This window comes from Diaphorina citri, unplaced genomic scaffold, assembly GCF_000475195.1.
Source record: "Diaphorina citri unplaced genomic scaffold, Diaci psyllid genome assembly version 1.1 scaffold1059, whole genome shotgun sequence".
NCBI classification, from domain to species: domain Eukaryota; kingdom Metazoa; phylum Arthropoda; class Insecta; order Hemiptera; family Psyllidae; genus Diaphorina; species Diaphorina citri.
The window spans coordinates 9,577-81,665 of record NW_007378488.1 but is presented as its reverse complement, the minus strand read 5'-3'; the positions used below and the strand labels follow the sequence as shown (position 1 = coordinate 81,665).

Here is a 72,089-nt window from a genome sequence, read left to right as displayed (position 1 = left end):
ACAGGAAACCATTCGAAAAATGGTAACGCCCTGATCGGAGCAATTGAATCAACCCGCCTTTCAATAGGCGTAGGATGTGATTTGTATTATATTCAAATGATTTATAGTTGTATAAGGTTAATCATCCAATAACAAATATCTATATTTAGTTTTGATTAAAGTTCTGTTTTACAGTATCTACTATTTACCCTAAATTGGTATAAAAGGCGAAAGAGTGCCATTAACCATATGGTACTAATATGCTGATAGTTCCGTCTTTATTGTCGTCGGTTAGTCATCACAAGTTGCAGCCCACACTGTCTTGTTCAGACTACAGTGTCCTTTAATTCCAAACTTGCAACTTTAGATACACCGCGCACAAATCTCACAATACTAGACTCCTGCAGGGCTGTATTTAGAGGGGGCCCGGTTTCCTACCCCCCTTTGGCAACCATTCTGCTTCGTTATTCTGGGCTGGACTCTGGAAATTTAGAGCATTCATTCCCCTGATGGTACATCACTGTTTGGACCCTTGGTATAAGTAGGGCCATCGGCTTTAATAAACGCCCTGTCACTGCGACTTGGTTAGATCTATTGCGACTTGTTTGGACCCTTGAGCCCCCTTCAATAAAATCCTGTATACGGCCCTGGCCTCATGTACCGGAATAGATTCACATTTCATACACAGAATATTGTGGTGTCTATCATCGCAAACATGATGTCCTTTATACGCTGGGCGTGGGTTTGATAAAGTTCGCATGAGAACCATTTTGTGTGGTTTGTGTTTAATGAGAGAACAATGTGAGGTAACACCGGTGCTGGGTATTGTTGTTAGGTGTGTGGGAAGGGTGAGTAATCAATCTGGGCCTCAACATGAAATTACGCGCGGTGTTTAGGTTTTCCTGTTTTATAGGCTGGTAAATTTTGCATGGATTTATACGAGAATTGTGAGGAACCTTTATGTACCTGGGCGTGGGTTTGATAAAGTTCGCATGAGAACCATTTTATGTGGTTTGTGTTTTATGAGAGAACAATGTGAGGTAACACCGGTGCTCGGTATTGTTGTTAGGTGTGTGGGAAGGGTGAGTAATCAATCTGGGCCTTAACATGAAATTACGCGCGGTGTTTAGGTTTTCCTGTTTTATAGACTGGTAAATTTTGCATGGATTTATACGAGAATTGTGAGGAACCTTTATGTATCAACATACGAGTAATCATGCAGACAAAAGGTAAATAAGAGACAAAGATGGTCTTGGCCTCGTCGGCGTCGGATATACTTACTTCAGAATCTATCAAAATAGAAACCTGAACCTCTCGGAATAAATTCTCTGTACAAATAAATACTTCATTTAGTAAAATACCTAACAGAGAAAACAGGTATTAACTAGAATTCCAATGCCCAGGGAAAGTCACACCCCGGATTACAAGACATCGGCCTCAACAATTGCACCATTTGCCGACATACCAATTCGGCGCGTCGCTATCAATGAGATCATGGTCCAATTAATCCAATAATACCGAGAATCCGAATCGAGAGAGTATCCAAAGTTGATAACTTGTCAAGGGGGACACCCACCCAAACTTGGTCTCGGGGAGCGTGTGCCAAGAATACGTCGCTGGTTCACCGAATCCACTCCTTATAAGCCATCCGGTGACGCAAGGCCATCTGGTTCCCCTGGTACCACTGCTAACCTACACCTATATTCCGAATCTCGATTGCCTGGAACTTGGAAATGGTGTGGCGTTTCCATTTAAGGAAATGTTGAGCGGGTTGCTGAGGATTAGTCATTCATTGATTCTTGCATCAAGATTCAAGATGGATTGTATTGGATAATGGCCTGTTCGGTGCATCTCGTACCTGGTGCGTTTATGAACGCTCGATTTTATACATAGGTACTCGATTAGTCTTTTCTTGAGAAAGAGGTTTGAATTTTGCGAGTCGAGTCGGTAGAATTTTATTGTATGACCATTGTAACAGATGCATTTACAATATTTACATTCAACTTCACATTGGATACACCGTCGTACAAAAATACGCGCACAATTCTCTGCCAAGAAGATATTTTTGAAATTCTTCGAGAGAAAAGACAATTTTCGATTTTATTGCCAACTGTTGGCATCGAACTCGTGACCTCCTTTTTAGAAGATGACAATATCACCACTCACCACTGAATATGTTATTGATGAGGGCCCAGTGCCAAAAAATAATCAACATTCCAAAAATTTACATAATATTAGATCCACATAATAGCCAGCCTATAAGTTTTGAGAGAAGCACGTCTACCTGCTGCCTTGTAAGTGCGGGTTCGATTCCCGCCGGGAGTGGATTTTACCCTAAACAGTTAAGGGGCGCTCTCGGAACGGCTGACTTTCTCCTGTCCTGTCTTCTTTTTCTCTTTGCTTTCGAGACGATAAGAACTTTGTTGTTAAGGTTCCCTTTGTTAGCACCAAAATCAAAAAGTTCTCAATAGTCTCAATACAGCATGTATAGTTACCTATACCCACCCAGAAAATCCAGACATCAAAAATAAGGGGGAGTTGTACCCACCCATTCCTCTAAAAATCAAAAATGTCCCCTCCACATATTTTGATTGAGGGGAAAGAACCCCCCTGCCCCCTCCCCCCATATTTTGATTGAGCACTGATGGGTGGGAGTTAGGGGAACCGGTAGGTCCCCCCTCTAATCCCTCTATTGATAAGTTTGGGGTGGGGGGGGGGTCGTAAACACATTATGTTCAGCATGTACCCACTACCCACTCATACCTCTAGAAATCAAAAATGTCCCCTCCACATATTTTGATTGAGGGGAAAGAGGTCCCCCCCCCATATTTTGATTGAATCACTGGTGGATAAAGTTAGGGGGGGGGAAGGGTCGAACCAAAATATGGAAGTTTACCAAATTAGTAGATAACTGAACCTTATACCTGAGGTCCTTATACGAGTAGTTGCCTTCATCTTTAGATGCTAGATGACTTAATTAGTAAAACTGGCAGTAAAAAAATCAGTCACAGATTATTATCTGCATCATCTTTGGGCTTTGGGTCTGTAGGTTTTTGGGCCGCTAAATCTTTGGATCTGTAGTGAATACGAACGAAAAAAGACGAAACTGACTAAACTTATTTGGAACAAAAACTGATGCAAAGAAAGGGTAGTGAAGAGGACAAGAATCTGTGTGACCTAATGACAGATTTGTTTATTGATTTAAAAGTTGCTCAAAAAAAATGTGCATCTAGCTTAACCCACTCACGCCCTGTGAGACCTTGGTGATTAAAGGTCTAAATGGGGGCAGGGTTGAAATATGAACACTGGATGAAAGATCACCGGATGGAGAATGATAATATCGTTATCGGTGGACGAACCCAAAGAGGGAGGTTGGGCAAGGTTAACCCGCTTTGCCAGCCAGTAAGGACTCGAGATTTTTCAACCACCGGGTCTCAATCTTAATTTCTATAAGGACTCTTTCTCATTACGAAGTTTTATTAACCTTTCACATCTGTCATTCAAGTCACAGTATGCTCATTCCTTTCTATTAATGGTCCGTAAGATGTTAGGGTAAAACTATTTGGGCTGTTGCTTGAACGTACTGTGACCGGAGTGTGACCTGAACGGATAATGGAATTTGGGCTATACTACTACCTCTTAAAGTCTTAAAGTAAGAACCTGAAGGGAACCATCGCCGAGAAGGGAACTGACGTCATCTTTGAAGCCGGAATTGAAGGTAAGACTAACAGACTTCCATTGTCCGTTCAGATCACGCTCCAGTCACCAGTACGTTCAATAAACGGTCAAATATAGATAATTATATGACAATGGGACAGTTTTACGTATTGTGAATTGAACGGCAGATACTTTAAGACTTTAAGAGGTAGTAGTATAGCCCAAATTCCATTATCCGTTCAGGTCACACTCCGGTCACAGTACGTTCAAGCAACAGCCCAAATAGTTTTACCCTAACATCTTACGGACCATTAATAGAAAGGAATGAGCATACTGTGACTTGAATGACAGATGTGAAAGGTTAATAAAACTTCGTAATGAGAAAGAGTCCTTATAGAAATTAAGATTGAGACCCGGTGGTTGAAAAATCTCGAGTCCTTACTGGCTGGCAAAGCGGGTTAACCTTGCCCAACCTCCCTCTTTGGGTTCGTCCACCGATAACGATATTATCATTCTCCATCCGGTGATCTTTCATCCAGTGTTCATATTTCAACCCTGCCCCCATTTAGACCTTTAATCACCAAGGTCTCACAGGGCGTGAGTGGGTTAAGCTAGATGCACATTTTTTTTGAGCAACTTTTAAATCAATAAACAAATCTGTCATTAGGTCACACAGATTCTTGTCCTCTTCACTACCCTTTCTTTGCATCAGTTTTTGTTCCAAATAAGTTTAGTCAGTTTCGTCTTTTTTCGTTCGTATTCACTACAGATCCAAAGATTTAGCGGCCCAAAAACCTACAGACCCAAAGCCCAAAGATGATGCAGATAATAATCTGTGACTGATTTTTTTACTGCCAGTTTTACTAATTAAGTCATCTAGCATCTAAAGATGAAGGCAACTACTCGTATAAGGACCTCAGGTATAAGGTTCAGTTATCTACTAATTTGGTAAACTTCCATATTTTGGTTCGACCCTGGGGTCTTTCGGTTGTAATGAATTCAAATGAACCAAGATTTCGAAGAACCACTGTACAAAAATAGTCGTATTGGTCATGTTCAACATTCAGCATGCCATAATTAGACATCAACCCTCTCTACGTATATACTACCTATTATTTACAGTCGTCAAATTGTCCGAATAGCATGTTTTTCCTCCAATATGCACCAAACTGGGTAGGTAGGTAAGCCTATGAAAACATCATTCTATCTCCAGTCTCTTATTGGATTTGATCAATCTGATTGTTAATGGTTTAGTGACTCTTGTGTATCGATACTGCTGAACCTCCCATTAACCCTCCAATGTGAAGTTGAATGTAAATGCATCTGTTACAATGGTCATACAATTCTACCGACTCGACTCGCAAAATTCAAACATCTTTCTCAAGAAAAGACTAATCGAGTACCTATGTATAAAATCGAGCGTTCTTAAACGCACCAGGTCCGAGAGGCACCGAACAGGCCATTATCCAATACAATCCATCTTGAATCTTGATGCAAGAATCAATGAATGACTAATCCCCAGCGACCCGCTCAACATTTCCTTAAATGGAAACGCCACACGATTTCCAAGTTCCAGGCAATCGAGATTTGGAATATAGGTGTAGGTTAGTAGTGGTACCAATCTCAAATCATCATCAAAATACTCTTGTCCATCATCTACCAGTCACTTAACCGTGTGATCTACAGTCGTTTTAAAATCCAGGGATCTACCATCTACCAGTCGCTCAACAGAGCGGTCTGCAGTCGCTTTATCGAGCGATCCAAACTCTACTGTCACAATCTACATTCGCTTTGAGCGAGGAATTAATTGTTAAATCGAGTGACTTCATCAACTGCAGCTGTACCATATACGTTTACACCCGACTTGTGCTGACTGCTGACAGTCCAGGATCCAGACAGCAAAGGTTTACTATCAGGAGTTTCAGGTCTAAAATTTTGCCTGATATCAGTAGCATGCCCTCGCAGCCTTTACATCCCTCTGGTGTGGCGTTCTATTCTACTCGCCAGTTTATTCGAGATAAGCTGAAATTTTAAGAAATGATTACCCGTGGACCAGGGGCCTAAATATCTCTTCAAAGAACGGTTACCCTTGAGCGACTGGCCTAAATAACTCTTCAAAATACGATTGCCAGTAGACCGACCCGACCGGTCAGTATCAGCTCTTCAAAAAACGACTACCCGTGAGCGAGCCACCTAAATATCCACCTATTTACTTGGCGCATTAGCCACGTATGCGTTTGGCGCATACTCCAGCGACGTATTCTTGGCACACGCTCCCCGAGACCAAGTTTGGGTGGGTGTCCCCCTTGACAAGTTATCAACTTTGGATACTCTCTCTGTTCGGATTCTCGGTAATATTGGATTAATTGGACCATGATCTCATTGATAGCGACGCGCCGAATTGGTATGTCAGCAAATGGTGCAATGGTTGAGGCCGATGTCTTGTAATCCGGTGTGTGACTTTTCTTGTGCATTGGAGTTCTAGTTCTGGTTACCTGTTGGGTATTTTACTAAATAAAGTAGGTATTTATTTGAACAGCGAAGTTATTCCGAGAGGTTCAGGTTTCTATTTGATGGATTCTGACTTAAGTATACCCACGATACTGAGACCATCTTTGTTACTCTTATTTACCTTTGTCTTTATGATTACTCGTATGTTGATAAATAAAGAAAGGTTCCTCACAATTCTCGTATGATTCCATGCAAAATTTACCAGCCTATAAAACAGGAAAACCTAAACACCGCACATAATTTTATGTTGAGGCCCCGACTGATTACTCACCCTTCCCACACACCTAACAACAATACCCAGCACCGGTGTTACCTCACATTGTTCTCTCATAAAACACAAACCACATAAAATGGTTCTCATGCGAACTTTATCAAACCCACGCCCAGCGTATAAAGGACATCATGTTTGCGATGATAGACACCACAATATTCTGTGTATGAAATGTGAATCTATTCCGGTACATGAGTCCAGGGCCGTATACAGGATTTTATTGAAGGGGGCTCAAGGGTCCAAACAAGTCGCAATAGATCTAACCAGGTCGCAGTGACAGGGCGTTTATTAAAGCCGATGGCCCTACTTATATACCAAGGATCCAAACAGTGATGTACCATCAGGGGAATGAATGCTCTAAATTTCCAGAGTCCAGCCCAGAGTAACGAAGCAGAATGGTAACCAAAGGGGGGTAGGAAACCGGGCCCCCTCTAAATACAGCCCTGTAGGAGTCTGCTATTGTGGGATTTGTACGCGGTGTATCTAAAGTTGCAAGTTTGGAATTAATAATTAAAGGACACTGTACTCTGTACAAGACAGTGTGGGCTGCAACTTGTGTCTTGTGATGACTAACCGACGACAATAAAGACGGAACTATCAGCATATCAGTACCATATGGTTAATGGTACTCTTTCGCCTTTTATACCAATTTAGGGTAAATAGTAGATACTGTAAAACAGAACTTTAATCATAACTAAATATAGATAGTTATTATTGGATGATTAGTTTTATACAACTATATCAATCATTTGAATATAATCCAAATCACATCCTACGCCTATTGAAAGGCGGGTTGATTTAATTGCTCCGATCAGGGCGTTACCATTTTTCGAATGGTTTCCTGTCTAGACAAACGTGGGGTTGCTGCCAACCCCCGAACTTTGAAAATTCTACACCTACTGTATAGCGATCAAAATGGAGTTTGTTTTATAGAATCATAATATTGTGATAACTTTCACAATTTCTGAAGATCATTGAAGAAGACTGTCTTTTATCATGCTTCTGTTAAATTCACCCTTGGATCTACAGTCAAACTCAATGTTGTCTCTATACATCCCACCCCGTAGATTCCCATAATAGTATTTGTTACTCATTAAAGGGAAGAAGGGAAAAAAAGTATGTTACGTTCGGGGGAAAAAAATCCCTAGAAAGTTTTCCCGTTAGGTATTCAATATTCTAAATTGCATCAGATCCAGGGGAACTTCCTGGAAGATGGGAAAATTGGTAATCCAGCTTTCCAATTCATATTCAGAGGTGTGCTGGGAACTGTATTGGTGTATTGTTTATTAATGATGCTGTACAAAGGGAAAGTAGTAGAATAGAAGATACCTACTGCTTGGACGAGACTGAAAAGTCCCTTTACATTAGTACCCTGTGGTTTACCCAGGTTTCTATACTGTTTCTAGCTTATCAAAGGCCTTATCCAGGTTCGACTGTAATGTTTTTTTTTTATTTTTTTAGGAATCTCAGTCAAAGGTTTCCTAAAAGGTACCTAAGCTGTTTAGAAATTGGTAATTATTTCGAAATTTTAGGTAATTATTACTTTCTATTTTGTTTGTGTTTTTAGGTATCCTTTAAACATGGCTGCTCGCAAATTCACTCCTCCTTCTTTACTGCTTCATTAAGCTTTCTTTAAACTTTCTCTTAAAAATTGTCAAAGATTGATTTTTATATATAATTTATTATTGGTAGGTAATCAATTAATTTAAGTAATTTTATTTATTTTATTATGACTTTTCTAATAAAAACACAAAATATTTATTCGAAAACCCAAAAGGCTAAAGGTACTTTATTATTTTATGAAGTTCCTTTATTATTAGCTCTGTAATTTTATTTATTTACTCTCTATATTAAGGGAAAATATTTACGTGGGTAGATAATCTACTGTGGGTGGATAAATGAAATTTCAACTTACAGATTTCACGAGACTTTCAGAGACTTTGATGTTTTCCTAAATGGATGAAAGCGGGGTCTAATTGATTTACCTGAAAAACGGAAAGAACATAATGAAGTTATTAAAATTTTGAATATGAAACAGCAGGTGGGTAGTAGTTGATTGTAGGTACCTATTACCTATAGATAACTTCATCAACATCATACTTTCATAGGTACCTATAATAATTGGTAGGTAACTAAACAGGTACGTAGTTCTCCGGTTGGAAATAGAGGTATGAATAAACACTTAACTATACTTAATTACCAAGGAAGTTCAAATGCCATATTGCCATGGCGCCATACTATTTTGCCATATTTTAGCGAAATTTGGAAAAATGCCATAACAAGTTTAAAAAGCCTTATTTTGCCATACGTTTTGCCATATTTTAAGCATTTTTAGGTTATTTTGCCATACATTTTGCCATATTTTAACATTTTTAGGGGAAAATATAAAACTTTAAGAAAAATGATTTTTTTTTTTTTTTGGCAAAAAAAAAGTACTAAAGAACCGTACAAAAATAGTGGCTATGCATTTGGGGAAACATTTAGCATGAAAGGTGAATTCCTACGTAAAAAGTCTTCAAAATCAAAATCTGAAGTCAAAACAGCGAAAAATCATTTTAAAACGTTGAAAATACCTACAATTTTTATTTGACGTTGCAAGGAAAAATGTAAAACAGTTGCCTCTGATTCCCAAATTTTCAAAATCGGGAAATGGTTGGAAATATCCGTTTTGGGATCCCCTGATGTCAAAAAAGTGGTTTTTAGCCCGTACGTTACGTACGTACGTAGCGTACCTACGTACTACACGTTTAAATTGAAAAAGTAAAGAGTTGTATACAAAATATCTCAAGAACGGTTTGTCGTAGAGCGATGAAATTTGGTATGCTATACCGGTATGGTCCAAGGACGCGACTGTAACAATTTGGTAAAAATCGGACAGTCACTCATCCAGACATCAACCAAAGTCAATGTTGCTTATTTAAGATTCCTTATGATTCCTTATTATACACGGGGAGTATTTTAAGATAGGAAATTTTTGACCAAAAATTGGCCGCCATATAGGCGGCTTGGGCGGCTTGGGACGATAAATCAGGACAGAAAGAAATTTAACACTATACAAAGGAAAAACCTATTCTGCTTTCCAAGAAGAGAAAACAATTTTCCACACATCAGAAAATTCTGCTGGTCCAAGTCCAAGGAGCGAAAGCATACAAAGAAAAGATAGAAACACACATCACTAGTGAAGAAGAAAATTTGAGAACAAAATTTTCTTCCTCCAAGAAGATATATTATCTCCCCAAGGAGGGGGAGGAGAGAAGAAGATTAGAGAGGGAGGGAGGAAAAGGGAGGAGGGGGAGGTTTGAGGGGGGCTAGAGAGAATGATGGAAGATCCAGAATATTTTCAAAATCCCATCCATCACTTGGGGAAGTATTTTTTGGAGAAAGAAATGTGAAGGGAGGGAGGGAGAGTTTTGACACTAAAAACTGACCATCGAAAATTTGGCCCGATTACATTACTTTCCTTCCTATAGGATAAGGAAAGTAAAAATGCTGGGATTCTGATTGGTTAATCCTTAGGTTAAGTTTAAATTGATCATTTTGTATTCGGACAATAAAGATTGAGTTCAGGAACCAAACTGTAGAAAAATTGAACATTTATGGGTTTCGAGACTCTTTGGACCGAAAACTCCAAGTATGCAATAGCAATTGAAGCTTTTTTTTTTATTCCTTATCCCATACTTAGGAAGTAAAAAATATTTTATTATTATTTTTAATTTTAGAAACAGTAATTATTTTTTACTGACCTATATGTTTTATGTATTTCCTGCTGGACACCTGCATCCAGTTCTGACCTAAATAATGTAAACTCCATAAAGTCATCTGTATACGTGATGAGGGGGGGAGAAGGGGAAAGGGAGGGAGATCTCCTCAATTATCCAGTTCATTTCTTCCTAATGACCTTCCTCCTGAGGTACTTTATACAGGGTGGTCCGGAAGTACTCGTTTTAGCTACTCGATAACATTTTTTTCAAAAATGTTTGACACGCTAGGGTTAAAGCGTAAAGGGAAAAAAGTTCAACAGTGAAAAAAGCTTCCTACTTTTTGAAATAACTAAGTATAATTATGTAGTATGTTTTTTCGCCGTTTTAAGTTAGTTGTAAGTTAGTACCTACCTATCTACGTTAGTAGCAATGACACCTATAAAATAATAGCAGCTAGATTCAGATTCTTTAGGGGTCGAGTGGATTAGAACACATCACTTCAGGCACACTTCGTTTGTCAATGAAACTCGTGTTGCTTGCCCAGCACATAGTAGATATGTCCCACAATCCACATCAAATGGGGAGCCTAAATAGGTACGAGTGGCAACATTTTGTCCACTGTGGAAATCCTACCCAGGACAACCCCTTTTTTCTCCCTTTTTCGGAGAAAAAACAGTCTAATTCATAATTTTACCAAGTAGGTAGGTACTAGAGAAATAAGTAGGTGGGTACAAGGTGTATCAATAAAGAAGTGCTCGATTAAACTGACAGTCTAAATAAAGCCACTACCTATGTAGGTACTAAAGAAAACACAGGATAAAAAAAAAAAAAAAAAAAAAAAAAAAAAAATTGCAAAAAAAAAAAAAAAAAAAAAAAAAAAAAAAAAAAAAAAAAACTTGGTTGAAATGAGAGGAAAAATAAATAAAACATCATAGAATGAAGAAACATCATCAAGAGCGAAGAATAAATAATAATTGAAACATTGTATGCAAGAGGGCTCATACCCTTCTGAGGCCTTTTTTTCATTGAAACGTCTTTTTTAATGCGGAATGTTGTTAGGAATTAGTCGCAAAAAGAATTATGTTCATACCTCAATTCATAGGTATCTCAATTATTCACAAAGATCTACGAGTTTTTGTAAAATCCTGCCAGGAAGATTTTCGTATTGGGGCCGTTTTTGAATAGAACGCTTCAAGTAAAAAAAAAAAAAAAAAAAAACACAAATTAAAAATCTCAATTGTAAGACTACACTGCTGGGATAGAAATTAATAGGAAGAAAATATAAACTAGACTAGAATAAGAGTAACTAGAGAATCGGATAAAGATAAAGCAGAAATGAGAGAAAAGGAAGAGGAGAAGGAAAAATATGAAGAAAATGAAAAATAGAGGAATAGGAGAAGAAAAACTTACAGATGAAAAAGTAACCATCATACAAGAATGTAAAGATTAGAAGCTGATAATAGGTACCTACGGTACCTACCTATATACATACAAAAGAGAGAAAAAGAAGAAGAGGAGGAGGAGGAGGAGGAGGAGGAAAAAAAGATCACTACTTAGAGGAGGAGAAGAAGAAAGAGGAGAGGTGAAGGATCGAGAGAAGAAAAGGAATTAAATGTCACAAATGTCGCTCCCGCTAAACACACTACGCTAAATTTCATGACTTGAACTCGAACCACCAACTTCCAGATTCAAAGTCCACCAACCACTACACCACTGAGGTTGGTAAGAAAAGGAAAACAAGCCAGAGGCCGAAAAAAGAGAGGATTCTCAGGTATTTCCCCTGTGCCCATTATACTAGTGAGTCCCTGTGCCCATTACTAGTGAGTCATTGTGACACAAATACACAATACAATGTTGGTGCACAAGTCACCTTTGCGGAGTGACCCAGATTCAGATCTAGGTTCTCTATATTGTTAGCATTTAGTTTGGTCGGTGGGACGGATGGTTTTGTGGTCCTACATACCAAATTTCAAGTCTCTAGCTCTTACCGTTCTCGAGATATTTTGTTTACAGACAGACACACACACGGACCAATGGTTGAAACTTTGGATTTAGGCTCTAGGGACCTCAAAACGTGTTTTGACAGTAAAAACTGACCGAAAGGGAGAAGAGGGAAAATGAAAAATAATTAGTTTTAAATATTTAAAGCTAACTTAATCCCTTGTGATTGCGAACCAGCTTTTGTGTTGAAAATTTTCCGAAAAATATTCTTCTCCTTGTTGGCGGGTATGAATTTTGCACGAGGGTTTTTTAAGGGAGGGAAAGGGAGGGAGGGGAAGGAGGGAGAAGGAAGAGAGGGGAGAGGGAAAGGGAGAGAGGGGAAGGAGGGAGAAGGAAGAGAAGGGAAGAGGGAGGAGGGAAATTTGTGCTGATGAGACACATTAAATATAGTCATGGCCGTCAGGTAGGGGAGAGAGAACTAGGGGGGGATAATTCTTAGAGAGAAGGTTGACATATAAGGACCTTAATAGAGACTTTGAGGGGAGTTTTGTGATAAGGGCCCTAATAAAGAAAGGGGGATTGGGGAGGTGGAATTAAGGGCCCAAAAAGGGGGCAGAGGTGTTTTGGTACAGTAATAACAAGAATCCCATGACATTGTTATTGTAAGAAAATGATTAACTGCATAAGTAAGATGTCAGTGTTTAATTAGAATTGGAAAATTTATAGGCTTGTAAGATGTACATACCTACCTACCTAGTTAAATTATGTATATACCTCCATATCAAAAGTACCTAAAGTAATATCACGAACAGTGGAAGAGCTCCTTCAAATGAATCCTGAAACCATAGCTACCTTAGTGCGCGTCCACAACGGCGTCCATAGACCGTGGACCATTAACCCTAGTCTAGTCCATGGACCATCGCCGAGACCTACCTTAGTGCGCGTCCACAACGACGTCCATAGACCGTGGACCATTAACCCTAGTCCATGGACCATCGCCGAGACCTACTCGTACCTTAGTGCGCGTCCACAACGGCGTCCATAGACCGTGGACCATTAACCCTAATCTAGTCCATGGACCATGGCCGAGACCTACCTTAGAGCGCGTCCACAACGGCGACCATATAGACCGTGGACCATTAACCCTAGTCTTATCCATGGACCATCGCCGAGACCTACCTTAGAGCGCGTCCATAACGGCGTCCATAGACCGTGGACCATTAACCCTAGTCTAGTCCATGGACCATCGCCGAGACCATTAACCCTAGTCTAGTCCATGGACCATGGCCGAGACCATCGACCCTCGCAACCAGGGAAAGGAAAGGACGATGGAAACAAGGAATGGAAAGAAGAAAGAGGAGAGGAAAGAAGGAAGAGAAAGAGGAGAGAGGAGAGAAGAAGAGGCTCTGGTATGTTGTTACCTATGTCTTTCCCTCTTTCCTTTGATCTTTACGCATATCCACCCTCACAAACATACAAAGATACATAACCACCACCACCATCACCTTCTCCACTACTAGGAAGGTATAAGGAGGGAGGTGTGAAAACGCAGCCAAGTGGAAGAGAGGATGCGTCTGGAACGTAGTCTTCAAAGAAAATTGCTACTGGGTCCTCTTCCTCCTCCTCCTTCTTCTCCTCCTCCTCCTCCTCCTCCTTTTCCTCCTCCTCCTTCTTCTCCTCCTCCTTCTCCTCCTCCTCCTTCTCCTCCTCTTGCTCCTCCTTTTCCTCCTTCTTCTCCTCCTCCTTCTCCTTCTTCTCCTCCTTTTCCTCCGCCTTTTTCTTCTTCTCCTCCTCCTCCTCGTTCTTCTTCTCCTCCTCTTTCTCCTCCTTCTTTAGGTGTAATTCAATAATATCTCGGGAACGGTATGAGCTAGGGACTTGAAATTTGGTATGTAGTCCACAAATGTGAAAGGAATGCAAGACAAAACTTTTGGTTAGGATAGGTGCTGCAGTTGGTGGCATTTTGGCGGTTTTCGACCGCTTTTTAGCTGTTTTTAGCTATACTGACTAAACGGTTAGATATATTGTAAAGGTTACAATAGAAGAACACCCAAATAAGCATCATTCAATAGGATAAGGAAAGTCGTGTGATATTCACACCAGATTTTTCTACCCTGTACCAATAATGTTTGTTTTATGGGGAGAAAAAAAATCCCGTAAGTTACCTCTTTTACCGCGTGCAAAAACAGCAGGGAAACGGGGGAAAAATAGTGTCTCTGATTTTTTTTCCCACAGATATTTTTTTAATTAATTTATCGAGTCCAATATTTTTCCCTACCCCCCATTTGACCACACGGTCCCTTTACGTAGGTACGTTTTTTTTTTTTTCAAATAAATTCTGTTTCGAGAAAAAAATAAAAGCTCCACACCATATTGATGATGTTTCACTCCTTTTTTTTTTCTCGAAAAATAGATAAAAAAATCATAAAAATAGGGGTTGTAAGGGTAATAATAATAAATTTCTATGAAAAATGTCTCTCAGGTAGGTATGTAGAAAATAGTGACACCACAAACTATGTAGGTAGAAAGTAGGAAGTAATGATTTTTATTCTTTCCTGTGGTACGAAAAAAAGTTAGATGGAATATTTACGTACCTAGGTATACCTAATTACATACTCGTAACTACCTGATATTGGAAAGCTTAAAAAAATGCATAAGATATTTTTCATTGGTAGAACCTACTGCTAGAAAATTTAGTAGCTACCTTTTTCTACGGGAAATTAAAAATCAATTAAAAAACCTGAGACTGCACTTTTTCTTACGATTACACAGACTACAGAGAGGCGTAAAATTTCTAGTAATATTTCATAGCGCTCCCCTGCAGTCTGTAACCCAGGCGTTTTTTCCTTAGTGCTAGCAACTTTTTAATTGAAATTATGAAAAACTGCAGAGAGCTTTTCCCAGCATGAGATGTTGTAAAAAGACCCCCGCCCGTAAAAAACAACCTAGTCATTTGAGACATTGAAATTCCATTAGGAGAATAACAATTGAAGCCTTTTATGTAAAAATGGCCTGACCCTACAAAGGCCGTTTTTGGGTGAAACGGCTTTTCCAATACAGAATATTGTTAAGAATCAGCAAAAAAAAAGTCATGTTGATATCTCAAGTATTTTGGTCCCCATCTACCTTGACACCCTGTATGTTTGCACTTGAGTTACCCTGTATATAAAAGCAGACAATGTAATGGACGTGTATAGGAGCTTCCGATATACTTGATGTCAATGTGTTCCATACATTGAATCAACTTTGGCGAGCAAATACCTGTAGAAACGAAGAGGGAGGAGGAGGAGGAGGAGGAGGAAAAGGATGAAAAAGAGAAGAGAATTTTTTTTTTATAAATACCCTTTTTTTTTTTTTTTTTTTTTTTTTTTTTTTTTTTTTTTAATTATTCTTCCAATACGAAAATTTTGAAGCTGTTTGACAAATTCTATTTTCGGGTTTGGGGTCTTCTTTAATAAAAGAGTTCAATTGTTTTAAATAATGTTGCAGACTCATATAGGCTTTATATTGCGATACATAGATTACATAGTAACTGTAATAAACTATAATATGTACCTATGTATAATAGCTACATAGTACTAAACATAGTAAAGTTGTAGGCTGTATTATAATTATGTAGTAACATAATTATGTATAAAGGTACTAATGTTAGAGACTGGAATAACATAGTAAAGAAGTAAAGGCATTCCCCTCAGTGGGCGATTTCCAGGGGGTGGGATTTCCGGTTTTTATTTTTAGCCCTGGGATAAATTCTGTGAGATTTCAATAGATCCGCCAAAAAACCAAAGATTCAGATCGCATTCAAATATCCAAAATTTCTGCAGAATTCTTCAAAACTTTTAAAAAATGAGGATTCAGCACAGACACCCCTCGTCATTAGATACAATAATCGAAGCTTGTTATGAATCACCAGTCCAATTAATCATGTCTGAGAAACGAGGGAAACATCCAATTTCCAATCCAAGTGATGCAAAAACACCTGTCCGTCTCGAATCTTTTCCCCCCTGACTTTAACTTGATGAAGTATGAATATAAAATATTTTCGGCAAAATCTACAAAATCATGATTCCAAATTAATACACGCCTTTCTGAAAGATTTTAGGAGGGGGGGGGCAAAAGTAGAGGGAGGGTTCTTCTGATAAGGTAGGATGGGGGTGGGTATTATCCCACTCCCCCAGTGAAATATAATTTAAGGTGGATAGGGTAGGGTGGGGTAAGTCTGATCTTCCCCCTCTCTTCACCTCTGTTTTTTGTTCCAAAGGGGTGGTCCTCCCCTCTCGCTCTTCAAAAAGCAACAACCTCTAGAACCAAAACATCCCTCTAAACAGTCTAAACCCTCTCACGATTTGTTTTTATTAATTTATCTCATTTCCCCTCCTCTCCTTTCTCATCCCCTCTTTTTCCATTCTATCCCCCTTCCCCTCCTTTCTCTATAACTTTCACTGGAGTGCTCTTTCCCCACCCCCCACCCTACTCGTTTTTCTTTTCCATAAAATTACATTCTGAAAGAGATGGTAGATAATTTAGAACATTTAGATGTACATATATTATATTTTACATATTGTAGGATATATACATTTTCATATTGTAGTATGTTTTGCTGAAGTAACAGGTGAACCGTCCTTTTTTCCCCCTCCCTGCCCTATTTACGAGTTTAACAGAAGATAGGAGTTTGAACCGTTTTACCCCTCATTACCCTATTTTATGGAAGATAGGAGTTTGAACCGTTTTACCCCACGTTACCCTATTTTATGGAAGATAGGAGTTTGAACCGTTTTACCCCTCGTTACCCTATTTTATGGAAGATAGGAGTTTGAACCGTTTTACCCCACGTTACCCTATTTTATGGAAGATAGGAGTTTGAACCGTTTTACCCCACGTTACCCTATTTTAAGAGGCACACAGGGGCAGGGTGTGGCGGGCCGCACAAACTCAACTCCCGGGGGGGGGGGGGTTACCTACTTTTTACCAATCTAACAAACATTGAATGTTAATAAATTTATAACACTGAACAGACTGGTAAACCATCCTTAAGAAAACAAAACACTAATTTCATTTATTATCCTATTTGTAACAGAAAACATTTTATTAAAATACTCTTTATTTAAGTACTTTCACAGATTTCCGAACAAAATGCAAAAAACAATTTAAAAAAATTGAAAATTTTCATGCATTAATTAATTTACCTGAACCGTTTTACCCCTCGTTACCCTATTTTATGGAAGATGGGGGTTTGAACCGTTTTACCCCTCGTTACCCTATTTTATGGAAGATGGGGGTTTGAACCGTTTTACCCCTCGTTACCCTATTTTATGGAAGATGGGGGTTTGAACCGTTTTACCCCTCGTTACCCTATTTTATGGAAGATAGGAGTTTGAACCGTTTTACCCCTCGTTACCCTATTTTATGGAAGATGGGGGTTTTGGAGTTGAACAAAATGTTCGCTTTGAGATAACGCAAGATTAAAAACCGTGAAAAAAAGATTTTTTTAAAACCTTTAAAATAATAATAATAATAATAATAATAATAATAATAAAAAGCTAAATTTTCATATCATCTATCACGTAGGTAGGTATAATTCTATACCTCCCTTTTATTATGTGCTTACCAAGATACCTAATAGCCTATTATATAATATGTACCTATACCTACATTATTTCATATCTCTGGAACATAGGAGGTACTAATGTACATTACATAGGCACCTAGTACATACAGTGTATTATGTACAGACTACAGATTGTACAGGTATATAGGTATAGTTACACGTTTTGTATGTAGGTACGTAGAATATAGGTAGGTACCTATCAGCCCCCCTCCCACCCTCAATCCTTCCTGTAGGAAAATTTAGCTGACCATGTCAAACTGAACTCTCAAGTGACAAGATACAGAAACCATCAGGTGAAATGGCGAGTATACAAGGTGTTACCGACCTCAGCAATTTAGATAGACTCAGTCCGGAGGTACTGGGTTCAAATCTCGGCCGGGACAGAAATTAGGACGGAGGACTTCGGAGTCAAGATGGACCTTCACAAAGTTACAGAATCTTCAATCTATCACTTCGGATCTGTAGGTTGGTTCCAGTCGAAGTTATAAGTCTCAAAATTTATCGAGATGTATTTTATTAAGGTAGTAGAGATTTAGGCCAACCGCTCTCTACCAGGTAGATTTGCCAAGTACACCTGATCATCAGGTCCACCTGTCAGGTCTACCTGATAGTGAGTGGCTGGTCTAAGTACCTATGACCTTTGTGACAAGCATTTATGTAGGTATGATTTTTTGATTAACACATCATCTAAAATGCTTTTACTTTCATAGAAGAAATTTGAGCCTCCCCTTGGCCTAAGTACCTATGACCTTTGTGACAAGCATTTATGTAGGTATGATTTTTTGATTAACACATCATCTAAAATGCTTTTACTTTCACAGAAGAAATTTGAGTCTCCTTTCTCTCAGACAAATCTCTAAAGTATTTAGGTCCCCATCTACCTTGACACCCTGTATGTTTGCACTTGAGTTACCCTGTAGATAAAAGCAGACAATGTAATGGACGTGTAGGAGCTTCCGACATACTTGATGTCAATGTGTTCCATACATTGAATCAACTTTGGTGAGCAAATACCTGTAGAAACGAAGAGGGAGGAGGAGGAGGAAAAGGATGAAAAAGATAAGAGAGGAAAGGAGTGGATGAGACAGGACAAAAAGGAGAAGGAGAGGAAGAGATAAATGAAGAAGAGAAAGAGGAGTAGAGAACTAAAAAGGAAGAGAAGGGAGAGAAAGAGATTGGAGGGAAGGAGAATAAGAGAAGAGAGTGGATGAGAGTGATGAGACAGGATAAAGAGAAGAAGGAAGGGAAGAAGAAGAGGAGAGAAGGAGGAAGAGGAAAAATATCAAGTATTTTGGTCCCCATCTACCTTGACACCCTGTATGTTTGCACTTGAGTTACCCTGTATATAAAAGCAGACAATGTAATGGACGTGTAGGAGCTTCCGATATACTTGATGTCAATGTGTTCCATACATTAAATCAACTTTGGCGAGCAAATACCTGTAGAAACGAAGAGGGAGGAAGAGGAGGAGGAGGAGGAGGATGAAAAAGAGAAGAGAGGAAAGGAGTGGATGAGACAGGACAAAAAGGAGAAGGAGAGGAAGAGATAAATGAAGAAGAGAAAGAGGAGTAGAGAACTAAAAAGGAAGAGAAGGGAGAGAAAGAAATTGGAGGGAAGGAGAATAAGAGAAGAGAGTGGATGAAGAGGAGAGAAGGAGGAAGAGGAAAAATATCAAAAAGAGGAGAGGAAGAAGAAGTGTATTTAGAATGAAGAATAGGAGAAGGAATCTGGAGAAAGAGGAGAGGAAGAAGAAAAAAAAGAGGGAGATTAAGAAGAAGAACAAAAAGGAATGAGAAGAAGAAAAGAAGGACAAGGAGAAGAATGAGGGAGAAAGGAGAAGATATTCTCTTGATGATACTTGAGTGAAAAACTGCTGCAACCAGCAATCTGCAATGCACCGAGGTGAACTTTACAATCAAGATATCATCATATCCCCCATCTAGGTACCTAAGGTACTCATAGATGACGTTTAGATATTTGATAACAAAAGAATCTATCTAATACATATGTTTTATACGTAAGTACCCATACCTACATATTCTATGAATCTATGATAATTGAGTTTTTCACTTCAAGGAAATGCTCTGGAAGAATATGAACAGAGATTGGAGAACGAGATAGGTATCTGTTTCTGTAGATATCTGTTTGGATATCGCTCCAGGCGGGAATCCAACCAACGAATCAGCACTTACAAGGCAGGTAAGCTACCGTTCACAAGCTACCTAGGCTGGCTTTATCCAAAACAAGGCCCGCCTGGGGCGGATTTTATCCTAAACAGACAAGGTTTGTTCTCGGAATGGCTGTGGCTTTCTCCTATCCTGGCTTTTGGGAAGGAAGAGATAAATGAAGAAGAGAAAGAGGAGTAGAGAACTAAAAAGGAAGAGAAGGGAGAGAAAGAGATTGGAGGGAAGGAGAATAAAAGAAGAGAGTGATGAGACAGGATAAAGAGAAGAAGGAAGAAGAAGAGGAGAGAAGGAGGAAGAGGAAAAATATCAAAAAGAGGAGAGGAAGAAGAAATGTATTTAGAATGAAGAATAGGAGAAGGAAACGGAGGAGAAAGTGGAGAGGAAGAAGAAAAAAAAGAGGGAGATTAAGAAGGAGAACAAAAAGGAATGAGAAGAAGAAAAGAAGGACAAGGAGAAGAATGAGGGAGAAAGGAGAAGATATTCTCTTGATGATACTTGAATGAAAAACTGCTGCAACCAGCAATCTGCAATGCACCGAGGTGAACTTTACAATCAAGATATCCCTCATCTAGATAGGTACCTAAGGTACTCATAAGATGACGTTTAGATATTTGATAACAAAAGAATCTATCTAATACATATGTATTATACGTACCTACCTACCTATACCTACATATTCTATGAATCTATGATAATTGAGTTTTTCACTTCAAGGATATGCTCTGGAAGAATATGAACAGAGATTGGAGAACGAGATATCTGTTTCTGTAGATATCTGTTTGGATAGAATGCGCTCCAGGCGGGAATCCAACCCACGAATTAGCACTTACAAGGCAGGTAAGCTACCGTTCAAGCTACCTAGGCTGGCTTTATCCAAAATAAGGCCCGCCTGGGGCAAATTTTATCCTAAACAGACGAGGTTTGTTCTCGGAATGGCTGGCTTTCTCCTATCCTGGCTTTTCTACCACCTAACCCTTAGAGCTCCATTATTATGTGGTGAAATTCTCAAATAAATGAGGATAAAATTCCATACCTCGGCTGGGATCGAATCCACGCTCTCCTGATTACCAGGCGAGCGTCTTGACCACTACGCCACCGAGGCAGGTGGCGTAACCCTTCGTCCCCCTTTGCCACGTCTCAACATTCATCAATTTCACTTAATTACTTTTCTCTCTCTCTTTGTCTCGCTGGGGTGAAAGTTTACGTTTAATTTTATAAATTAGCTAAATCCGAACTTGAAACTAATTCAGACGAGATTTGAAAGTCTCTCTTTCTCTTTCTCTCTCTCTCTCTCTCTCTCTCTCTCAGCAAACTTTTCGGGGTGAGAACTTTTTTCTAAGAAATTTATTTCTATTGAACGAGAAACGAACGAAAAGTTCACGAAGAGAGAGAAGGAAGAAGGAGAGAGAGAGAGAGAGAGAGAGAGGAGAGAGTTCTTGGTTAACAACGTTTTCTGGAGTTGAAACTTGAGATAATGAGTTAGAGTACCTAGGTAGGTACCTATATCTGGAGTACCTACCCTACCTATTTATCTGGAGCAATGAGTGGTTCCTAAACTGTGGTCCACGGGCCACAGTTAATACGAGATACACTTAACTTAAAATTAAAAGTGATAAACAATATTTTTTATGGAAGGTACATACAACAATGAACATTTTCTAGTCAGTTCAGGGTATATGTGTAGATAGGTACCTAACTATGGAAAAAAAAACTGTCTCGTTTTATGGAACAAGCCCCCATAATAATATCAAGTGTTCTGCAAATAATTTGGGTTTGGTATTAGTGGTCTACCAGATCTAAAAGGTTAAGAGCCCCTGATCGTATAAGTATACCTATCCACCCCCGGTACCTTACATACCTAATTTGTTTAGAACATAATTGGATTAGGTAAGTTTCAAGTAACTTATGTAGAGAGATTCGTAGATTCGTAGATTCGTAGAAGCTTAACCCATCCTTTAGGGCTGTTCGCCCCTACACCTAAACTTATGTAGAGAACTATGTACAAATTACATATCTAAGTACATAAAGCCATTGTATTAATCCAAGTCAGTGTGTGAGGAAAAAGCAAAATATAAGCTGAAATATGTATAAAGATATATTTTAGGTAAATTGGTATAGGTACATACATAATAATTACATATGTATGTATCTATGTATGATGAAAAAGTGTACATCTACGCCCCTGAAATTATAATAAATCTCAAGAGGTAAAAAATAATTGAAATTATCCATCAATATTGAATAGGGCAAAGAAAATCAGCCCCGGGCGGGAATCGAACCCGCGGCCTAGCGCTTACAAGGCAGACGCACTACCAACTAAGCTAACTAGGCTGGCAGGGTCCGATTTGAATAAAAGCTAAAAACGAGGCCAAAAATTTCTGCCGAGACCAGGATTCGAACCTGGGTTACTGCGGCCACAACGCAGGGTCCTAACCACTAGACGATCACGGCATTGGAGGAGGTGAGAAAGAGACGGAGAAATAGCAATATGTAAATAGAATGTAAACAAACAAGAATGAGAGAGAAAAGAGAAAGTGTTTACTTGCGTACGCACTCAAGAGTAAAGCGTGGTACGTTAGGTACATAGGTTTGTATACCTTATGTACATAAGTAGGTACATAGGTTTGTATACCTAACTATGTAGGTAGGTATGTACTCGAATACATGCATAGGTAATATCAGGTAAATGGAGATATACCTAACATAGGTATCTAGGTACTTCTTATGTAAAGAAATCTACATAATTTGATAAAACGCCAAAAACATGTGGTGGCCAGAGTTAGGAGGAGTACAAAAAGAAGAAGGAGGAAGAAGAAGAGATAGACACCCTGTTTATTTTGCCGAAATTAGACTGAAAAGTCCCTTTACTTCCGCAGTCTAAGCAAGGTCTTATGTATTTGGTACAGAAGAAAGGAGTTTGGTCTGTCTTCTGCTCGAATGAACCCTATCCAACTGCCTTTCTGTTTTCAACGCTCTTCAAACGCCACGAGAAACTTAGACCGCCTCAGGACGTTCTGCTCCCAAACCCTACCTATTACCTCCAAACCCTACCTTTTGAGAGAAAAAATTCCAAATCACAGGTAGGTACAGGTATTAAGTAGGTAGAGATGGGTATAATACTCACAAAACCTCTAACTTTAAACACAACATCAACCCCTTTCTACTTACTTCTTCGCTCAGAACCGAGTAGGAAAATCGCCTGGAAAATTATGAAATCCAAAACGAAATTTGTTCAAACTTTCATATTTCATCAAGGGAGGGGGAGATGTGAGGGGCAGATGAATAAAGGATGAAGAGGAGAGGAAGGAGAAAGAGAAGAAGATTAGGAGGAAGAAGAAAAAGGAGGAGAAGGAGAAGGAAAAAATAAAAACATAGGATATTTCCTTCCCCGTTGCGGCAAACTCCTCAAAACCCCCTCTCCGACCCCTCAAAAACCCTTCTCCAACCCCTCAAAAACCCTTCTCCAACCCCTCAAAAACCCTCCTTTCCATATTAAAAACCATAACAATTCCCAGCCTAAAGCATCATCGGGGCAAATATGAGAAACTCTGCATCAGGTTTCTCCAAACGAAAAAAAAACCTGCCTCCAGGCGTCTTGAACCCTAATACCCTCCACTTCTGCTCCCTTCAGCCGTATACAATTTTCAAGGTGCCTGCACACGATGAGTTCAGCAAAAGTTCAAATGGCAGTCCGGAGAGTGTTGACTCCCTCATGAGTTATCTCAAAGCTTGATAGCTTTGAGATAACTCAAGTTGTACAACATGATTTAATCCACCTGAGGGGTCACCTAGTTGGGGCAAACGACCTACTAGCTAGAATTAAACGCCTTACCTACACGGAAAAAAGAGCCCAAATGACGCACGTATGGGAAGCTAGCAAATCCAAACTATCCAAAGTTGCCTCCTCACTCAAATCAAACTACAATTCGAAATTCATTGAAGACAAAAATTGACATCGATTAGACGATTCGGAATTTATTATTTGAGAGACTCGTACAAGCTTAACCCATCCTTTAGGGCTGTCTGCCCCTACCTACGTCTCTGAGTGGGCTTTTTGTGAATGGAGTTAAGCTGAATCATTATGTTCAGACACCATTCTTTGACTCCTATCCATTCGGCCTGGGGTTAAGTGACTGGGGCCCAATGGGCTCGGCGTGTATAGGATCCCTTCAACCTCCTCCAACTCCTTCTCTCCTAATCCTACCCTCTTACCCTACTACTTCCCTCTTACCAGGCTTACCTCCCTTTTATCATTCCCCCTATACCTCCTATTCTACATACCCTCCTGTTACCACGACTGTATCCTGATTTGGAAATACCACATACGCGTATGCTACCAAGGAGAAAAAAAGCAGAGACGAAGGAAAAGTTGAAGGAGAAAGAGGTGAAAGAGAAGAAAGCAGAGACGAAGGAAAAGTTGAAGGAGAAAAAGGGGAAAGAGAAGAAAGCAGAGACGAGATAAAGTTGAATCCGCCTGACGCGGATTTTATCCTATTGTTCGTTCTCAGAACGGCTGGTTTTCATACATGTGTTTGTGCGCATACTGTACCTATTTCTTCTATCCCGTCTTCCTTCTCTCTTCGCTTTCAGGACGATAAGACCTTAGCAATTACGTAGGTACAGTTCCCTCTATCGAACCTCTTTTTTACTTTTTTTAAAGTATTTTTGACATTCAAATTCCCACCCAAGATTACCGGATTAGGTAGGCACTTGATTCGCTATCTTGGAAGGTCAGTACATTTCCAGTCAAAACCGAGTATAGAGAAATGATTTAAAGCAGTGGTTCTCAAACTGTGCTCCGCGGAGCACTGCAGTGCTCCGCGAAGAGCTTTCAAGTGCTCCGCGAAGAGCTTCCAGGTACTCCGCATAGCTTCATTTTTCTTACCGCATTTAAAAAAAAAATCGCACGAATATGTTTAGTTAAATGGGAAGTATTAGAACAAGCCGTACGGACCGTACGCTAATGAACATTTCCAAATCATTCCGAATTATTTTTAAAAATTTCAAAAGGGTTGGGGGAGGCGTGCTACGTAGAGTTTACAGCAGTTGCTTGGTGCTCCGCGGCCAAAAAAAGTTTGAGAACCACTGATTTAAAGTATTTAAACTAAGTTAGAGGTTTGATTTACACTGAGCTGCTTTCTTATCAGGAAGATGTTTTCTACAAGGTATATAGCTATAGCTACTCGTATATGATTGATATGAACCACGTGTTCGTTAAGTAGGGAAACGAGACAAGGGTGTTATTCCCAGTACGATTTGAGAGTATTTGACCCAATTCCGACGAGTTTCTGATACCCTTGAGGCTGTTATCGTACGCTTGAGGCTATTATCGTATACGCTTTTAACCTTTATCGTTACGCTGGGTGTCCCTACACAATATCTCTGATTCGAAGATGTTTGTGCGAAGACTGGCGTATATCCCATCTCCCGAGCACCCGCGAAGCCCCCGGGGTGCGGGAGACCCCGGCATTTAGGCGCCCCTGATGCCTACCCCCCGTTAATCTATTGAACAAGGGGAACCTCAGGTCTTTCTTTGATTCTTGGTCTCATCAGTTTTGTGATCTTTCTCTACAAAAATATCCCGAATGCCTGAAATTCGCGGATGCTCCAAATTTTCCGAGCCTGGCCTACAGTAAAGGCGAAAAATGAATCTCGACAGGTCCAGGGCCCCCCCCCATATACGGCCCACAGTTTGAGAAGCACTGGTCTAGGAGATCTACAATATCTTTGCATGCCTACCTAGTTCCAAGCAGTACATTAGGTAGGTATTATGTGTACGCTCTGATAAACTGATAAGATAACACAAGATAAAATCTAATAATGAGTCATTCTATTCCTATAGACACTGAACTGCCTGATGATACTATTTATCGATTCCAAGAACAAAATAGAAAGTTATAATAAACAATGAACACGGACATTTTTTGTTCGTCTTCAAGTGACAGGTCAAAGATCGTCTTAGGATGTCGGACCGAAATGTGAAATAAAAAATAACCCGTTCCGAAAGCCATCCGTACCGAAAACAAACCCTATCTGTTGAGGGTCAGGGTGCAGGACAAAGTTCATCCCGAGGTGGGAATCGAATTCGTAATCTAGCGCTTACAACGCAAGGATGAGTTATAATAGCCACAGTCTAATACTAATATTAAGGCCAGCCATTCACTATCAGGTAGACCTGACAGGTACGCCTGAAAAGGTCCGCCTGTCAGGTCTACCTGATACCTGATGAACACACTCACTATCAGGTAGACCTGTCAGGTACGCCTGAAAAGGTCCGTCTGTCAGGTCTACCTGATGGTGAGTGGCTGGCCTAATATTTTTACCAACCTATCCTCAACAGATTTCCCTCTATTTCAGCAAATTAAACCAAAGGGAGAGGAAAGAGGAATGAAAGAGACCGAGGAAGAAAAAATAAAAGGATGAGGAATGGAGGAAAGAGCATAAAATGGAAAGGAAGTAGAGAGAGAGAAAGAGAGGGGGGAGAGAGAGAGAAAGAGAAAGAGAGAGAGGGGGGAGAGAGAGAGAGAAAGAGAGAGAGAGAGAGAGGAGATATGAAGAATATGAAGCAAAAAGCAGCAGAGATATGTTTTTTGCTGATCTGGTAATTCATTAAAGTAGCTAGTTTGAGCAAAGGGTGTGTTTTTTGTCCACTTTACTCTCTGTGGTGATATAACTTATTTCTTATCTAATAAGAAGTGATATTCCGAGCTTCCTAGACATAAATTGAAGTTTCGAATACTTGTTGCCTTTACCTTCTTATCAAATCTAATAAGAAGTGATATTCCAAAGACATAAATTAAAGCTTCGAGTTTACTTGTTGCCTTTACCTTCTTATCAAATCTAATAAGAAGTGATATTCCAAAGACATAAATTAAAGTTTCGAGCTTTCGAGTTTACTTCTTGCCTCATCTAACTCATCTTTCGGCAATCGGCAATAAATAGGAAGTCCAGTCAGCGGCGCCACACCGCGCCGAATCCGGCGGGAGCCAGTTCTCTATGGATCACTGAAGTTAAGCAACGTTGAGCGTGGTGACCGACCCTCTGGACAGTTCGGTGCTGGCTCTTCCTGGACCCACTTAAGACTGGGTGAGGTTAATGTGAGAAGCCGGGTGACTTGTCACCGAGTGAAGGGTACAAACTAAAGAACTTAGAACTACAAACTAAAGAACTACAAACTAAAGAATTACAAACTAAAGAACTACAAACTAAAGAACTATAAACTAAAGAACTTCGTCACTATAAAGACCATAGTAGTAGGTATAGGTACTTACAACTTTCCGAACGTCTCCCAAATTTAACACAATGTTTCCGAAAATTCCGAAATGAAGGACTTTGGTATTTTTTAGATGTGTTTTAAATCTTAGCAGTCATACAGTATGGTAATTGTTTGTTTTTTTTTTTTTTTTTTTTTTTGCATTAATAGATTTCTTCCACTCCAAAAAATAATAATAATAGAGCAGTAGGGGTTAATGTGTCATCGGGGTGATGGTAATGGTGGCTGCCTGTTTTTTTGTTTTTATTTGATTTTTTTGCTAAGTGCATAATCGTGTACCAGACTTTATGTGACATTTGATTTTTCAATTTTTGACGTTCTATTTTTCTCTATTTATTTTTTTATTATTTTTTTTTTTAAAATAATAATATCATCAACCTCACCAAGCCTGACTGAGACCGGAGGTCGGAACAAGTCAGCACGCGATTACCCAGGTCACCCATCCGAAGAACTACCACGACCAACGTTGCTTAATTTCTTTCAAAATTTTCATTATTGTTGAAATATTAAAAAATAAAACTCCGGAAAAGTCGGAAAATCAGGTCATGATGAAAGTAAATGAAAGCAGAGAGGAGGCACTTGATCAAAAACATGAGGGGCCCACTCATAGAAAACGTGCGTACCTATCCAGGGCCATCTTCAGTTTAGCTTAATCGGGCGTTCGGGCCCCTCGCCTCGGCATAACAGTTTTTACCTACAAACAAAAATTCGTGTGGTCTGTGCAGTAGCATGTCCATAGTCCATATTGTAGTATGTCCCTTATCAAATTAGCTCAATGGAGCAGTTGCAAATGGGTAAAAATTATAAATAAATGGTCGATTCCTATGTAAAAAGTTGAGAAAAATCCAAATCTGAGGTCAAAACTCCGAAAAAAATAACTGTAAAAGGTCGTAAATTCAATTTTTATTTTCCGTTCTAATGAAAGAGTTCAAATATGTGTCACGTCAGACTTTACGCAGTTGCTTTTTTCGTCCGTTAGGTAGCGCCCCTATGCAAGCGCGCTAGCGGAGGAGCAGAAAGAACTGCGCAGAAACGTATGCGCACAAACACATTAATGCGTTGCCTGCGAGGGAGCTTTGCTCGGGACATTTGATGTGACGTCATCGCCTACGGGAGCGTATGCCGTGACGTCAACGTTCACGATTTACCGGCATTTTTTAATCGATTTATCTCGGGATCTAGAAGTCGTAGAAGAAAAAGAAAGATTCCGTTAGTCGATTAGTCCTCATTTTTCCTGCTCTATGACTTTGAAACATCACCCAAGTAAGCGCAACTGATCTATCATAGGCAAGTATGTTTTTTTTTTACTCTCTGCCAGAGCAACCTGGCCCGGGGCAAATGAGCCCCCCTGTGACCTGTACCTACAGTACCTACCTAGGAATACAACAATATGTTGTACTTATTTATACACATGGGTACTTATACAACATGTAATACAACATGTAGTACCTATTTATGGCCACTTGAACAGGTTGAAATTGAGAGAGCGGCAAATTCGGCCGAGTAAACAGAGAAGCACTTGTTAAGAGCTTTTGAGCTTTGTATTTTCCTACGTCCAGAATTCGTCCCGAAATATAAGGTTTCTTGTAGGATGTTTGTCAGTCTACTGAGCTTGGAGGATAGCGCTCCTGTTTTGTAATCGCTAGCTCGTGGGTTCGATTCCCGTAAGTGGCGAACTTTATTCTAACAGATGAGGTTTGTTCTGGGAACGGCTGGATTTCTCCTATCCTGTCCGATTTTGGGACGATAAGACCTCCGTTGTTATATAGTTCCCTCTATCAAAACTTTTTGAACAAATTCTAAAGGAAATAGGAATATGTTATTCACACTATTCATGACAACAAGTTCATAAGGTAAGGACAAAAGAGTGTCGGAAGTGTAATAAGATCCTTTTTTCCACTCAATCCTTTGGGATCTCTTTAGGGACATTAAACAGGGTGCGTACGATACACTAAGCGGCGCGCTAAGAGACCAATGACAATAAGAGACTTTTGAATATCATCAATGAATTTTTGTAGACTGACTGTATTATAAAGGAAGCGAGAGAAATCATAAAAGCATTGAAAATATTGATATGAGATATTCGGGGAGGTGGGGGGTGGGGTAAAATACAACCGGGGGTAATAACAACAACAATAATTGTCACATTCGATAAAAAATATTCAAATGAAAATAACCCAATTAGGAGAAAAATATGAAAGGCTTTTATTTATTTCTTCTTCTTCCTCTCATTTTTCTGATGGTAAATTGCATGCGTACAAAAGAGAGGGCTCTGTTTACTTCAGAAATAAAATACGGGTCGCGCACCGAGGAGGGGTGAAAAAAGGGTCGACGGGCAGGGAGGGGGTTAAACATAAAACATTCATAGGTCTAACCCCCCTCTCCCCCCGTCCCTTGGACCTCTGTACCGTAAATTTTAACCCTTGCATATTCCCCAGACAGTGGGTTTTATTACCCCTTTGTTACGACTGTTGGGGCAAATGAAATTATACATTTTAATAGGTATTGACGTTACAAGACGCAAGAGGAGAAACAATTCAAAATGCAAACAACATCCCCCCACCTGACCCTACGGCAGGAATTGTTAGATCGAGATATGAACATACCGCATACGTTTCTGCGCAGTTCTTTCTGCTCCTCCGCTAGGGCGCTTGCATAGTGGCGCTACCTAACGGACGAAAAAAGTAACTGCGTAAAGTCTGACGTCACACATATTTGAACTTTTTCATTAGAACGGAAAATTAAAATTGAATTTTCGACTTTTTACAGTTATTTTTTCGGAGTTTTTACCTCGGATTTGGATTTTTCCCAACTTTTTACATAGGAATCGACCATTTATTTATAATTTTTACCCATTTGCAACTGCTCCATTGTCCTCTCCCTCCAACTCTCCTTTAATCATCAGCCCTGGCCCACTCTACACATAAGAGTAATAATATGAAGTGGCCTTTGTACAACCTTTGTGTTTTATGTTACACATCGGGTAATTCATTTTGTTTGAAAATTTGTGCTGTTTTTTAATCTTTCTCCCCCGTTTTCCCAGTTTTTTCTTCCTTTCTTTCAGCTTTTCCCCTGTCATCTACATAATTTCATTATTTTCGTAGTTCGTGTAGGTAAGTATGGAGGTGGTACGTTGGGTAGGTATTAAGTACCTGGCTTTAAGCAACGAGCTAAAAGGGTAGGTTTATACCTATTTATAATGAAGCCTTTTGGAGAGCTTGGGTCAGTGTTCTGAACCTCTTTGAAGATGGGGTATTTATGACTTTCGTATTATTTAACGCCTTTAACATCCAATACATCCATGCTTAAAGAAAGAGCCCTTGCTTCATTAGGCTGAAAACAGAGCTTTTTTTTCTCAGGACTCAAATTGTAGCTCTCTTCAATCTGATCGATGCTAATCATTACAATCATATCCATATCCAAGTACCTGGCTTCAAGCAACGAGCTAAAAGGGTAGGTTTATAACTTTATACATTTATAATCAAGCCTTTAGGAGAGCTTAGGTCAGTGTTCTGAACCTCTTTGAACATGGGACTTTTGTGACTTTCGTATTATTTAACGCCTTTAACATCCAATACGAGTAGATCCATGCTTAAATAAAGAGCAAAGGGCAAAGAGCATTGAGCAGATATAGAGGGAAGAAACGATTTTACAACCGCATAGACTTGAGAGCAAAAAGCTCTAGGCTCTTTGCGTTCCGCTCCATTCTGTTTTTGGCCTTAAGGCCATTCGATGTCATTACATCTATGCCTAAGGATAAAATCCGCCCCGGTCGGGAATCGAACCCGCGGCCTAGCGCTTACAAGGCAGACGCACTACCAACTAAGCTAACTAGGCTGGCTTCTCTTCAATCTGATCGATGCTAATCATTACAATCATATCCATGCCTATCTGGAAAGAAATTAATTTTCCTCTCCAACCGGGGTCAAACCCAGCACCTCCGAGATTAAAGTTTTTGACCGTTTGACCAAAAAGGTTGAACTGCCTATCATCCTTGTCTATCGTATCGAATCTGTAGAGGCTGGCTTTCTCCTATCCTGTCTTCCTTCTCTCTTCGATTTCGGGACGATAAGGCCATAGCAGTTACAGTTCCCTCTGTCAAACCTCTTCAAAAAAAAAATATATCCATGCCTATCTGGAAAGAAATTAATTTTCCTCTCCAACCGGGGTCAAACCCAGCACCTCCAAAGTAAAGTTTGTGACCGTTTGGCCAAAAAGGCAAAAGATCAAGTTGAACTGCCTATCGTCCTTGTCTATCGTATCGAATCTGTAGAGGTAGGTAGGTACCTATGTATCTAAATTTCAAAATCAATGGTAATATAGATAAGTATGTAAATATGTATCTAGATAGGTTCGGGCATTAAAAAATCAGGTTGATTAAAAATTGAACATCAGAAATCCCAAATGGACGAGGATATATAGAAACTTTTTGGAATCTCCAGAGAGGGACGTGATATTTTCAATTAATTTTCCGCAGGTAAAAAAGCGTAGCTACTCCAAAAAGATCTGCCCAACCAGATAACCTGCACAATATTGTACCCAAAAAATGTACCCCGGCCTCTGTTAAAAAAACTTCGGGTTTCATATAAAATTTCTGTTTTTGGAGATACGGTGAGGGAGAAAAAGTTACCGTACCTAAAAAAATGGGGGGAAAAAAATTCTGGTGTGAATATCACATCCTTTTCTATTACAATAAGGATCCTAACCAACCAGAATAAAGAAAGAAAAATCGAATCATATCCATTATCCAATAGCAAATTTGTAAACATTTTAAGAATATCCCGAGATAATCGAAAAAAAATCCCTCAAGTTCGGTAGAAAAGTCGGTCTGATTTTTTTAACCAAATTTTTACAGTAGTGAGAAGCTGGTCTTACACACATAAAAAAGTGATTCCACCATACTGTTCCCTGAAACAATGCCTATTATTCACTCACACATCCTACCAAGATTCAATTATCATTCAAAACGCAGCACGCAACACTCAGCAAATAAGTTATTATGCACTTTAACAGCGATGCAAGTTCGACCTTGATGATTTCAAAGTTATACATCTTGTTACAATGAGCAAGGTAGCTAGGAATGAAGCATATATCTCAAGAGTAGGTGTCTGCAGAGATAGAGTAGGTAAACTGTAGAAATACTATAAGACTGTGTACTCTGTGTAGCTATAATAGTGGATGTGAGTACGTTCTCTGAAACAAGATACCGGTATGGGAAACTATCAGAGACGTCGCTTAAGGTCTTAAGGTGATATTAAGGTGTGTCCAGACATAACCGACCGGCCGTCGAAGTGGACACACCTTAATACTGCACCGTCCACATTGCCTCGATAACATAGTTTCACCAACTCTACATCGTATATCTTGCCTTGCAAGCGCTAGGTTGTGGTTTGATTCTCACCCGTGGTGAATTTTATCTCGAACAGAATTTGTGCTCGGAACGGCTGGCTTCCTCCTATCTTGTGAACAATATTAAAAAGTTAGAACTTTCAAGGGTGTACACAACACTTGCTAAAACAAATCATTTTCCCCTATTGATGCTATCTTGTACTTTTGTCCTCAACTTCGGACTTGGTTTAGGGAAGGAAACACTTGGTTAATATAAGGAAACTCTGATTGTGTTATTGGCCATTAATCTCCCCGTTTTAGTGTGGTACGTTGACGTCGGAACACCCTGTATACATTATGACTTAATGACAGAAGGAGAATGTGTTAGACCACCCTGTATACATTATGACTGTATGATACAAGGAGAATGAAACCTATTAGCTATTGCAAACATTATGCATGATACCTCTTGTTATTTATTTAGATACTCTTATGACAATGCAAGTTATATCCTTACATACATATGTATTTCAACAAAACTTATGTACATAGGTAATTAAGTTGATATCTCTGACACAGGTACCTGTGTATCATGTATATTGGATGGAGTTGTGTTACAAATACACCTTTGTCTCCTATTGTGAAACTAGTTTTATTTCTAATGTCATATCCGTTTCAATACGATTACCTAATCGTTATTTCTATTAAAATATTGTAACCTACATTGGCAAAATTTATTGTGCCTTCATTTATTTATGAAATAGCAAATGGCATAACAAATGGCATTTTGAGTGGAAAAAATAGTAAGTAGATCATGATTTCAACTCAATTACTGACGAGCAAGTTATATCCTTACATACATATGTATTTCAACAAAACTTATGTACATAGGTAATTAAGTTGATATCTCTGACACAGGTACCTGTAAGTATTATGTATATTGGATGGAGATGTGTTACAAATACGCCTTTATCTCCCATTGTGAAACTAGTTTTATTTCTAATGTCATATTCGTTTCAATATTATTACCTAATCGTTATTTCTAATAATATTGTAACCTACATTGGCAAAATTTATTGTGCCTTCATTTATTTATGAAATAGCAAATGGCATAACAAATGGTATTTTGAGTGGAAAAATAGTAAGTAGATCATGATTTCAACTCAATTACTGACGTACCTACTGACCTGCCAGCACATGGGTTGACAGCACATAAGTATTCTCCACACTAATAAGAAGATTGATGAAGAGAATTGTACCTAACTGCTAAGTTCTTATCATCCCGAAATTGAAGAGTGGAGAAGAACAAGATAGAAGAAAGCGAATCGTTCGTCCCGAGAAAGAGCCCTATCCGTTTTTCCGTTTACGATAAAACCCGCGACTTAGCGCTCACAAGTTGGGCGCGCTACGCGCTACCCAGTGCAAACTAACCAGGCTGATCTCTACTTTTAGGGCCAACAACAACAACACCAACAACAACAACACCAACAACAACAACACCAACAACAACAACGTCGAAGTGGACACACCTTAATACTGCACCGTCCACATTGCCTCGATAACATAGTTTCACCAACTCTACATCGTATATACAACTCAACAACTCAACTACATTGACAGTACGAGACCTTTGGGATAAACCAAAAGATGTTGCCTTATTCCTGGACTTGGATCTCAGAGAAGAACATACCGTAGATATTAGATACAACAGCAGCAACACCAACACCAACAACAACAACAACAACAACAACAACAACAACAAAAACATCCAGAACTACACGTAAATGACAGCAATATTAGCTAATCTTCCTGTATAAGATAGCACATAGGATAATGGAAAACTATGAACACAATACACACATTTCCAACATGTCCCTATTCTCAACTCTATTTTTACACAATCAATGTTCAGATTGTTTAGGAAATCACTTAATGACTTGATACATCTTCCCTATGGTCTTTCTAGTGTTCTAAAATGGTTCAAATAGTCCAATGCCCTAATTACCTAACTGTTATTACTTAATGGATCATTAAGTGGTAAGAAATCGGTTGCATCAAAACACATATCCGAAACAAACCATGTTTGTATTGAAAAGATCCTTGCCAAGTCTTGTTGTTGGGATTGTCTCACATTGGTTGCGTCGATGTGTTACTAAAAGTCGCACGTCTACACTTGCAATCTGAGACGGTCCTTCCTTGTACATCATTATTTGATTGGTCTTATTTTTCGTTATAACTTAAAACATAACATCTACATCTACAGTCCCTCATTTTTGGGTACCGAAGAGAACTTGGCAAATTAGACGCGAGATTATGTTTTCCAGACTGAAAAGAGGAAAAGACCATGGGGAAGAATACCAAGTCACAAAGAATCTTGGCGACGATTTTAAAGAATCAAACACGTGATCTGTGACGTCACCTACTACAAACACGTCATCTGTGACGTCACCTACTACAACACGTGACCTGTGACGTCATCTACACGTGACTTGTCACGTAATTGGAAATTAATAGTTCCGGGAAATTATTGAGTCGGATGGGCGATTGTCGATTCCCCCGATCGCAGTGGCGTAGCGTGTATGTATGGCGTGATTTTTTTTTTCAAAGAGTTTCCCTTTTTTTTTTTTTTTTTTTTTTAAAGAATCCAGGCGGCACTTTTCTGGAAAACGTGATGGAAGATAAGAATGGAAGCTATAGGAAAAATTATTGTAAATTGTAAATAAAAAGTAGGTACCTAAAAAGTTTTGTAAAAAAGTCACCAAGACGCATAACGCACAACCCAAAAGAGATTTCTTGCTTTTCTCTAAGATACCTACTTGGCGACTATCTTTCAACACTTCTACACAGCTAAGAGTTTTTGTGGGAGAGATTTCATTATTTTTTGTGTGTAATTTTTGAAACACCTTTTTCTTTTAAGGTATATAGGACCTACATATTCTTTCAATAACGTTCTGGAATCCTTTCCCTCTGGAAATTTCGGAAACCGATTTTTGCTTGTTTTGCATTTAGAATTGAACCTCAGGGTTTTATCGTTTATTTTTGGCGGGTCCAAGTGCCACTGTACGCCTCACTTTGGTCACATGCTGTTTCAACACACCGATAAGTTGCTGAGAGAGAGAGAGAGAGAGAGAGAGAGAGAGAGAGAGAGATTTTCACGTACAAATACGAGACGAGAATAACAAGATAGGGCTATCTCGTCTTGCATGCGTCACTAATCAAAGAAAAACAAAAACATTAATCATCCCTAAAAGAAAAAAAAAATGTGTCACTCACCAAAGTCCTCCTCACTTGAATATCCAAATTCCACGGATTTCTTATCGGCCCGGCGCGGCTTATCAGAATCACAATATTCCACACTCGGTCCGCCCTCACTGCTTAATCCGGCCCTGATGTAATCGACTTTGAACCTCGGTGCTCCGGTTGGTATGTAGATGTCAAATGTGACAAGGATGCGACAAGAAACTTTTGGTTAAGATCGGTGCAACGGTTGGCGGCATTTTACCGCTTTATGGCGGTTTTCGTTGTAATTTAACAATATCTCGGGAACGGTACAAGCTAGAGACTTGAATTTTGGTATGTAGTTCACAAATGTGACAAGGATGCAACACAAAACGTTTGGTTGAGATGGATGCTGCGCTTGGCGGTATTTTGACCGCTTCTGGACAGATTTTGACCTTTTTTTGGCGGTTTTCAGCTATAGCGACATAAACACGTGATCTGTGACGTCACCTACTACAAACACGTCATCTGTGACGTCACCTACTACAACACGTGACCTGTGACGTCATCTACACTTGACTTGTCACGTAGGTAATTGGAAATTAATAGTCCCGGGAAATTATTGAGTCAGATGGGCGATTGTCGATTCCCCCGATTTCATACCGATTCCCCGATTGCAAATTTTGAAGCCTCAAGGGTATGCTTCTATTCCCCCGATAGTTAAAAAAAAAAGTAAAAATGTATATGTCGATTCCCCTGATGAATAGAAAATTAAAAACAGGATTTTAATTCTTTTTTTTTTTCACATCTTTCTGATTGCAGAACGCACTGTGACGTTTAGAAGTCGAGCTACCCTGGTCCAAATATCTTGAGAGGTCACCGATAAAGTTCTCCATCGAACGTCAAGTGCGGCAAAACCCCCCAAAACAGTTTCTTCTGGAGAACCCATCTCGAGAAAGGACCTTTCAAAATAGGTACGTTTAAAAATAAAAGAGAGAGAGATTTTCACGTAAAAATACGAGACGAGATTAACAAGACAGGGCTATCTCGTCTTGGATGCGTCACTAATCAAAGAAAAACAAAAACATTAATCATCCCTAAAAGAAAAAAAAATGTGTCACTCACCAAAGTCCTCCTCACTTGAGTATCCAAATTCCACGGATTTCTTATCGGGCCGGCGCGGCTTATCAGAGTCACAATATTCCGCACTCGGTCCGCCCTCACTGCTTAATCCGGCCCTGATGTAATCGACTTTGAACCTCGGTGCTCCGCTCTTATCTGGAGATGATAAGAAAATCCATTACGCTGTACAGAGAGCTACCTGCCATGCCATGGACGCCATCTTGGATTTTTTTTTTTTTTAACCTCAAAAATCTTCGTTTGTTTTCTCATTTAGCGGACGATTTTTTTGACTAGCGGTCAACCGAAAAATCGTGCCGGTTAGAAAGAAATTTTATTTGGAGATAATTTTTTGGAACTATAACTTCACTTTTTGGAACTAACTTTATTTGGTGAGATAGTTTTGTAATTTTGTAGTTTTTTCCCTTGTGCTTCGACAGTTTGTCTCGATAGTTTGAATATTAGTCATGATTCAATTCTTGATCTTTTTATACGTTTTCCTGTGCTGTGTTTATCTGGATTTGCTTGATATTGTTGGCGATGATGAGTAAAATTCCAAATTAGTAAGTATAAGTATACGTTATACGTACATACTCTTAGGTATTCTTTTTTTTTAAAGAGGTTTGACAGAGGGAACTGTAACTGCTATGGTCTTATCGTCCCGAAATCGAAGAGAGAAGGAATACAGGATAGGAGAAAGCCAGCCGTTCCGAGAACGAACATTATCCCATCAGGATAAAATCCGCCCCGGGCGGGAATCGAACCCGCGGCCTAGCGCTTACAAGGCAGACGCACTACCAACTAAGCTAACTAGGCTCAAGGCTGGCATTTAGGTATTCTTGTTGACAAAGGAAACATGGAAAATTATCCAAGGCTTCAAATTTAATGTCCCTAAAGGTAAGGTTACACCAAGCGAGCATTGTTTGCAAACAATGCGCGCTTGGTGTAACATTACCTTTAGCTTTTGTAGAAAAACCGACAGCAGCCTGAATGCCTGATCAACTTCGCGCACACACGAACGCTCTTTGCAAGCCAATGTTTGTGGGAAAATGATTGCAAACGTTTGCAAACACTGTTTGCAAACGATGCGCGCTTGGTGTAACATTAGCTTTATGGCACGGAATTTTGTTTGGTGATTAGTACTGAGTGTTAGGTGGTAGAGAACGCCTAAGGCGTTAACCTCGCCTAGTGGTTGCCTTCCACTCAAGAGTCTATTATTATTATTATAGTGGGCGGATAATAATGTTTGACTGAATGACTGTTCCCCCCCCATGATTATGGCTTTAAGAGGGCAGGGTTCTCCTGGAGAAGCTCTTCCACCCAACCACTAATCTTTTCTTTCACTGTGGACCTTTAAGATAGTTTACCAGGGAGGTCTTATGCCCACCACGCTCAAACCGTCTGTCAGACCTAGATCTAGGTTTGAAAGACAGTCGAAACTTGTGTGGTGGAAAAAGCTTCCGACTTCTGTCTTCAAACCACCTGAGAGACTTGAGGCTGAGTGCGCCGCGTATTTCAAGCACAGAGCCGATAGTAATGTTGATGAAAAAAAATATCAATAATTAATTATTTTGGTTTCCCAACGTTTCAACGAAACAGTTTCTGGTAATTTTCCTTTTTTTATTAGAATGACAGACGAGGGGTTATTGTTTGGCCAGACACTAGTTTGACTTCTGGTAATAAAATGAGACACTAGACACTAAACTAAAATAAAATAAAGTCTAAATAAAGTCATTCTAATAAAAAAAGGAAAATTACCAGAAACTGTTTCGTTGAAACGTTGGGAAACCAAAATAATTAATTATTGATATTTTTTTTTCATTAACATTTATTGAAGTGTTATTGATTTTTTAAAAATTGAATTAAAAAATAAAACCACCTATCTGTTCATTTCCAGAGTGAGTGCATTGAAAGAAGTGCTATAAATGTGTTAAATTTGTTATTTCGTGTTCGAGAAACATGGTTTTTCTTACACTTCTACTTTTTTATTACATACGGAAATGTATTATGAATCGATTTTTCAAAAAGAAAGTATTACCCTGCAATCATCACCCTCAGCATCATGATAGTAGCTGTTGTAATAGAAAGGATTAAAATCATTGAATGACCAAATAACCAAACTTACCCTACAAAATATGTGTGCAAATATCTTGACATTGTGTCGGTGTTGTTGAAACGGCAATGATTTTTACTTTTTTATTATACCTATACATACGAATAATGAAACCTAGTAGCTGTTGTAATAGAAAGGATTAAAATCATTGAATGACCAAATAACCAAACTTACCCTACAAAATATGTGTGCAAATATCTTGAAATTGTGTCGGTGTTGTTGAAACGGCAATGATTTTTACATTTTTATTATACCTATACATACGAATAATGAAACGATTTATATTAAACAAACATAAATTAGATGGCCCAACCAAAGAAAGTAAACCAACTACCGACTCACCTAAATCATCCTAAATCAAAAGTCATGAAGAAAGATTTCATTGAAATGTTGGGATGGATATTGAAGTTCAAAAATTGAAAATTATTTAACCCTTGAATTCACCCAATAAAAATTAATAAACCAACTACCGACTCACCTAAATCATCCTAAATCAAAAGTCATGAAGAAAGATTTCATTGAAATGTTGGGATGGATATTGAAGTTAAAAATTGAAAATTATTTAACCCTTGAATTCACCCAATAAAAATTACCCGTTTCTTTATTTCCAGACTTGAAAAGGAGGAAGCAGTGTGGAGTGCCTGTCAATTAACCCTTATTTATTTTATTTAACTGACAAAAGTAGTGATTCGGAGGAAGTGAAATAATTATTTTTTAAATAAATTAATCCAAGTGAACATTTGTGTTTGATTCGATCCTTAACTCGGAGTCGCTAAACTTTAGGATTTGTATTGTTTCGTTTTTATTTTTCGACCTTATCAAATTATTTATTTAATCTTTTCATATTTTCCTAATATTTTCCAAGATAACTTTATCTAAAAGTAAAATAAATTAATCCAAGTGAACATTTGTGTTTGATTCGATCCTTAACTCGGAGTCGCTAAACTTTAGGATTTGTATTGTTTCGTTTTTATATTTCGACCTCATCAAATTATTTATTCAATCTTTTCATATTTTTCTAATATTTTCCAAGGTAACTTTATCTAAAAGTCACATTTGTGTAATCCATTAAAAATGTTTTAACCTACCAAGCGACCTCGTCGCAAAGCTTTTGTTTGCGGCAAATTCTCTTTCGCGCCAAAATAATTCCGAAAGATTCCATTATTAGCGCACAGATTTTGCGCCACAAAATGGCACCCCGTCGCGCTCGTACATTGAACCAGTTCCCGTCGTGACGCGCTAACCTAATTCACGTCATTGTTGCACAATCACTCCCCCCCTAATTAATCGCGGTTTGCTAGAACCGATTCCAAACTAGATCGCTGAAGATCTTTCGGTGGATTATGGCACCCCGTCGCGCTCGTACATTGAACCAGTTCCCGTCGTGACGCGCTAACCTAATTCACGTCATTGTTGCACAATCACTCCCCCTAATTAATCGCGGTTTGCTAAAACCGATTCCAAAATAGATCGCTGAAGATCGTTCGGTGGATCATAATTGTAATTAAATGATTTATACTTGCAATTAAATGCTCCCGTTAAATAACAAGTGAGAAAAAGTGAGAGTGAACTTTGTACTTCGTCATCGCTGACTGGATTACCAATCTCCGCTCTCCGCTGTGAGACACTCCTATTGGCTAACCAAATCCCCTTCCCGAAACCGGTTCTCCTTCATCAATTTCTGATTGGTTAATTCTCCCCGAGCGAACAACCGGCCGCCAAGATGATTGGGAGCAATTTGTCGCTGTACCAGATGGAACCCAGACAGTCGCGGAGGGAGTCGTACGTTCCCAAACGCTCGCAGAGTAAGCCGAAACGACCGGAGGGCCGAAAGTTCCGCCAGTATGTGGCTGCTCTCAGCGGTAAGTAGACGTTCATCAACCGTTTTAGGATGACTTAACTTCGTTTAAGGGCCATTTCACAAGGGCCGGTCCACAAGCAGACTGGAACCTGTATGATCGGCTTTAAACCTTGGACTTTCAAAGGTCGAGAAAAAGGGCTATTTCACATCTAGACTGCAAAATCTAGCACACTGAAAAATACATTATGATGTAGCACACTGCAAAATGCGTTTTGGAAAAAATACATTTTGCAGTTTACATTTGAAATTGCCCTTTTTCTCTGAACGTCCGAGTTTAAAAGCCGATCATCCAAGTTCCAGTCTGCTTGTGGATTGGAATATAAATGACTAGTCTGGTTCTCTAAAGCTGTGTCCATACATAGTGGATGCCGTCGATCGACAAGGTGAATCTATGTTGTCGAGGCAGTGTACAATTTCCGTCGACTATGTGTGGACACAGCTTTGGATTCACAAAAACTGTTCTCCTGATTAGTCAGTATCTAAAGGTCCTTTTACACTAGAGGCAGAAAGTTAGAAACACACTATCATCAAGTCAGGTGTCACGTGACGTGATAGTAGTCTAGCCGTCCTGAACGAGATTACCTGCAATATTATATAGGAATGAGCTCACGTTACGTGATGTGATGGAAGTGTGTTTCTACCTTAAAACAATAACCATGTTGCAGTGAAGCATCTTCAAGACCATAATATCAATCCGAAACAAAATCTTTTTTTTTTTTTTTTAAGAGGTTTGACAAAGGGAACTGTAACTGCTATGGTCTTTGAAATCGAAGAGAGAAGGAAGACAGGATAGGAGAAAGCCAGCCGTTCCGAGAACGAACATTATCCCATCAGGATAAAACCCGCCCCGGGCGGGAATCGAACCCGCGGCCTAGCGCTTACAAGGCAGACGCACTACCAACTAAGCTAACTAGGCTGGCACAAAGGAGCTTTATTTTTCACTGTCGTGGGTTCTCGGGTTGACCCAGCACCTAAATGGGAAGTATTGTGTCTCTTCTCGCCCATCTGATGAGAGGCATACTGCGGGATGGGCATGCTGCGACACAGGCCACATGCGTCTTATGTAGCAGTTGTTTCATTGCTACGAAATAAAAACGGCGGTGGAACACTCATCTTTAAATAATAAAAAAAATGGATCACAGAAGTTAAGAAGCTTTAAAGCTTGGTTTGTGTCCGGATGGGTGAGCATCTGGGCAATCGCATGTTGCTGACTTCCCCCGGCCCCACTCAGACTGGGTGAGGTCAAGGTGAGTAGGCAGGTAGTTTACGAACGGGTTATAACCCCCGTCACATAGAAAAGAATAGAATAGAATAGAATAGAATAGAATATACCTTGTTTAATATTCCAAGATCCAGTAATGACGTAAGAAAGGGGACTAGTCAAGGTGTTTGTGTCACAAAATCTCGAGGATTTAGAAATTATATCACAAGGTAATAGGTAACCTGTGAGGTAGGCACTGGTGATGATTGTTTCCCGAAAAATCAGAAGTAGGAAAGCGTGGGGTAACTTAGAACACCTGTGGAAAATGATTTTTCATCACAAGACCATTAGCCACGAATCACGAAAATCGAAATTGCAAATTCATTATATTGGTCCTCGATCCCCAAAAGTTTTATTCCCGCAGAAAAGTTACATATCCAGGAATGTGTTGTTTGAAAACTAGAAATAAATTCCTAGCTTATCCTTAAATTGGATCTAGCTAGCAAAAAAAACACAGGCCCTCAAAGATGGTTACTGCTGAGATAAGACTGAACGGTGTGAACAGTCCTTTTACCCCCACAGAAAAAGACACATCCAAAAATATCAATACCCAATATGTAGACAATAAAACGTATTATCTCCCTGCCTGCCTCGGTGGCGTAGTGGTCAAGACGCTCGCCTGGTAATCAGGAGGGCGTGGGTTCGATCCCAGCCGAGGTATGGGATTTTATCCTCATTTATTTGAGAATTTGACCACATAATAATGGAGCTCTAAGGGTTAGGTGGTAGAGAACGCCTAAGGCGTTAACCTCGCCTAGTGGTTGCCTTCCACTCAAGAGTCTATTATTATTATTATCATATTATTATTATTATTATAGTGGGCGGATAATAATGTTTGACTGAATGACTGTTCCCCCCCCCATGATTATGGCTTTAAGAGGGCAGGGTTCTCCTGGAGAAGCTCTTCCACCCAACCACTAATCTTTTCTTTCACTGTGGACCTTCAAGATAGTTTACCATCAGGGAGGTCTTATGCCCACCACGCTCAAACCGTCTGTCAGACCTAGATCTGGGTTTGACAGACAGTCGAAACTTGTGTGGTGGAAAAAGCTTCCGACTTCTGTCTTCAAAGGACCTGAGAGACTTGAGGCTGAGTGCGCCGCGTATTTCAAGCACATCAGAGCCGATAGAGCTTCGTCTCTACTGGGAATCGAACTCGGGACCTCCAGTCTGCAAGCCTAGTGTAATACTCGGATATAGAGGTTATTACCTCCTGTCCATAAATCTTGTCACTTTGTCTAGGTGGTTTCTCAAAACGTTAAGGTGTGTCCTCACATAGTGGACCGACAATTGATCAACGTCAAATGACACGTTCACACTGCCTCGACAACATAGATTTTTCTCGTCGATCGACGGCCGGTCGACTATGTTTGGACACACCTTTAGCCTCATAAATATTCACACTAATATCTTCCCACTTCTCTCCCCCACAGCCACCATCGGTAACTTCGCCGTAGGCACCATCTTGGCCTGGACCTCCCCTGTCCTTCCCCTCCTTCTCGAACCAGAAAACCCCCTCCCCCTCCAAGCTGCCCTCTCCAACACCACCTTCAACGAGTCCATCGAATTCACCAACGCCACCGCTTTCGTCAACTCTTCCACCGCGCTGAATCATCACTGGCTCACCATCACGAAGGACGAGGGGTCCTGGGTGGGGTCTCTCATCGCGATAGGCGCCTGCTTTGGCTCCGTCCCGGGCGGCAAGGCGGCAGATCTGTTTGGCCGCAAGCCGACCGTGGCGTTTCTGGCGGTTCCGACTATTCTGAGCTGGGTGATGATACTGTTTGCCAATCATGTGTATTGGTTGTACGCGGCAAGACTGCTGGGGGGCGCCGTTCGGTTCCGACTATTCTGAGCTGGGTGATGATACTGTTTGCCAATCATGTGTATTGGTTGTACGCGGCAAGACTGCTGGGGGGCGCCGTCATTGGCGCTGTCACGGCGACGGTTCCCATGTATATTGGAGAGACGGCTGAGGTGTCCATCCGAGGTGAGTGAGATGGTTTCTATTTTGGTAACGGTAATAGTTCAGAAGCCACGACAATGAGAAATTGCGAAAAGGATCTGTCACAAATGAGCAGTGACCAGTGTTATTATAGGGTTAGGTGAAGCGCAAAAAGGAGCTTTCTTTTTCATTGTCGTGGCTTCTAAATAATTACCTCTATTTTGCTCATTTCTTTGTTGTGCGTTAGGGCATTAAGCAGGGCATAGGGCGTTATTAAGGAAGGTATTAAAAAAATGTGATCCTATGGACTACGAGTAGGGATCTGTCACAAATGAGCAGTGACCAGTGTTATTATAGGGTTAGGTGAAGCGCAAAAAGGAGCTTTCTTTTTCATTGTCGTGGCTTCTGAATAATTACCTCTATTTTGCTCATTTCTTTGTTGTGCGTTAGGGCATTAAGCAGGGCATAGGGCGTTATTAAGCAAGGTATTAAAAAAATGTGATCCTATGGACTACGAGTAGGGGAACACGGGGCAAAATGGCACCTCTGGTGCTTATGAGGTCCTAACTAAAAAAAATAAAAGTCACACAGATGTGTAATTTTGTAACAAAGTAAAGCATAATTTTAGCTACAAATTAGATCAGACAAGAATGATATATGTATAAATGAAAAAAAAATAAAATATTTTTATGAGGGTACCAAAAAAGACCGTTTTGACTCAAGGCTGGGGCGAAATGGTCCTATACCTTATACCCACAAAATACCTTGGGGTAGAATGGACCCTGGGGCACCATTCTCTCATTAGGGTATAGGGTACCATTCTGCCCCCAGACGGTGTAAAACCATTTCGCCCCAAAGTGTCAGGCATTCCATCAAGCACTCTTGAAATTGCATCAAGCACTCATGAAATCGAAAAACCTCCGTACTCTTCGAAAACAAAAGATAAAAGAATCAACCAAGGATCAAAACAAAGATAACACTTGCAGGAATAGTTCCTAGTACATCCAAGAGAGCTCAGCACTTCCTAGCTTCTAAAAAGAGCGGGTGATCGTTTTGCCCCGATGTACCGTTTTGTCCCGAGTTCCCCTATTTGAATTCCTAATTATTTTTTTACGTGAAATTCGCCATTGACCTTTGCGATACCCTCAACCCATTATCGCCAATTATTCAACGAACCATGTTTTAACCACATGATTTCTAATCTGACTAACGTAGGTACTACTTACCGGCACTAGGTACCTACAACCAACGTACTTACGTACCTACAACTTGAGAAATCTTCTTCCTTGTCTATTAGCCGCTAAATTTTATCAGCCACTTAGGTATTCAAGTAATTAAACTCAAGTGGGTGATTAAAAAAAAGTATTGGCTTGGGAGGTAGCGCGTCTGTCTTGTAAGCGCTAGTTTGTGTTTTCTATTTCCGCCCGAACGGCCTTCGTTCTCAGAACGGCTGGCTTTCTCCTATATCCTGTCCTCCTTTGATCTTCGATTTCGGAACGATAAGGCCTTAGCAGTTACAGTTCCCTCTCCTTCATCTTCTTCGCCCGTTTTGCCACCTGTGGAAATCGATCCCGGGTCCTTCCTTATGAAGAACTGCTGTCAATCTGTTTATGTATCAAGAACAGTAACTTTGTTTACGTCAGATTTGACCCTCACGAACAAAATGGAACGGATTGGTAAATATTTTCGATAACAGATTAGAAACAAGTACCTACCTTCATACTATACAAGTAGGTAGGTATACACCTACCTACCTAGCTATAAACCTACTTACTTAATACTTATAGTGGCATAACAAAATTTTTAGAAGTCATGCTGTGGAACAATAAAAGTCTTAGTTATACCTACCTATCCTAGGTATAAGTACCTATAATAATAGATCAGTTGCGCTTACTTGGGTGATGTTTCAAAGTCATAGAATTAGTAAAAGAGGGTGCCACAGGTGAGGGTGGAAAAACTCTATTATTGGGCTACTTTCCCTGATTTAGGTTGTTGGATTGGAATGCTACATTATTATAGTGTCGAGCTTCCCGATATAGAGTTCAATGTTAGAGTTCCCGAACCCAGTCAATAAATTGGGCTTCCAGCACCCTAGTTTTCTTCTCTGGGTATGGAAGATTTTATTGACGGGGGGGCAAGTGTCCAACCATTGATTTACCGTTGTGGATGCTCCAAATTTTCTGAGTCTGGACTACAGGAAATTAGACAAATAAAGGCCCTGGGGCCGAGGGGGGCGGCCCCGCCCTAAATACGCCCTGATTTCATCTCAAAATATCGATTAGTGATGATTATACTAAATCAACAAATCAACAGGTGGTGTCTGTATCAACACATTTCATATTTCCTCAATAACAAAACTATAAAACTTGTATTGTAGATTAATAGAGCTATTAAGATTAGACCAGTGGGTGATCTTTTGTTTTTTACGCCACGGAAAATTGATCGTATCTCGAGATCGGTCTAGATTTAGGATCAATGGAAGAAGTACCTACTTACTTGTTAACTTAGTACACAGTACACTTGGTAACACAATTCAAACATTCAAAGAATTTTAGAGGTGAAATATTGGAATAAGAAAAAAGCCAACAGTTCTTACTCCATCTCTACAATTCTTTTTAAAGTAAAAAGGAAAAAAAGCTTTGAAATCTTTTCAATGTAGAATACAAGGAGACCACCTTGTTGACAGAATTCCAGAAATGCCTTAGCACTGACGGAGTATACCTACTAAGAAAGGCATTGTATTCAAGTACCAAGCAGTTGTTGTCATGTCATCTACAGTTGGCAACGTTGGAACAAAAACCTTTGTGCGCCTTGCGGCAGCGCACTGGCAACACTGCGCAAAGTACGAACATGATTTCACAAAACGTGCTGGAATAGCATCACGTTACGGTAAATAGGTATCCACATCCACCAAAGTTGTGGAAAAGCTCCGTAGCTCTGCCGAGGGCGTAGAAGAAAAAGGCGCGACGGACAGGATCTGCGAGCAGGAAGTCAACCAAGTCCAACACTTCTGCCGGTAGTCGGCCGTCCAATGTGGGGTCTAAGAATAATAATATTGTGTGAAGCTGCTGTGAGCCAGAACCCAGAGCCCTAGAGACATGCTCTTGTATATTACCTCCTGTAAACTAATAGTTAGACTACTCCTAGAAACGAAGTAAGACCAAGGAGATGGCCAAACACAAGATGGAGAGATGAGATTGTTAGGACTGCAGGCTGGAATCAGGTGGCAATCCAAGGCAAAGGAAAGACATGTATGGAAACAAATGGAGGAGACCTTCGTCCAACAATGGAACACAAATGGTTGATAAAGATGATAATGATGATGAAACAAATAGTTGGATATTCTTGTGCTCGGTCAAATACAAAGATTGTGCGAGAAATCATGAAATAGCGCGTTATAGGTGTATCATGAGCGAGCTACCAAGAATATATCAACATTAAACATATATTGTGCAACAATCAACATTAAACATATACCTATTGTGCAACAATGACTATAGGGAAACTGCGAAAAATCGCTTGTGTGATCTTCAATTGGATCAAGAAAGCGATTACTGTAAATAAAATTGCACCAATAGGATGTGATTCAGATTCGACCAATCAAAATCGAATCTGATCATTTTTCTTTAGGGTAACCAAAGAGGAACAAGCTTGACCAAGCTCGGCCGAGAATATCTTGGTAAAGCTTTGTCAAATTTGTTCTTACTTTTGATTTGTTCTATTTATTTATACAATTGAAGGAGTTATAACAGTAAAGTCCTACCTCTTGTTCCTTCTTTTGTTACCCTAAAAACAAAATGGCCTCTAGTCGCGTTCTCTTGTGAAGACGACAAAGTCGGCTTCAAAATGGCGGCGCCCAAAATTCGGACACTGAAAGTCCCAATGTGTGGTCCCCCTTCCCGAAAGTAGCTTAACACAATATTCTGACGTCACAACGACCATTATAATGGGCATGTAATGTTTTGAAAGGTTTTTTTTTTTTGCATAATTATGACGTCGCAAGTGTAAAATGTAAAGTGACCAGTGGCGTGTGATGAAATTTTCAAAAGGGAAGCATAAAGGTGGAAACACACTACTATCACGTCACGTGAGCTCACGTGACGTGATGGTAGTGTGTTTCTTTCTATTTTTTTTTTTTTTAATTTTTTTTATTATGTATTTAACAATGAAAGTACCTAATACCTACCTACCTACATTTTTAATACCCATTAAAAAATCTTCCTTCCTCTTAGACAGGGTTAAGTACTTACCTAGTCATTAGGTAGGTCCTTACTTTGTGATTTATCTGTGTAAGTACAAGTATAAGTCGTGCTTTATTTAGAATTATCAGTTTAGAACAAGTTGTTCCATTATGCTTAACAGTGTAATGTTTGCTTATCCTGCTGGGACAGGACTGAAAAGTATGTACATATGTTTATGTGAGTAGGTAATGTTCATATTTAGAGAGTGATTCATTTGGACAATTTTCAAATTAATGATGTGTTCAATATTATAATTATGATAGCCTGTGTGATTGTAGAATGTAGGTAGGTACATACTTGGAGTATTTGTGAAAGAATCAGTTTGTATCCGTGAGAATGATCAAGTTAGTTAGATGGTGCGCCATCTTGGATTTCCTATGCTTTAGTACAGGTGGCAAAAGAGCTAGGAAGGTTGCGCACCTGCTTTCTAAGCCCTAGGTCGCGGGTTTGATTTCCACCGGGGGCAAACTCTATCTTGAACAGATGGGGTTCGTTCTCGGAACGGCTGGCTTTCTCCTATCCTATCCTCCTCTCTTCGATTTCGGGACGATAAGACCAAAGCAGTTACAATTCACCTTATCAAGGACCGTATCACATGGAGGCGCATTGTTGAGGAGGCCAAGGCCCACCCCGGGCTGTAGCGCCTATTGATTGATTGATTGATTGATTGATTGATTGATTGATTGATTGATTGATTGATTGATGTGTGGAACGAAAAGACCAAAGTAGCTCAGGACACCCGGGTATCACTTCGGTAACAGACGGGGTCGGCGTTTTTCGTCCGCCTCTCAATCAGCCCTGGGGTGATTGCTTTGGGCTGACATTCGGTTTTGACTACAAAAATTGTACGAGTGGATGTCCTTCGCACTCAACCTTTGCTAATTCTTTAGCAAGCGAAATTTCAGGCTGGTATCCTCCCTGTTTAAAGTCACCCAGTCAGACTAAGCTGGTCTTCTAAAGCCCTGATTAAAGTCCCTCAGATACACAATCAAGTCCGCTCCTCCCTCCACCCCCCTCCATCTCTGGATGACAGCTCCGAAGGCGTCAACTCCCTTTTTATTTACCTCAAACGCCTTAACCTCTACCATATATTATGATTTAGTTAACCGGAAACCGGCGCGAACGACCTTATCATAAAAGTGTTAAAGGGCCTGATTCGAAAAAAAAGTCCCTCAGCCAGACAATGACTCATCGACTGAGCAGTCCATTGGAAAGCGTAGTTCTTTCTTTACTCACTCGTTCGCTCTTTACACATCTCTACTCCCTAGGTGACTTACTCTCTTCTGCCCCCCAACCAGACTACGCTGAACTACTCTCTGTTTAAAGTCCCCTAGCCCTCAACCTTTGCGTCTTTCTTTAGCAATTGAATTGTATCACCCACCTTCCGTTTCCAATATTCCCAACTATGTCAGATCGATAAAGAGGCCCCTCGAAATAAGGACCGCATCACATGGAGGCGCATTGTTGAGGAGGCCAAGGCCCACCCCGGGCTGTAGCGCCTATTGATTGATTGATTGATTGATGGAACGAAAAGACCAAAGTAGCTAGTAGCTCAGGAATCTCAGGATACCCGGGTATGACTTTGGTAACGATTAGGAGAAAAGAGAGGGAGCAATTCAGACATGGGAAAAGTCGAATATCCTTTACTTTTCCCTTCAGTTCAAGATGGCATCGATTTGTATTAGTATTATCAGATTTTCATCCACCGTCTATTTTCATCCATCAGATTTTCATTCACCGTCTCTATGATATTTCTTACGAACTATTTGAAAACGTTTCCCGTTCATGCGTTGCTTTATACAGAGTGTTCAAAAAGTCTTGGAGCCCCTCTAGCCAAAGGTCTACCTACTTGTGTAATGGAACCAGTCTGGTAGGTATAGGTACAAAACGGTAGAAAATGATACTAGCGCTGCGCTCTATGATATTTCTTACGAACTATTTGAAAACGTTTCCCGTTCATGCGTTGCTTTATACAGAGTGTTCAAAAAGTCTTGGAGCCCCTCCAGCCAAGGTCTATACCTAGGTAGGTACTTGTGTAATAGATCAGTTGCGCTTACTTGTGTGATGTTTCAAAGTCATAGAGCAGGAAAAATGAGGACCAACGGAATTTTTCTTTTTCTTCTACGACTTCTAGATACCGAGATAAATCGATTTAAATAATACCGATAAATCGTAAAGTTTGACGTCACGACATATGCTCCCGTAGGCGATGACGTCATAACTCATGACTCCCGCTTCGTTTGTTTGTGCGCAAGCGTTTCTGCGCATTTTGACATTAAGTCTGACGTCACAACTCTATGAACTTTTTAATTGAAACGGCAATTAAAAATTGAATTTTCGACCTTTTAAAGTTACTTTTTCGGAGTTTTGACTTCAGATTTGGATTTTTCACAACTTTTTACGTAGGAATCGACCTTTTATTCATAATTTTTACCCAACTGCAACTGCTCCATTGTTTGTGTACCCTGAGCGGAGGATTCTAAAGATGAAATGCTGAAATTTAGGGTGGTGTTTCATCTTTAAAAAATGCCATTCTTTGAAGTACTACCTAGTTGCCAAATTTCGGCCAGAGCCGAGGTCGATCCCAGGGGGACCAACTTCAAAACCTTAAAACGGGAACCTCCTAATAAAATTGTGACTTATGAGCTTATGACACACCATGTTAAACAGTATAAAGAGGATAAAACACCACCCGAAAGTCCAGAAATGTCAAAAATGTTTAAACCAGGTAAAAAAAGACCATCAAAAGGATAAAGAAGTAAAACACACCTTTAGGTAGGTAGTTCAAAAAAATAATCGGGGTTCCAGAACTTTTTAAACACTATGTACGTAAGTCCAATGTTTTCAATTAGTTTTTCAAAAATCCCACAGAGCGCAGCGCCAGTATCATTTTCAGCTGACGGGCGTCCATATTTCCATAGTTACGTAAGAGAAAAATGTAAACAAATTAACAAAATACCTACAAATCGGCTACAGGTGTTTTTGAAGTCAGTGTGAGGTGTGAGGTGTTTTAGTGAAAAAGTTCAAAGATTTCTTTGGAATTTGCCTGTTTCACTTTCTAAACTGTAAAGCTTTTTACCGGTAAAACAGACACCTGTGGCACTTTCTGGATAGTTCTAAAAAGAAACATCTACGTCAACTGCCTTCCCTGTGCTATTTTCTTGTCTGTGATAGATAAAGTGTGAAAATCTCTCTCTCTCTCTCTCTCTCTCTCTCTCTCTCTCTCTCTCTCTCTCTCTCTCTCTCTCTCTCTCTCTTTTATTTTTAAACGTACCTATTCCGAAAGGTCCTGTCTCGAGATGGGTTCTCCAGAAGAAACTGTTTTGGGGTTTCTGCCGCACTTGACGTTCGATGGAGAACTTTATGAGTGACCTCTCAAGATATTTGGATCCTGGTAGCTCGACTTCTAAACGTCACAGTGCGTTCTGCAATCAGAAAAATGTGAAAAAAAGAATTAAAATCCTGTTTTTAATTTTCTATTCATCCGGGGAATCGACATATACATTTTTTTTTTTTTTTAACTCTCGGGGGAATAGAAGCATACCCTTGAGGCTTGAAAATTTGCGATCCAGGATAAAATCCGCCCCGGCCACCTGGATTCTTTAAAATCGTCGCCAAGATTCTTTGTGACTTGGTATTCTTCCCCATGGTCTTTTCAGTCTGAAAAACATAATCTCGCATCTAATTTGCCAAGTTCTCTTCGGTACCGAAAAATGAGGGACTGTAGATGTTATGTTTTAAGTTATAACTAAAAATAAGACCAACCAAATAATGATATACAAGGACCTTCTCACATTGCAAGCGTAGATGTGCGACTTTTAGTTACACATCGACGCAACCAATGTGAGACAATCCCAACAACAAGACTTGGCAAGGATCTTTTCACCACAAACATGGTTTGTTTCGGATATGTGTATTGATGCAACCGATTTCTTACCACTTAATGATCCATTAAGTAATAACAGTTAGGTAATTAGGGCATTGGACTATTTAAACCATTTTAGAACACTAGAAAGACCATAGGGAAGATGTATCAAGTCATTAGGTGATTTCCTAAACAATCTGAACATTGATTGTGTAAAAATAGAGTTGAGAATAGGGACATGTTGGAAATGTGTGTATTGTGTTCATAGTTTTCCATTATGGTAAGAGACAATGGAACATTGTCTCCACAATAACAGTAGTAGCCTACTGCTGGAGTAAAGGGACTTTTCAGTCCTATGCGAGCAGTATAAATAAGCACTATTATTATTAAAGACCTGGATCTAAAGCTTAGGTACACGTTAATATTTCCCGACAAACCGCTGTCTGCTGTGGACGATCTGAGCATGAGTGGCTGGCATAGGATGCGTTGTTAAGGGAACTCTTCAGATAGCTCTCACATATGTTGGCTATAGAGAGAAACAATCAATGAAATTTATAGACGAAATGCCCAAAATTCGGTTTGCCACAGCATTCACAGAAAATTCGGTGTTTGAACTTTAAACTTCCAATGGCGGAAGCTTGTGCGAGAAGTTACGCTCACCATACCTCCGCCACTCGTGTTCCTATGCTAACGACACTTGAATTAAGATATTATCTACGAGACTTATACGTATATCATCAGGTCTAGAGAATATCTCGTGTTATTCTTCTTCTTCTTCTTCTTCTTCCTCCTCCTCTTCTTCGTCTCAAACGCCAGACGGGGTCTGCGTTTTTCGTCAGCCTCTCAATCAGCCCTAGAGTGATTGCTTTGGGCTGACATTTGATTCTGGCTACAAACATTTTACAAGTGGATGCCCTTCGCACGCAACCTTTGCTATTTCTTTAGCAAAGGGAAATCTCAGGCTGGTATTCTCACTGTTTAAAGTCTTACAAAAATTCAAATCCTTCCGTCTTACAAAAATTCAAATCCTTCCGTCTTCTTTCCCTATGTACATATGTCCCTCTTTCTCCTCTACAAAACTCTAATAATTCTACTACCTCTTTCTCTATAATTCTACGAGTATTCCCTCTCCCTTCCATCCCAAAACTCCTGTGTCCTTGAACAGGCGTCTTCACGACAGGAAAAATTATAAAGGTCATCAGGACTTGGGATTTCAGGAAAATCGATAGCAGGAAGCAGCCAGGACTCGACGGAAAATATTGTTAAAACACGAAGCGCAAAATGCTTTCAGTGGAAAACTTTGAACTTTGACAGTTGGCTGTTTCGATGTAACCTATTATTTTTGAGGAGAAAGAGAAGGAGTAGGAGACATTAAGGATAGAAACAGAAGGAGAAGGAACAAGAGAAGAAGAGGGATGATTAGGGGTAGGAGGAGGAAAAGACTGAAGGAGGAAGATGTGAAAGAGAAAAAAAGCAGAGACGAAGGAAAAGTTGAAGGAGAAAGAGGTGAAAGAGAAAAAAGCAGAGACGAAGGAAAAAAATTTTCGACCTTTTAAAGTTACTTTTTCGGAGTTTTAACCTCAGATTTGGATTTTTCACAACTTTTTACGTAGGAATCGACCTTTTAATTATAACATTTTCCCAATTGCAACTCTTCCATTATTTTATCATAACTGTGTCCACACTGTCCACACATAGTCGACTCCGTCGATCGATGGTCGATGGACGTCGACTGAAACAGTACGTCAGTACATCACTGTCACGACAGCACAGATTGGCTAGTGACGGTGCGTTGTCGACTGTGGTGTGGAGAACGATTAACTGTGCTACTGTTTGACTTCCCCATTTGAAACGCTCACCAGCCTCCACTAATTAGGAATCATATTTTATCATAACTGTTTGGTTTTTAGAGTCCGAGTGATAATGCCTCTGTCAACACAAAATCCGATGACTCAGACTTGAACTATGTCGTATACAAACTGAAAACCTATATTATCTAGTTTGCACAGTTTGCACAGTAAAATAGTTATAGTTTGCACAGTAAATTATAGAAATTACAGAAAATTATTGTGGTTCGTCTAAATATTCTAGTTTGTACAGGAACTAGATGTTGGCGGTTAAGAAACAAAATCGCCTATCGAGAATTTTCTTTCGTAAAAGTCTTTTTTTCTGACGAAATTCCTGTGTGCGGAATCGAGTATGTAGGACTATTGCACCCTTTGTATAAGTAGATAGAACACATAAAAGTTATTATGGCCAGCCTAGTTAGCTTAGTTGGTAGCGCGTCTGCCTTGTAAGCGCTAGGTCGCGGGTTCGATTCCCGCCCGGGGCGGATTTTATCCTAAACGGATAAGGTTCGTTCTCGGAACGGCTAGCTTTCTCCTACCCTGTCTTCCTTCTCTCTTCGATTTCGGGACGATAAGACCTGAGCAGATTCAGTTCCCTCTGTCAAACCTCTTGAGAAAAACGCTTTGTCCGATTATTGTTGTAACTTTTTCACACATACCTAAGTTATTATTATTGATGTAACTCTTAACACTTGTCTTGTAAATTTTATTATTCCATACAGCTGTGGAATGAGGCCCAGTTAGTACAAGATTATGTAGGCATTGTAGGTACCTATAGGGTCTGTTTGTCATCACTGTAAATCTGTATACAGGGTCCCCCATTCGTCAATGGATGAACATTATTTAACAATGATACGTGTTTCATACCTACCTATACCTACTTAGCTCTTCTCTTGATTGAACTGATAAATCCGCTGCAGCCAAGTGTAGCAGGTTGCACCACATGGTTCACCACATGTTTCATATGTCACAGGTTTCATGCGGGAGTCAACGTGAATATTTTTTGGACAAAATAACAAATTCTCGATATAGTAACATTTGTGAAAATATTTAAATCACATGATTCACATGTGAAAACATAATCACATGTAGGTAATTCGTGTGATACAAATATTCAATACAAAATAATCATGATCTTCTTTCTTCTTCGCCTTTTCCCGTGTACAGACGGGGTCAGCGTATTTGGTTAGTCTCTCAATCAGCCCTAGGGTGATTGCTTTGGCCTGACATTTGGTTTTGGATCCGGTTCGCACTTAACATTTGATAGTTCTTTAGATCTTTAGCAAGGGGGAAATTTCAGGCTGGTATCCTCCCTGTTCCCTGTAGTCTTCCGGCCAGACTACACCCACACAGAAAGCAGAGACGAAGGAAAAGTTGAAGGAGAAAGAGGGGAAAGAGAAGAAAGCAGAGACGAAGGAAAAGTTGAAGGGGAAAGAGAAGAAAGCAGAGACGAAAGAAAAATTGAAGGAGAAAGAGGGGAAAGAGAAAAAAGCAGAGACGAAAGAAAAATTGAAGGAGGAAGAGGTGAAAGAGAAGAAAGCAGAGACGAAGGAAAAGTTGAAGGAGAAAGAGGGGAAAGAGAAGAAAGCAGAGACGAAGGAAAAGTTGAAGGAGGAAGAGGTGAAAGAGAAAAAAAGGGGGGGGAATTTTTGTTTTTTTTTTTTTTTTTTTTTTTTTTTTTAAGACGAAAATAAGACGTGCCAAGTTTCCAAGTTGTGTTTTTTTTCATTTTCCCAGATAAACATGTAAATTGTAAGAAAATAAGTTTAAAAGTTCCTAAGGGGAGTGTTCCCACACATGTTAATTTATTGAATAACATTTATTGAATAAATGTTGGTGAATATAATTGTACATGACAAGAATCTGTTTTCGAGTTTTCCTGATCTAGATAAGTTTCATAAGGGCAGTGTTTCCCACACACCTCGTCCTATTTTGTTAGTAAGAAAAGTAAAGACATGTTTTCCTAAGTGACATCAGACACTCCCGGGTTTTACTGTCCAGATATCAACCACGCGCGACGTTGCTGTGAGGCTCTGTGTCCAAAGTCCTACTACGCCTATTGCTGAACCAGAGTAATTTGAGAACATGCCTTTACTTCTCTCAGTTTTTACAACAATGATAGGAGGTAGTAATGCAATAGGACAATGGGACGGTAATACCTACCTATCTATCTACCATGGTATCAATTTCTGTCACAAGTACACAAGTCACAATGGTATACATACATCAATCATAATGACTGATCATTTCGTCGTTCTTTCTTGTTTACCCATCTCTGTCTTTCGTGACTTTCGTCCAAAATGTGGGGCTCCCCGGAAAAATATGTTGTAAAAATATCGAAAAAATAAAAAAATGAAAAATATCGTCAGGTAGGTATACCTACCAACATGGCCTCCCATATTAAATTTTACCGCTATAACCAGAGGTCATTGACGTTTGACGTAAGTCATACTTCGGTACTTTAGTGTTCTTATGCAATAAAATCAAAAATTCGAATTTCCCGCCAACTTTACACGCAAAAAGGCCGACGATGTCCTACGATGGCCCTGTTCATAACCACGGCCTGAGAACATGCCTTTACTTCTCTCAGTTTTTACAACAATGATAGGAGGTAGGTAATGTAATAGGACAATAGGACGGTAATACCTACCTATCTATCTACCATGGTATCAATTTCTGTCACAAGTAGGTACACAAGTCACAATGGTATACATACATCAATCATAATGACTGATCATTTCTTCGTTCTTTCTTGTTTACCCATCTCTGTCTTTCGTGACTTTCGTCCAAAATGTAGGGCTCCCCGGAAAAATATGTTGTAAAAATATCGAAAAAAAAAAAATAAAAAAAAAGGTCTGTTGGTGGTAATATTAAATTTTACCGCTATAACCATCAGAGGTCATTGACGTAAGTCATACTTTGGTACTTTAGTGTATGCAATGTGCACCTACCTAATTTTTTTTTTAACCTACCTACCTACTTATTACCAGGGATTATCAGGGAAAACTAAGGGATTTCGAGGGATGATTTTTGGCTTTGTCTGGGATTTTTTGTGATGGTCCCGTAAGAACACTGAGACACAGAGGAGTACCCCGGATCTGAATGGTGAAAAAGATCAACAATACTACAGGGTGTCTGGAAACAAGGTAGACACAGAGGAGTCCCGCAGAAGGAAAAATAAGGGGAGGCCCTCTTCTTCCTCCCTCTTCCATTTTAGGGACCAAGGTCTCAATGTTTCAATATGTATTTGAGATGATCATCCCTCGGGACGAATGCCCCCTGAGGAGTCCCCTCAATTTGCCTCGTTTCTTCTTCGCCTTCTTCTTTTTCTTCTTCTGCTTCTCCTTCTTCATTCTTCCCTTACCTCTTCCTCCTCCTCCTCCTCCTCTTCTTCTGCTTCTCCTTCTTCATCCTTCCCCTCCCTCTTCCTCCTCCTCCTCCTCCTCCTCCTCCTCCTCCTCCTCCTCCTCCTCCTTTCCCTTCTCTATACCATCAGAGTTGTTTCTCAACAGTCTTTTGCCTCCCCCTCCAATCTACGTATATCTATTCCCTCCCTCAACCTACTCAAAGGCTTCCAAACCTGGATAGAAGTGGGGGAAGAAAAGACTGAGAGGGAAATAGAGAGAGAGAGAAAGAAAGAGAGAGAAACAGACAGAGAGAGAAACAGACAGAGAGAGAATGAGAGAGACGCAAAAGTTTGCTTGGGGAAGGGGTCAAGAAGTGTCAAAGGGAAGGAGGTAATTTTTTATTCCAATCTTGTATGTTGTTTGTTATTGTTGTTGATGATGATTGTCTTGTTGTTGTTGTTGTTGGTGTTGTTGTTGTTGTTTTCCTCATTCCCAACAGTTTTCCCATTATAACACTCAGATGTGTCCAGGCCTGTTGGTCATATAGCCATGGTGTTTTATCATACAAATTGTTCAAATTTGCATATCACTAAATCAAATTTGCATAGAGAGAGGAAAGAGATTCCTCTCTCTCTCTCGCTCTCTCTCTCTCTTATCGTGATGAACTCTTCCAAAAGTGAAGAGAGAAGAAGACAGGTCAGGATAAAATCCACCCTCCACCCGGGCAGGAATTGAACCCGTGACTTAGTGCTTACAAGGCAGACCCTCTACCGTCCAAGCTATCGAGGTTGGTATGTAGATACTCATTTTAGTTTCACAATCGAGCAGTTGCAAATGGGTAAAAATTATAAATAAATGGTCGATTCCTATGTAAAAAGTTGAGAAAAATCCAAATCCAAGGTCAAAACTCCGAAAAAATTAGGAGAGAGAGAGGTGGAGGGAAGGAGAGAGAGAGGTGGAGGGAAGGAGAGAGAGAGGTGGAGGGAAGGAGAGAGAGAGGTGGAGGGAGAGAGAAAGAGAAAACACCATTTCCTCCCAAATGCACATCTGAAAACGTACTGTCCATTATTGAATTGCTGATCAAAGATTCATATCAAAGCATTCAACATAGCTGTCCTTCCCTCCCCCTCCTCCCTTCCTTCCCCCCCCCAACTTCTCTCCTTCTCTCCCTCTCCTATTTCTATTTTCTCCAATTCACTACCCAATCTTTCCTCCTTCTCCTCCTCTTCCTCTCCCTCCTCTCAATTTCCAATAAGTTCAAACAAAACAATAAGTATGTAAATATGTATCTAGATAGGTTCGGGCATTAAAAAATCAGGTTGATTAAAAATTGAACATCAGAAATCCCAAATGGACGAGGTTAAAAAGTTTTTCGAATCTCTAGAGAGGGACGTGATATTTTCAATTAATTTTCCGCAGGTAAAAAAGCGTAGCTATACTCCAAAAAGATCTGCCCAACCAGATAACCTGCACAAAATTGTACCCAAAAAATGTACCCCGGCCTCTGTTAAAAAAACTTCGGGTTTCATATAAAATTTCTGTTTTTGGAAATACGGTGAGGGAGAAAAAGTTACCGTACCTGAAAAAATGGGGGGAAAAAATTCTGGTGTGAATATCACATCCTTTTCTATTACATTAAGGATCCTAACCAACCAAAATAAAGAAAGAAAAATCGAATCATACCTACCTATTCGATAGCAAATTTGTAAACATTTTAAGAATATCCCGAGATAATCGGAAAAAAATCCCTCAAGTTCGGTAGAAGAGTCGGTCTGATTTTTTTAACCAAATTTTTACAGCCTGGTCTTTGGAAAGAATACAAAGTTTCATCGCTCTCAAATACTTTTCCAGACATTTTGTATATCATGTACAGATTTTCTACCAATTCCCCGATTGGACTGTAGGTATAGAGTTACCTTATACCTACCTTATACTTACGAGTACACCTACCTCATAATGTAATGGAAAGTAAAAAAAAAAAGTAAAAAGAACAAATTATTTTTTCCCTTTGGACAGAGATATGAACATACCCTACACATGGGTAAATTGGAACGTGTAATTGGGTAGATTGGAACGTGTATGCCCAATGTTTTAGGCCCGAAGGAGGCAAATTCTCATATGAATGTTTCATGTTGCGCCCAAGGCTCGTCAAAGCGAACAATTTCTGCTGTTTGACAGTTCCTCCCTCCGAGTTTGTACATGGTTTGTTTGATTGTTTGATTTTGTTTTGTTCAAACCAATGTTGTGTTTGTAAAACCTACATACCTACAGCGGAAGTATGTACAAATGTACTACATAGGTATGTAACTACATATGTAGTTCAAAATATTATGTAGGTGGTTACCGAGTACCTACCGGGGTGTCCTATATGTTCTCTGTCCCCCCCCGTTTTCACCTCTGTCCCTGTTTCACCTTTGTTCTCGTTTAGCTCTCGGTGTTTTTAATCATGTTTCCATGTGTGTGTTCATTGTGAAGGAGACACCAGGGGCGGGACTAAGGGGGAGGTCTGGTCGTCCGGGGCATGTAGCAAAAGGATTAAGACTAATGTACCATGGAATAAAGATGGTCCTAGATCGTCGCCCATCAGAACATCTAGCTAGGAGATCTAGAAAATCGCGTGATGCTGATGGCTTTTCCCGGACTTACTCAGGCTAGGTGAAGTTAATGTGAGGTGTCGAGTAGCTTGTCACCGAAAGGAGGGTAAAACTACAAGTCACTCAAAACCTGATACAAAAGTTACTCCACTTCTTTTTTTTTTTTAACCTAATAGTACCTAACAGAATAGATAGTAAAAACGATTGGGAGCGGAGGGATCTCCACCAAAAGATATTTTGGGACAATGCGAGACGTCCCGAATAGTTCAGTTGCGCTTACTTGGGTGATGTTTCAAAGTCATAGAGCAGAAAAAATGAGGACTAACGGAATCTTTCTTTTTCTTCTACGACTTCTAGATCCCGAGATAAATCGATTAAAAAAATGCCGGTAAATCGTGAAGTTTGACGTCACGGCGAAAAAAAAAACACATTTTTTTTTTTTCATTAGCACGCTTGCTGCTGCGTCTAAAAACTTTATTTTCTGAAATCTCACAGGTTAATTTTCTCGCGTAGCGAACTCGTAGCTTCTTGACTTTTTCGGTCTTTTTGAATGTTGGGAAAGCTGATTTTAGGCTTTTTTTTGCATAGGCAACTTTTTTTTACTGTTATGCTTGAAACTTGGTTGGTTTTTTCGGTACCCACACCTACCTTATGAAATCTGCCGGGAATTGAACCCGCCCGTAAAACCCGTGGAAAGCTGATTTTAGGCTTTTTTTTTGCATAGGCAACTTTTTTTTTACTGTTATGCTTGAAACTTGGTTGGTTTTTTCGGTACCCACACCTAACTTATGAAATCTGCCAAGAATTTAACCCGTAAAACCCGTTAGGTAACTTCAGTGTCTGGTTGTGGTTAACAACTCCGCCACGGAAGTTATTTCTACAAGACCTTTTCAGAACATGTGTTATTCATAGTGACGTATGTAGAATTACAATTTTATTACAAAGAGTTATAATTACATCAATTACAGAGCATTATGAGTCCTCCTTCCACATTAGACAATTTTCATTTCTTCGAAACAAGAATCAGGGACGATATTAGTTTTCAGGGGCGAAGCCAAGGGAGCGCGAAGCGCGACCTAATGCACACCTCGCGAAGCTCCGGGAGCGCGCAGCACGACTGTAAACGAGGGAGCGCGAAGCGCGACCCCATGCATAACCCCGCGAAGCCCCCGGGAGCGCAGGAGCGCGAAGCGCGACCCCCTGCACAACCCCGCGAAGCCCCCGGGAGCGCGCAGCGCGACCGTAAACAAGGGAGCGCAAAGCGCGACCACATGCGCAACCCCGCGAAGCCCCCGGGAGCGCGCAGCGTAGCTTAAAATTAACTAAACATGACCGAGTGATCGACTACTGGTGTAAAGTCGACTACTGGTACATTCACCCTACGCAACCCCGCGTAGCGAACACGCGAAGCCCCCGGGGGGTGGAGGGGGGCGAAGCCCCCCTCCCGAGCACGAAGTGCGAGTTGATATTTATACAGGTGCTATCAAAAGGAAAAGCCAAAATTATTGACAGATTTTTTCTCTATTACCTTTAGCTCTTTAGCACAAATAGTTAGCTGATATGCTGATATACGTAATATTAGGTAATTATTTTGTTTATGATACACACTGTAGGTAACAGGGTCAAAACACGGATATTTCCAACCATTTCCCGATTTTTGAAAATTTGGACCGATTGCAATACTTTCATTACTAGTATAGCTCCGCTATACTGTAGTAATAGAAAGTAAAAATATAATAATAATAATCAGTCAAATTTACTTCAGTTTGTCTACAGGAAAAATATGTGTAAGAATTGTGTTGGAATGGAGTGAGCACAAAAAGAGGTAGTAAACCCCTAAGGCTGAATATTTCTTTTATGTTTTTACTTTCTTCCCTTCTCTCTCTCTCTCTCTCTCTCTCTCTTAACAATACCTCAGTAATTAGAAAAAAACTAAGAGAAAGAAAATGAGAATACATTTTCCTGTGTGTATATGATATAGGTATTTATATGTGTCTGTGAGAGAGATCTCTCTTGGAATACATCTGAGCCTTTGAGAATTAGGGGAAGGGAGGGTGAAGTGAGACTACACAGCATCATTTGGGAGTAGGGGGAGGTAGGGTAATATGAAACACATCATTTTTTCCGTTCTAATGAAAGAGTTCAAAGATGTGTGACGTCAGACTTTACGCAGTTGTTTTTTTCGTCCGTTAGGTAGCGCCACTATGCGGAGGAGCAGAAAGAAATGCGCAGAAACGTATGTGCACAAACACATTAATGCGAGAAGCATAATGAAAATATGCATGTTTAATGCTAAGTACGTTTGATGCAAGCGAGCATTAGGAGGGTAAAAGGTGAAATGGTCACATGAGTAACATGAGTTAAGCTACGTCGAGTAAGGCGGTGCATGGCGAGGTAAGTATTAGGCAGTGGATTCTACTCAGAATAATATTGGTGAAGCAACTTTGCAACTTCCGACAGCAAAACCCAAGGTATTAGGTGGTAATTATGTATGAAAAGATATAGATTCGATGTGTATGATGTACTTAACATTCCTCACCTAATTACCTCCTTAAGAACCTACAAAGGCAATCGCATTGCAACTTCAGAACCTACAAAGGCAATTGAATCGCTTGTAGGTAGAGAATATGGACAAAAGAGTATAAGTACCTAATATGTAGGTATAGGTAATTTCATAATGCCCATTTTATTTTTTGCTGATAGTGACAATGGGGGTGGGGGTACTGTCACCTGATCATAAATCAGCTGGTTCCTTAGATACACTAGATTAGGGACCGTTTCTCGAGTCGGAGTAGAAAAACACAAATACCTAGTATCCAGTAATAATAGAAACAGTAAGAATAATGCCTATTTTATTTCAATTTTTATTATTGGTAGCTGTAATGTAGGCACTGCTTTTTCCCAAGATATTTTCATAATTTTCAAATGAATAAATAGGATCTGTATGGGATATGGGTTCGCCTCTAAAACCGAGCGGGAATTACATTAAGGTCAGATAAATGGGGGTTTGCATCGATACAGGAACAATAAACAAGCGACCTTTTGCCCATGTACTCCATTAGGCTTTGTACTTGCGCCCATATTTTTCATTTATTTCAAAAACACAAATGAAAATTTATCAGCTTGAACTTGGCTGAAAATAGCGGCCTTTTCTCTCTCTCTCTCTCTCTCTCTCTCTCTCGCTCTCTCTCTCGTTCTCTCTCTCTCTCTTAGGGCTCTTCTTTCAGAATCATTACCTCATTTACCTCCCTTTTTTGACCTAACAATCTTTGGATATTAAAAAATCTGGTGTGAACATCACACGACTTTCTATTACATTTGCGGAATACGTATTTGAAAAAAAAAATAATAATAATAAATAAAAATGAAAATTGTTTTTCTAAGTCCCGAGCCTGAGCCGCCCACGGCGGCCGATTTTTGGTCGAAAATTTCCTATCTTAAAATACTCCCCATGTAATGAGGGATTATTAAAAAGTGTCCTCGTCGTACCCAAGGTCCACAATTGTGGACAAATTAATACCTTCAGTAACTTGCATATACGAGCGTTACCAAGCATGCCACTTACATGCAAGTTACTTTCCCCGTGTGAATAAGGGTTTACTACACACTTATATAGCTAGGTAGGTAGGTAATTAGCTTGCAGAAAACGCTACAAGTGCCTGAGCCGCCTACGGCGGCCGATTTTTGGTCGAAAATTTCCTATCTTAAAATACTCCCCATGTAATGAGGGATCATTAAAAAGTGTTCTCGTCGTACCCACAAGGTCCACAATTGTGGACAAATATCTTCAGTAACTTGCATGTAAGAGCGTTACCAAGCATGCCACTTACATGCAAGTTATTTTCCCCGTGTGAATAAGGCTTTACTATACACTTATATAGCTAGGTAGGTAATTAGCTTGCAGAAAACGCTACAAGTTTCAGCCACTTTGTTTTAGTTTTTCTCTCTCTCTCTCTCTCTCTCTCTCTCTCTCTCTCTCTCTCTCTCTCTCTCTCTCTCTCTCTCTCTCTCTCATTATTCCACTCAGAGGAGTGGATAAAGTATATAAAAAAAATATTACATGTTAAAATAAACAGTTCCGTGCTCTTTGTATTGTAAAAAAAAAACATCGTTCCATATTTTGCTTTTTCATAGGAAAAAAATACTCTCACTTCCGACCTTTATAGTTTTTGTTTGCTTTATTTTTTATTTATTATTATTTTATTTTTCAAAAAGCTATGCCCTTTTTATCTCTTCTTTCTTTTTCTCCTCCTCCTCCTCCTCCCCCTCCTCTTTCTCCTTCTTCTCCTCCTCCTCCTCCTCATCCTTATCCTTCTTCTCCTCCTTTCCATAACCCCATCTCTTCCTCTAATTTGTGCTCTTTCTCCCCCTTCTTTTCCTCCTCTTTTTCTTTCTCACAGTCCTATATTACCTTCGTTTATGCTCTCCTCTTTCTCCTTTTTTCATTCTCCTCCTCCTCCTCCTCCTCCTCCTCTTCCATTTCATAACCCTATTACACCCTTTTATTCTCTACTTCTCCTCCTCCTCCTCCTTTCTCAACAGATGTTTGTCCACCATCCCTTTTTCTCATCCAATTTTCACTGTTGTTTTCTCTCCTCCTTCTCCTCCTCCTCTTCTTCTTCTTCCCCCAGACCCCGAATCTCTTTCTTCTTCTTCTTCTTCTTCTTCTTCTTCTTCTTCTTCTTCTTCTTCTTCTTCTTCTTCTTATCCTCCTCCTCTTCTTCTTCCCCCACTCTCTTTTTTCCTGATTGTTTTTGATTATGAATTATGATAATGCTTTTTTTTTTTTTCGCTTCACAAAATTAAGCGCACCCTCAAGCAGCCGTAACTAACTACTGGAATTTGTGTATAGGTACCCCCTACAGTCCTCCTCTTTCTCCTCCTCCTCCTTCTCTTTCTCTTTCTCCTCCTCCTCCTTCCCCTTCTTCTTCTCCTTTTCCTTCAGTTAACTTTACCCCTCCAGGAAGGGTTCTCGATTTTAATTTACAGTTTACCTTTTCTCCTCGCTTCACTCCAGGCAGCAACAAGTGCCCTATACTCCAACCCTATAGCCAGTAACAAGTGCCCTATAGGTACTAGCCCTATCCTATAGCCAGCAAGCCCGTATCCAGGATTTTATCGAAAGGGGCGGAGGGCGTCCAAATCCAAACAGTGATGTACCGGGGGAGGGGGGTGGATGCTCCCAATCGAGAAATCAAAACTCCTAATAGAACCATACCTGAAACACAAGACGTAGAAATTATATCATTAATATGTATATCTATTAATGTTACAAAGTAAAATTAAACTTTCTTTTATTTTTTGATTGAAGAAGAAGGTCTCTCACAAACACTTATCAGTAACTGCCCTACAGGATCAAGAAGAGGCCGCCTTAACATAGATACCTAATGAAGGCTTGCCAAACGTCCCGAATGGGCCGGGACAGTCCCGAAATTCAAGGGGTGTCCTGGCGTCCCGTTCAGTTTTTCATTTTGGGGCGTTTTGTCCCGAATTTCCGTTTTTGTCCCAGAAAAAATTCGGGACGCGTTTTTAAACTTTAAAATTAGGTACCTTCTATAAATCAGAATTTGTTCTTAACTTGTTTAAATTTGTCATGCTTTCATCAGTTTGCTCTTCCACTTTGCTAATCTTTCCCTTCGTCTCTCTCTCTCTCTCGCTCTCTCTCTCTCTCTCTCTCTCTCTCTCTCTCTCTCTACTAAAAGCACTAGGTGTAATATTTCATGGATGACGAAAATTTTAATGTTCTTGTCTTCAAGAAATTCTCGAGAAACACGCAAAACAAATGTACCTATTTACCTACTTATCTAGGTAGGTACCAACATAATTATTTACTTATCTATGTAGGTACCTATCTAGATACTTACCTAATACCTATGTAGGTAACAACTTATACCTACATAATGGTGATAATGTACCTTTTTAGATATCTACTTACCCTTAGGTATTTAAAATAATATATTTACTTATCTATGTATCTATCTATCTACCTATTCAGGTACCTGCTTACCTGCATAACAATATCAGGTTACATTTTCCCAGTCGACCTTAATTTTTGTCCAACTTTCAAGCGTAGGAGAAAGAGGAAGGTTATTAGGAAATTCCCGGATTTTTTTCTTCTTTCGAGAGAAAAAGGGACTGTTTACTTTGAGAGAAAAAAATAGGTAACTAGTAAGAAGGAGAGAGAGAGAGAGAGAGTAAAGTGGATTGATAGAAAAAGAAAGAGAGAGAGAGAAGTGGATGGAAAGGGAAAGAAAGAGAGAAAAACAGAGTTAGTAGTTAGAGGAAGGAAGATAGAGGGAGAAAAAGAAACAGAGCATAAAAATAACCAAGACAAAAGAGATACAAAAGTAAGAGAGAGAGAGAGAGAAATAAAAAATCATTTAAGAATTTGTTCTCAGGTGAAAGATCAAAGCTGGATAAAAAATAAATTCTTAATCTAAAAAACATAGGTAGAAAAAAAAATAAAATAAAATAAAATAAAAGAAGAAAGAAGAAGTAAAAAAGTAGAAGAAGAAGAAGAAGAAGAGGAGGAGGAGGAGGAGGAAGAAAAAAAGTTTACTGGGTCTCGAAGTGATGTTGAAAAGTGAAGGATAGAGGGAACTTGAAAATGGAAGATTCAAGTTTTAATTCACTACCTACTTTTCTGATTTAAAGCTCCATAAAACAAAAGTAAAAAGAGAAAAGGGACAGCCTAGTTAGGTTTGAGAGTAGCGTGTCTGCCTTATAAGCGTTAGGCCGCCAGATTCACGCCCGGTTCTCGGTAAACACCAAAAAGTCCGTCTTGCATCAAGTCCGTCGTAAGGGATTTGTAATCCAAGTAAACAGTGCACAAAAAGGTGGTTTATAGAGACTAATTTCTTTTCACCCCTAAAGTACCTGTTCGAGGAATATTGACAAGTTCCCATTGAAGACAAAAAGAAAGTTATAAATTACCACCCTGTAATGAATGCCTTTAAAAAAATAAATAAAATAAAAATCGAATATGAAAGAAATAATAATGAAAGAAGATGATGAAGATTTTTTCTTTCTCTCCCTTTCCTTCGTTCTCTTAAATATGCTTTCTTCTCCCTTCCTCCTTCTTCTTAACTATGCTTTCTTCTCATACATAATGGCAGAAATCTTGTTACCAAGACGAACTTGCTTCGGGCTAAAGCACGGTAGAAATGAAATAACGACATCAACCTTTATAAATTAGGGGAAGAGAGGGCAAAGTGGAAACGGTAAGAAAAGCGGGGCCCTCCCTCTTATAAAGAAGAGGAAGAGAGGTCAATGTGGGAACGATGGAGAAAGAGGGGCTATCCCTCTTTTGAATTAGAGGAAGAGAGGGCAATGTGGGAACGGTAAGAAAAGCGGGGATCTTTCTGAGTTGCATTTCTTGAGGGCAACATGTACCGAATATAGGTACGGAGCTAATGAGGATCCCTTGGTGCTATCCCGATCTTGAACTTGAGAAATGTGTGGGACGGTCTGGGTACTACCCCTGACTTTGTGACCTAGTGGGTGTTGTGATGTATTCAGAAGGGCTATGAGTTCGCGGATTTGGCGATTATGTTCGCGGATTTCGCGATTATGTTCGCGGATTTCGCGATTATGTTCGCGGATTTCGCGATTATATTCACGGATTTCGCGATTTTGTTCGCGGATTTGGCGATTATGGTCGCGGATTTGGCGATTTTGTTCGCGGATTTTGGGATTATGTTCCCGGATTTGGCAATTATGTTCGCGGATTCGCGTCCCGAATCGACATTTTGGATATTTGGCAAGCCTACCTAATAATAAACGACCCTGTAGAAACAAACATAAGTAGGTAGGTACCTATCTCCTAGTTAGGGTACATAATACCTACCTATAGGTAAAAGATAAGGACCTACATACGTACGAGTAAGCACAAGGCACAACCTACTTGGATATAGTGTTGTTCAAGTTTCTTGAAAAAAAAGTATTCAAATTTTAGATGAAATTTCTCCGAAAGAAGAAAGCAGAGAGAGAGGGGAAGAGGAGGAGGGAGGGAGAGAGAGAGAAAGAGAGAAAGAAAGAGAGAGAGAAAGGGAGGGAGAGAAAGTGAGAGATAAAACGCTATCAAAAAAAACCGTTACAAAGTGATTTGAATACATTTTTCTTTTTCCATTCTTCTTTTCAATACATAGAAACTTTCTCTCTCTCTCTCTCGCCTTCTTTCTCTGTCCTATCGATAAGTTTCAATTTGTATTTTTAAATCTACTTTCTCTGGATATAGGTATCCTACAAAACAAAATAAAAACCTAATACAAAGGTAGATACGTAGGTAAGGTGCATACCTACATAGTATCACCCTAAAGAAGGCGGATCAGGTAATGGACAAGAAATTGAAGTTTTATCGGCAGAATTGCCTATGTTGTGGCATTTACTTACATAAACTTACATGGGTTCCTTACATGGTGTACTTATACCTAACTTAGATTTAGGGCTAAATTTATATTAAAGCAGACTAAATTTAGATTATAAATTATTTATTGAAATAAATAAAGAATTCACCAAAAACACAACAGCTTACTGTTGCTCGGCATTTTTTATTATTATTATTTTTTTTTTTTTTTCATTAAATTTGCTCAATTTTCACAAACACTTTCCCAAACAAAGGGTTCACGCGTAATCGGCTTTGACGTGATTATGACAATGTTCCCCACTTTGCCCCGCGCTCCCCTAACTCCTAATTTCCAGTCTATGATTCGTTTGTTATTTTGTCCTATTATGTGCCCCAGTTTACACCTCTCTCCCCTAATAATTTCTATGATCCGTCTATTATTCTAATAAATAATAGGTATGTACCTACATGGCGCATAGGTTGGTAGGTAGGTATATCCCATGATCTGGTAATCCCTGATCCCTGATGTAAACCCTTTACAATGGACATTACATATTGATGAAATGATGACACTGAGGTAAGGACATTGTCATCCATCATCATGTCAGATTGATATCGTGTTCCTTCTTGTTAATTTTTACCTATATTAAAAGAGAAATACTTTATGAAATGAAGTGAAATAGACATATCCACTAATCTAAGCTAAGGGAAATCAGCATCTCCACTATTCTTCTCTATCCAACTAAACCAAATTGGCACTTCGATTGCTGGAGAAAGTCGACTTTAATTAGTCGATGCTTGTGTCAATTTTATTGGGCTAAATTGGTCGAGAAGTCAATTTCCTTTAGGAAGATTGGTGGAAATATCGATTTTACTTCAATGGTAAGCAGGTAGGTACCTACCTATCAATGTTCTAAAAAAAAAAAGTTCTAATCTTCTTTGTTTATGACTAAAATAAATAAATAAATACATAGGTAGATACTCACTCAAATAATGAGATATGCGGGTGAAATAAAAAACAAAATGGCGTGGGTGGATCATTTATTTTTCGACCCACATAAAAGTCGATTTGGGTCAAATGCAGAATCCGAAGAAGGAGGGGGGAACAACAACAACATCAATACCAACAAGAGAAAGAAATGCATAAGCTTCTTATTTATCATATAGAACTAACTATCTATGTACCTATGTATAATCATTTAGAACTCAATTCGAAAGGAACATTAAAAGGAACATAAAACACACATCAAATTCCCTCCCAATAAAAGATTGAAAATTGCATCTTTTCTGATGGTAAATTGCATGCGTACAAAAGAGAGGGCTCTGTTTACTTCAGAAATAAAATACGGGTCGCGAACCGAGGAGGGGTGAAAAAAGGGTCGACGGGCAGGGAGGGGGTTAAACATAAAACATTCATAGGTCCAACCCCCCTCTCTCGCCGGCCCTTGGACCTCTGTACCGTAAATTTTAACCCTTGCATATTCCCCAGACAGCGGGTTTTATTACCCCTTTGTTACGACTGTTGGGGATGTTGGGGCAAATGAAATTATACATTTTAATAGGTATTGACGTTGCAAGATGCAAGAGGAGAAACAATTCAAAATGCAAACAACATCTCCCCACCTGACCCTACGGCAGGCATTGTTAGATCGAGATAGGAACATACCCTACACATGGGTAAATTGGAACGTGTAATTGGGTAGATTGGAACGTGTATGCCCAATGTTTTAGGCCCGAAGGGGGCAAATTCTCATATGAATGTTTCATGTTGCGCCCAAGGCTCGTAAAAGCGAACAATTTCTGCTGTTTGACAGTCCCCCCGTCCGAGTTTGTACACGGTTTGTTTGACTTTATTCTGTTCAAACCAATATTGTGTTTGTAAAACCTCTACCTATAGATATCTACAGCGGAAGTATGTACAAATGTATACTACATAGGTATGCATAGCTATGTAGTTCAAAATATTATGTAGGTGGTAACCGAGTACCTACCGAGGTGTCCTATATGGAAAATGGGAGGGAGAGAGAGAACTCTCTCTCTCTCTCTCTCTCTCTCTCTCTCTCTCTCTCTCTCTCTTGGAATACATCTGAGCCTTTGAGAATTAGGGGAAGGGAGGGTAAAGTGAGACTACACAGCATCATTTGGGAGTAGGGGGAGGCAGGATAATATGAGACACATCATCTGGGAGGAATAGGGGAACAGAGGGTAATATGAGACACATTTGGGAGGAACAGAAGGAGCACCAAAAACTTTTTTTTGGTATAGAATTAATTATCTAGCAGTGAGCTCTTCAATCCAACCCAATACATATTTCATTACATCTAAGAGGGCCTATAAACTTGGAGCTTGGAGGGTAAAGCTCGACTTTCTCATAAGCTGTATAAGGTTTCGCGGGTTCGATTCCCGCCCTGGACGAAGTTTACTCTAAACAGGCAAGGTTCATCATCGGAACGGCTGGCTTTCTCCTATCCTATTCCCTATTCGCCTCCTTCGTTGTTATTTGTAGGTACTTAAAGGTTCAATCTATCAAACCTCTTTAAAAAAAAATAATAACACACACACAATCATTTCCACAGCCGCCATCACATTGTGTTCACGTATAGGTATTCTCACAAAGTTATGGAATATCACGTAGGTACATATTATAGGTGTATAAACATAGAAATAAGAAACTAAAAGAGAGAGAGAGAGAGAGAAAGAGAGAGGGAGAGGAAATTGAGAAGGAAGGAGAGAGACAGGAAAGGAGAAATGAAAACAGAGAGGGAGGGGTGTGGAAAGAGAGATGAGAGAAGAAAGATAAGGGCACATTGAGAAGGAAGGAGAAAGGAGGGGGGAATGCAGAGAGAGGGAGAGGGAGATCCGAGAATTTTCTCTCTCTCCCTCTCTTTCTCTCTCTCTCTCTATCTCTCTCTTTCTCTCTCTCTCTCTTATTTCTACAATAGATATTTTGTTTTCTATTTGTTCAATTTTCATTCTATTTTCCTTTCCATCCATTTCCTTTTATTGCTACGAAAACAACTTCCATAGGTACCTCTCTACAATACTCCCATGCCTCATATCTATTTTCCCCTCTTTTATCATCACCCTCCCCTATTTGTTATTTATGTAGGTAGGTATATTCGATGGAATTTTCATCGATGAGGTGATATCAATAAATCTACCACATGAAAAATCCTTCAAAGAATTTTATGTTGATGGACGATTTTTCCTCGAGTTTGTTGGTCCTGCTGTTTGTTTCAATCAATACCAACAAGAGAAAGAAATGCATAATAAGCTTCTTATTTATCATATAGAACTAACTATCTATGTACCTATGTATAATCATTTAGAACTCAATTCGAAAGGAAAATTAAAATGAACATAAAACACACATCAAATTCCCTCCCAATAAAAGATTGAAAATTGCATCGAGAGAGAGAGAGAGGGGGAGGGAGGGAGAGAGAAATAGAGAGAGAGAGATTAGGGGAGAGAGAGATGAAGAATATACATCAGCATTTTGTGATGTTGGTTGGAGGGTAGGTATTGTGTTGGAGTGGATAAATGGACTTCATTTCAATTGCTGAATTATGTAGGTGTGTTGAAATTTGAAATCAGGGCTGACTGCTGATTTTAGACCAGGGGTACCCTTGCTTTGGTTGGTTGGCTGGCTGGCTGGTTGGTTGGCTGGTTCACTAGTAACGAAAAAGAAGACCATTTGGCTGCCTTTAGACTTTACATCGTGTGATTCTCTTTAAATTATTCGAATTTTTAAAAAGACAATGGAAAATAAAATGAAATTTTACCGACACAGAATTGGAAAAAAAGCAAGTATAAAATATAATATGTAATTCCTACCTACATTTTTCTAGAAAGTAAAAATAAAATGGAATAAAAAAAAA

The 72,089-nt window shown here is 39.6% G+C and overlaps 1 protein-coding gene, 1 long non-coding RNA gene and 1 other non-coding gene across 3 annotated transcripts; 2 read left to right on the top strand and 1 right to left on the bottom strand.

Moving 5' to 3' along the window:
• Nucleotides 1-22,233: 22,233 nt before the first annotated feature.
• Nucleotides 22,234-22,305, bottom strand: Trnah-gug. Its single transcript has one exon. It is a non-coding gene; the product is annotated as a tRNA-His (tRNA).
• Nucleotides 22,306-37,047: 14,742 nt separating this feature from the next.
• Nucleotides 37,048-39,722, top strand: LOC113469397. Its single transcript, XR_003392832.1, has 2 exons — nucleotides 37,048-37,356; nucleotides 39,518-39,722. It is a non-coding gene; the product is annotated as an uncharacterized LOC113469397 (long non-coding RNA).
• Nucleotides 39,723-40,282: 560 nt separating this feature from the next.
• LOC103513986 (facilitated trehalose transporter Tret1-like) lies at nucleotides 40,283-43,883 on the top strand. The gene is made up of 2 exons (XM_017446030.2): nucleotides 40,283-40,768; nucleotides 43,462-43,883. Exons 1-2 carry the CDS (start codon nucleotides 40,630-40,632, stop codon nucleotides 43,881-43,883), a joined length of 561 nt encoding a protein of 186 aa, XP_017301519.1. The 5' UTR covers nucleotides 40,283-40,629.
• Nucleotides 43,884-72,089: the final 28,206 nt, after the last annotated feature.

Excerpts from the sequence above, each read along its gene's own strand:
- LOC103513986 (XM_017446030.2), top strand. The coding sequence starts at position 40,630 with ATGATTGGGAGCAATTTGTCGCTGTACCAGATGGAACCCAGACAGTCG. Across the intron at positions 40,769-43,461 it reads GTATGTGGCTGCTCTCAGCG|CCACCATCGGTAACTTCGCC; the intron begins GTAAGTAGACGT and ends TCTCCCCCACAG.